This window comes from Sorex araneus, chromosome 10 (genome assembly GCF_027595985.1).
Source record: "Sorex araneus isolate mSorAra2 chromosome 10, mSorAra2.pri, whole genome shotgun sequence".
In the NCBI taxonomy this organism is placed as follows: Eukaryota; Metazoa; Chordata; class Mammalia; order Eulipotyphla; family Soricidae; genus Sorex; species Sorex araneus.
Genome location: NC_073311.1, coordinates 3,697,608 through 3,769,696, shown reverse-complemented (window position 1 = coordinate 3,769,696; position 72,089 = coordinate 3,697,608).

The window sequence follows — 72,089 nt, the reverse complement described above, 5'->3', positions numbered from 1 at the left end:
GGTGCCATGACAAGCTCCAGGCAAGAGATCAGGGTTGCGGAGGGCGGGGGCTCTTCTGGGCCTATCCACATTAATGAAAACATGCCTCATCAGTTCACCTCTCTAGTTCCCAGTTCCTCCAGCTAATGAAGGGTTTGGTGAGCACACAGTGGTTTCCAGAAGGTGGACTCGCCAGGTACTGGTGCTTGAGGTTCAGCCCACCCCCCATTAATGCTCTCCAGTAGAAGGCCCCCTGTTACCTTGTCACTATGTTAAAGTGCTATGAAAGATTCTGTTTGAATAAAGGAGTTTGATACTAAACCTTTTAAAACCTGGTAGACAAATGACTTCTTGATTAAAATGTGATTATTTCTGTTGTTTAAACACAATGAGAAACCCCGACTGGAGAAAATGTTTTTAGAATCCCTTACACCCAGTCTCTTCTAAAAGTTTGTTCAAAAGCAGACAACAAATCATTTTTTTGTGGTGAGGAGCACACCTGGCTGTGCTCAGAATTTACTCCTGAGATGCTCAGAATGCTGTTATGGGCTCCCAGGGATCAAGTCAGCATTGGCCACGTGCTACGCAAGTGCCTTAACCTCTGTACTATCTTTCTAGCCATGAACAGAGGTTTTATTCTTTGGTTTTGGTTTTGGGGCCACACCTAGAGGTGCCGAGGGCTCTTGCTCCTGACTTTGTACTCAGGAATCAATTCTGGTGATGCTTGGAAGGCCCTATGTGGTGCCAAGAATTAAACACAGGTCAGTCACATGCAAGGCAAGTGCCTTCTTCCTTGTGCTATCTCTCTGGCCCCTAAACAATTCTTTTTAAATTGCCCCATTGTTAGTAGTATAGTTTGGTCTTGAGAGACTTCATCTTTCCCATAGAAACAGGAAGTGGCTTCCTGTCTACGGTCAGTGTGGGTCAATGTGCAGTGCTCTGCAGTTGAGGCACACAGGTGGGTTCAGGTCAGGCTATAACACTTGCAGGTATAACTTGCCTCACTGCTTAATGACCCGTCCCTACTCCTGTGTGGGTTCCCCCTGCTGTCTCCCAGGATTGCAAAGATAAACCTGAAGTGAAAGTGATTCTGCAGCTGAGAAGAGGAGAATTCTCCTCTTACCACTGCTTTTCACACAATGATAAAGATACAATTAGTATTTGTAAGGTTTCAGACATCTCTCTCCAGCATGGCCTCATGAAAGGAGATCTCTGGAGTTTGTTTCTGCTGACAGGTCTTTAGTTAACAAAGCAGGGTGTGTGTGTGTATGTGTGTGTGTGTGTGTGTGTGTGTGTGTGTACATGTGTGCGTGCATATGTGTGTGTATATGTGTGCCCACGAAGACACAGTTACTGTCATTGTGGACTAGGATGACAAATGGGTTTAGGTCCAGACTTCCCCCTGCATTATTAATGGAAAATTTCATATCACCTGAGGCTAACTTAGTTCCTCTCACAAGTCTTTGGCGACTAACAATCTCACTGGATCTGAAGAGAAGTCTGCCAAGCAAAAATCTCCTCCCTGCACTTTCCCTTAAGAAACACTTTAGCTTGTCAAGCACATGACTGCTCCAAATTAGGTTTGAATAAAACACTGTGATAAATAAGTAAGTGTCTCTCCTACACAGATTGCCACTTGTTTAGGGATTAAAGTATCGATTTTTGAATGTTGCTGAGATTTAGACATGGGTTAATTAAACATTTACATATATGTACTGAACAATATATTGCATGGTATAATAATGTGCACTTTAATCAGAAACCATGGGTGTTTGTGTTTGCTTTTTCTATGTTAATTGGCACCATGCTGGCTCAAGCTTAGGTATTTGGCTAGATGGAAGAAAATAGACATGGTGTTTTAAATATTTTAATTAGGACCAGCAGTTCTCAGCTCCCTCATTTCTCATTGGATTGTTTTTCATGCATGAATAAATTAGTTAGCATGGAAGTACTCTGTAGAAAGTGGTTGCCCTCTGGCCATAAAAAGAGTCCTGTTCATTAATACTTTAATGAAATTAGCTGTGAGCAAAATATTATTCCTTTTAACTGTGTTCTAATTTCTTAATTTTAATTAGGCACATAATTGTAGGGTGCTGGAATCATCTTCATGTGCAGCAACTAAAGTTTCATCATCAGGAGTCTGTAGCTGAAACAGTGCACACGCTCCACATGTTCCAGCAAGAATCATTTTTGTTTTCCCCCACCTTTATCTGCGTCACCAGCAGGGCTTGTCCATCCCTTCCTTTGAGACCAGGATGTGCTATTTCAAAGTCCTGACTTGGCCCATGCTCTGACATAAGCCATTGGCAGTGAAGCTGTGGTCCTGCTCAGGAAAGGCCAGGGTGAGGGTCTAGACATAATCTAGTTTGCTTGTTTCCTTCTTTCTTTCTCGTTTTTGTCTTTTGTTTTTTAGGTCTGGACCCGAGTAGCTGCAGATGTAGTCTTATTTCAAAGATCTCTGTCACTCTCTTATAGCCTTCTCTGCTGTTGACTGGTTCAGAAGGGAAATGTGAGGACAGGTGAGGCTTTTTTTTCTTATTTAATCATATACCATTTCCGGTAAATGATTCTTTTTTACATAGATTTCTTACTATAGCTGTTAATACTGAAGACATAAGATTTTTGGTAAAAAGACAGTCCACTGATAAATATCAAAAGTGACTTTTGAGTGCAATAGAATGATATTCTGAGATTTCTGGTCTTTGATTTTAGAAGACATACTGTAGAATCTGGATTAAAATTTAATTGAGAATCCAAAATCCTCTATTATTTCACAATAATCCCTAAAATTCCATCTGAGGTTTATCCTCACATGTATGGACTCTATTCAAAAGCTGCTGCGAAAACAGGAACTCACCCAGTAACTATAGCATTCTTGCTACATAGGTTTTTTTGTAGGTTCATAGAAAGTTGCAAACGTGATCTGATTAGAAAGGGGGGATAATGATAGTATCCCTCTTATTATATTGGTGGAATGAATGCATCTGAGCTAGAAGATATAGGGAGTACTCAAAAAATGTCAGGTTGCATTACTGATGTTCTCCCTATTCATATTTGTATTAAATATGACATTTTCAAATTACATTATGTTTAAGGATACTTTGTAATGTGCAGAGTCCTTTTACCTATTAGTTGAACTGCATCTAGTTAAGAAAAACAGAGATAAAAAATGGCAAGTATATAATTCCTGGTCCTCTCCAAAGCAACAAAAACCATGGATGAAGGAGCTAGTAGAGAGGGAATTTTAAAAAAGAGAGAGATGAGATAGCTTAAGAGAATAAAATGAATTGTATCTTCACATTGTCTTAAAAAAATGAACCAAACCAACAACTCCACTAACAATCCACATATCCACACGCCAGATGAGTGGATGAAGATATGGTCACAGCAGAATACATTCGGTTATTATAAAGCTGAACTCTGGCCGTCTGTGACAACATGTGTGGAACTGCGGGGGTCATACTAAGTAGAATAAGTTAGAAGGAGAAAAGTACTGGAAAATCTCACTCATGTGTGAGATATGAAGAGACAGAACCAGATAATAAAAACCTATTCTCTGAATATAATAGAATAGAATAAAATAGAACAAAAAAAACTTCCAATAAAAGCTAATTCTTATACTGCCACGAGGTGAGGTTGCTGAGTAGGTGGGCTGAGCTGGCAGGGTCCGAATGAGCTGTTGTAAGGTAGTGGTATTTTGGGGGTGAATGTTTTGTGATAATATTGTACCCCTGAGGTGTACAAGCATTTACACTTTATGAACCAATGTTACCTCAATTAAAAAATAAAATTAAAAGTAGAAAATAGAAGTAATTTCACTAATGAGACCATGTTTCAGATTTAGCTTGATGCTTACCATACAAAGTTCTATGAATAAAGGGGTACATCATGCGCGCCCCAGAACTCTCTTCCTATTATTCAGGAAAATGAAACACCAAAGTTGTTTAATATTCTTCATGTGTGTTTTCAGCTTCTAATATCACTTAATCATCAATAATGTAACTGTGAAAGGTTGCAATTTGCAAAGTGAATGTGTATAATGAAGAAACAGTAAATTGCAATTCAAAAAATCATATCACAAAAAATTTTTAAAAGAATATATTTTTGTTAATTAACAATAATATACTCCTGACTTACATGTTAGCTTATTTTCAGCTGCACAATTTTTAGTTTCATATGAAATTCATTAGTAATATTTTCCTAAAATATTTTTTTTTCTGAGAGTCTCTTGCCCGTGCTGTCTTCCCTGGGGCGCCTCGGAGGGGTTGGGCTCCAGCTTCCCTCCCTGCCCCGAGCAGAGCTCCTGGCAGCTGAAGACCTCTGGAACCTAGCACAGCCATGCTCAAGCTCCCTCTCCACACGTTCGGACAAGCCTTGTGCATGAAGGTACCAGCAGAGGAACCCAGGTGTGTGTAATCCCATCAACAGCCAACATCCAGAGACTTAAAAGCAAGCTCCCAGAATTGATATCTTATAACCTCCTACTTCTCTCTCTGGGAGAAACTGGCAAACTACTGAGAGTTTCCTGCCCACATGGGACAGCCTCGCAAGCTTCCCATAGTGTATTCATATGCCAAAGCCAGTAACAAGCTGGATCTCATTCCCTTGACCCTGAAAGAGCCTCCAATGTGGCATCGTTGGGAAGGCCGAGTGGAGGGAGGCTTCTAAATCTCAGGGATAGGATGAATGGAGAGGCTGCTCAGACTGCTCGAGAAATTCATCGATCAACAGGGTGATGATGATGATGATCTTTTTTTAATTTATTATTTTTTATTAATGAATCACTGTGAGGGTACAGTTACAGATTTACATATTTTCGTGCTTGTGTTTCAGTCATACAATGCTCGAGTACCCATCCCTCCACCAGTGTCCATTCTCTTCCACCGATGACCCCAGTATCCCTTCCACCCTCCATCCCATCCACCCCCCCCACTCCACCCAGCCTCTCTGGCAGGGCATTCCCTTTTGTTCTCTCTCTCCTTTTGGGTGTTGTGGTTTTCAATGGAGGTATTGGGTAGCCATCATGTTCAATCTATAGCCTACTCTCAGCACACCTCTCCCATCCTGAGCGGGTCCTCCAACCACACTTTAGTCAGTGTTCCCTTCTCTATCTGAGCTGCATTTTCCCCCAGCATGTGAGGCTGTCTTCCAAGCCATGGAGCAAACCTCCTGGTACTTACTAAAATATCTTTTTAAATTGAGTAATTGCTTTTTTATTGAGGTGATAGTGACAACACTAGAGGTTTCAGTGAACAGTTTCTCACTTCAACAACTGCATATATCACATACGCTCACTCCTGAGTACCGAGGTATGGCCCCTTCTACATGTTCCAGTTCTCCTTCTACACTTGCACCCACCATCTATTATCATTTTAAAGGCTTGTTTTTGTTTCGTTCATTCATTTGCTTTGGTTTTTAGTATTCAACATATGAGCAATTTCTAGTATTTGTATTTCCTTTTAACTTATTTCTCTTAGCACAGTCCTCTTAAACTGTATCTATGTTGGTGTAAATGGAAATATTTCCTTTTTATGACTGTTATATTTCATTGTGCATAAATTCTAGGTCAGCATCAATCATCCATTATTAGACACTTGGGTTGCTTCCATATCTTGTATATTATAGATAGAGCCTCCGTGAATACAGGAATGCATGTGTCTTCTTTTGAATTAGTGTTTTGATACTAGCAAGTAAATAATAAGAAATAAGATTACCACATCATATGGTAGTAATGGGCTGGAGCGACAGTACAGTGGGTAGGACATTAGCCTTGCCTGTGGCTGACCTGGGTTCGATTCCTCTGTCCCTCTTAGAGGCCCTGGCAAACTACCGAGAGTATTCTGCGCACACGGCAGAGCCTGGCAAGCTACCCGTGGCATATTCAAGGTGCCAAAAACAGTAACAACAAGTCTCACAATGAAGACGTTATTGGTGTCTGCTCGAGCAAATCGATGAACAATGGGATGACAGTGCTACAGTGCTATGGTAATAATGCTTTCAGTTTTTTGAAGAACTTCTATACTGTTTTCCATAGTGGTTACAACAGTTTACATTCCCATCACCAGGGCATAAGAGATTTTTTTTCCCTTTTACATCCTTGTAAACACTGCTTCTTGACTTTGGGGGTGGGGTGGGGAGCACACCCATTATTGCTCAAATTCCTAGATCTGCACTCAGGAATTATTCCTGGTGAAGCTTGGGAAATCATATGTCAGAGATCAAAACCAGGTTGGCTGTGTGCAAGGCAAGTGACTACCTTCTGTACTATCACTCTGGCCCCCTGAACTTTTTGATAATAGCCATTATGACTGGAGCAGGTGAAATGTCACTCTGGTCTTTATTGCATTTAGGTAATGACAAACTATCTAGAACATCTTTTCATGTGCCTGTTAGTCATTTTTATGTCTTCTTTGGTAAATGTCTATTTAGATAATCTGATCATTTTTTAATACAGGTAAATATTTGTTGTTGTTTAGTTGTATGAGTTGCTTGCTTTAGGTTTAAGTCCTTTGTTTTCTACATAGTCTGAATATATCTTGTCCCATTCAGTAGGTTATCTTTCATTTTAATGATTATCTCTGTGTGAAAGCTCTTCACTTTGTTATGCTACCATTTGTTTTATAGTCTCTTTTCTCTCTTGCTATTAGAGATAAACACAGAGAGATGTTACTAATGCTGATGTCAAAGTGATCATCACTTGTTTTCTGTGCATTTTATGATTTGAGGTCTTATATTCAAGCTTTTAATTCATTTTGAATTAATTCCTATATGGTTCAAATAGTAGCCAAGGCATTGAAAATCAGATGGGCTGGAAACATAATGCAATTTAGAGATGACCACTGGACTAGAGCTATTACCAACTGGATTCCACAGGATGTCAGAAGACCGCTGAGGCATATGTATATATGATATACATATATGTATATCACACATTCTTGAACACAAACATCTTGTAAATTATGAGGTATGTAAACAATTCCATCCATTCAGTTGGGTGTATTTTTAGTTTAATGATAGTCTTGAGAAGTCATATAGTTCAAGGAATGTGTCCATTTCCCCCACAAAGGTTTCTAGGCATATAGATGTTCACAGTGACCTTATGATCCTATAAATTCCTATGGTGTCTGTCATAATGCCTTTTATTTTCTCTGATTTTATTTACCTGTGCCTTTTATTCATTTTTTTTTTTTTGCTTTTTGGGTCACACCCGGCAATGCACAGGGGTTACTCCTGGCTCTGCACTCAGGAATTACTCCTGGCAGTGCTCAGGGGACCATATGGGATGCTGGGACTCGAACCCGGGTCGGCTGTGTGCAAGGCAAACGCCCTACCCGCTGTGCTATCACTCCAGCCCCACCTTTTATTCATTTTTTGTCTTTTATTCTAATGAGTTAAGCCTAAGATCTGTTAATATTGTTAATTAAAAAGTTATTTCACTAATTTTATATTTTTGGTTATTTTCCATTTTATTACTGCACTCTAATTTTTACATTTTTCTTCCCCCTACTGACATTAGTTTTTTTTCTTGTTTCTTGAGATAAGCCTATATTGATATCAATTCCCTTCTTAGTTCTGCTTTTGTTGGACCCCTAAAGTTCAATATGGTGGGCCGGGGACAGTATAAGGGTAAAGTGGTTTCTTGCACTCAAACAACCCTGGTTTAATCCCTGCCACCCCATGTTTCCCTCAGCACCACTGGAGTGACCCATGAACTTAGAGTCAGGTCCCAAATAAAATGAAACAAGAAAAAACAAATATTTTAGAATGGTTATAGGAAATGGCTCACTGGTTAAACCCTTCCTTGTTATTGTGAGACTGTGAATACGACCCCTGATACAGTGTGTGCCAATCCTGGTCCTGGCAGCCCCATTTGTTTTGCTTCATATCTTTGCTGTGTGGGCTTCATACACTGAAGGAGATTCTGACCACACACCATTCTGGTGCTTGTGGGCACTGCAAGGCCTGGATAGACTGCATGTGGGCGCCCCTGCTAGAGTATGACCATTGGTGCACTACAGCCAAAGTATGTGAGCACTGGGACTCCATTTACAACCGGACATGTACCACAACCAACAAAAGCATGTACCACAATCAGAGTGTGTGACTCTGGTTTTTGCAAAAATACAAGGAAAGGAAGGAAAGGGAACAGAAAGAAGAGGAGATGGGAACAGATTCTAGATATGGTAGTTTCATTCTCATTTGTTTCCAGTTTTTGTTAAGTCTCCTATTTATTCAATTAACCAATAGTTTCTCAGTAGCATGTTCTTCATATGATATAGGCTTTGTAAGGGGTCTTGCAGATGGCTGAAGCAGCAAGCAGACCCAACAAGGGTCAGGTCTGGTGTATTCTGGGCTATCTGGAGAGCATAGCTCGTAGTGGGGCCCACTTGTCAGCTAGGCATGCTTTGGAGGATGGGGGACTCAGTGTGTATTGGCTGTAGCAATCCATACATGGATTGCTTGTTTAGCAGGCAGGTGGGTTAACAGTGGCCTGGCCTGTTTGCCTGCTGGGGATGGACCCCTTGATAGCCAGCAACTTCCAGCTGTGCACAGAACTCTCAGCAGGATTTCTCAGGGTTTATGGGTGGTGGGTTTCAATAAGGTGCCTATCTGCCACTGGTATTAATTAGAAGGTAAAAGTTTGTTAAGATGGTGCCAGCCAGTGACTCTGGTGCTGGTTCATGTCTTCACATTCTTCCCAGGTCAATTTTATGATGGTATCTGGGATACCTTCAACCAGTCAGGGGCTCTTCAGAACCGTGTTACACTTTTGGGTTCCAAGACAAGTGAGTATGGTACTGAATCTCTCAAGAGCTGGTTTCAGTCTTTGACTTTTCCCTGTGTTTTCCGTGCTCCACTTCCCTCTGTCCCTCAGTGCAGGGACTTCATGAAATCATCAAAGGTTTGGGTGCCAAATGTTAGGCACAACCCTTCGCCAATTTTAGAGATTTTTTCCACGCTATGCCTCACTCTCATTTGATGAGTTTTGTTCTAGATGAAAGACTATTTCTGTTTGTTCATTTTTTATGTTTGGTTGGTTTTGGGCCACACCTGGCCATGTTCAAGACTCATTCCTGACTTTGTGCTCAAGGATCACTCCTGACCATATGAGATACTAGAGACTAACCCTGAGTTGGCCACATACAAAACATTCTACTTCCGTAGTATCTCTCTGGTTCCTATACAATTTGCTCTATTTTAAACTCTGCACATATTTTATCTAGTTCATTTAAAAATAAAATATTAGTGCCAGAGTATAGTTTAGTAGGTGGGTAGTGCACTTGTCTTGCATACGACTGACCCCGGTTCGATTGCCAGTATCCTATGTGGTCCCCTGAGCCTGCCAGACGTGAATCATAAGCCCAAAGCCAGGAATAAGCCCTGAGCACTGTCAGGTATGATCCCCCATCCCACCCACCAGAAAGCCCTCAATAATAACAATAAAATAAAAGTAAGATATCTATATGATCGCTTTGTTAACTTCCTGTTGCTGCAGTCACAGGTAATCACAAATTGAATAAAAACAACACAGATATCTTCTGTAAGTGTTCTGGGACAAAAGGCCTCTGACCACTTGGCAAGACTGCCTTCCTTCTGCAGGATCTTGAGGAGAACATGTGCTCTTCCTTTTTCCAGCTTCTAGGGCTGGCTGCATTCTGAGCTTTGATGTCCATGTTTTATGCTTGTGTCTCCAGCTCATTTCCCTCATAAAGATGCCCATGTGCCCATTAGGTTCATTTAGTAATCAAGGATAAATTCTGAATTTAATATTTTTAACTTAATTATTTCTATAAAGTGTCCTTTTCCATATAAATTAACATACACATAAATTATAGGGATTGGGATGAATATAAATCTTTGCAAGGAGTTAGGATGACGTGGGGCGGTGGAGTGGAATCTGAGGTCAGTGGTGGAAGGATGGTGTCACAAGGTAGTGGAACATTATATCCCTGAAACTCTATTATTAACAACTATGTAAATGATGACATCTAAATTTGTTTTATTTTTGCTTGTTTGGGGAGCACACCTGGCAGTACTCAGAGCTTACTCCTGGCTCTAAGTTCAGGAATCATTCCTGCTCAGGAGGCCAAAGGTGATTCTGGGGATCCAAATCAGACCTGCCAGTACAAGGCAAGTACCCTGTCCTCTATACTATCACTATGGACCCTAAATTAATAAATTAAACATTATAAAGATGTGTATATCTTTGGGGATATACACCCAGGGCTCAGGGCACTGGGAGACCAATCCTAGTGATAATTGCCAACTGTGTTGGCAGTTCAATGCTAGGATTGGAGTATGCAGTTTAGTGCTAGCATCAGAGTGGGTTGAAATGGTCCAGTGGTGGAGGAATACTGGTACTTCAGTGGTGATTGGAACCTAAATTTACCCAATAAAAAATTCAAACCATAAAAATTTAAAAGAAAACATCTTATTTGTATATTGAAATTTATAAAGACAAACTGATTTCTTTGATTATTAAAATATATTTTAAAATGCTATTACACTTAAAAAAGACATTCAGGGCATCCAGATGTCACTTTTTTAAGTGTAATAGCATTTTAAAATATATTTTAATAATTTAATATTTTAATAAGAAAGGAAGAAATCAAGCTCTCACTATTCGCAGATGATGTGATTCTATACCTGGATAATCTAAAACCTCTACTAGGAAACCTAGGAAACTCCTAGAAACAATAGACATGTATAGTAAAGTTGCAGGCTACAAAATCAATATCCAAAAATCCATGGCCTTCCTATACACAAATAGTGAGACAGAAGAAAGAGACATAAAAAAATGCTATTTACCATTGTGCCCCAGAAAATCAAGTACCTCAGAATCAGCCTAACTAAAGAGGTTAAGGTTCTCTACAAAGAAAACTACAAAAGCCTACTCTATGAAATAAAAGAAGACACAAGGAAATGGAAGCATATTCCCTGCTCATGGATAGGAAGACTTAACATTGTCAAAATGGCAATACTCCCTAAAGCACTATACAGATTCAATGCGATCCCTATAAGGATATCCATGAAATTCTTCAAAGAAATTGATCAAGCAATCCTGAAATTTATATGGAACAACAAATGCCCACGAATAGCTAAAGAAATTCTTGGGGAAAGACAATGGGAGGCATCACCTTCCCCAATCTCAAACTCTACTACAAAGCATTAACAATTAAAACAGCATAGTACTGGAACAAAGGCAGAGCCGCAGACCAATGGAACAGGGTGGAATATCCCTGCACACCACAGCAATTCTTTGAACATCTAATCTTTGATCAGGGGGGCAAGAAATGTGAAGTGGAGCAAGGAAAGCCTCTTTAACAAATGGTGCTGGCAAAACTGGACAGCCACATGCAAAAAAATGGGCTCAGATCTCCACCTATCACCATGTACAAAAGTCAGATCAAAATGGATTAAAGACCTCAACATCAGACCACAATCCATAAGGTACATTGAAGACAAGGTCGACAAATCCCTCCACAACATTGAAGCCAACGGTATCTTCAAAGATGACACGCCACTGGCCAAACAAGTGAAAACAGAGATAAATAAATGGGACTATCTTAAACTAAGAAGCTTCTGCACCTCAAAAGAAATAGTGACCAAAGTACAAAGACAGCCTACAGAATGGGAAAGGAAATTTACTCAATACCCATCTGATAAGGGGTTGATATCAAGGATATACAAGACACTGGTTGAACTCCAGAAGAAAACTGCCAACCCAATCAAAAAATGGGGTGATGAAATGAACAGAAACTTTCCCAAAGAAGAAATTTGAATGGCTGAGAGGTACATGAGAAAATGCTCTACATCACTAATCAGTACGGAGATGCAGATCAAAACAACAATAAGATATCATCTCACACCACAGAGACTGGCCAACATCCAAAAAACAAAACAGTCGGTGTTGGCGTGGATGTGGAGAGAAAGGGACTCTCCTTCACTGCTGGTGGGAATGCCGACTTGTTCAGCCCTTTTGGAAAACAATTTGGATGATTCTCACAAAACTAGAAATTGAGCTTCCATTTGACCCTGGAGAGGAAAAAAGATATAGTAGAAATGGCATCTGCATTTCTATGTTCATTTCAGCACTATTTACAATAGCCAAAATCTGGAAAAAAAACGGAGTGCTAAAAACAGATGACTGGTTAAAGAAACTTTGGTACATCTACACAATGGAATACTATGCAGCTGTTAGAAAAGACGAAGTCATGAAATTTGCCTATAAGTGGATCAACATGGAGAGTGTCATGTTGAGTGAAATAAGTCAGAAAGAAAAAGACAGATATAAAAAGATCGCACTCATATGTGGAATATAAAGTAGCAGAATGAGACACTAACACCCAAGAGTAGTAGAGATTAGAACCAGGAGGTCTGCCCCACAGATTGGGAACTGGCCTCACATGCTGGGGGAAAAGGCAGCAGAGACAGAGAAGGGAACACCTAGTAGAGAATATTGGGAGGACCCACTCAAGTTGAAAGCCGAGTACCAAAAGTGGATTATAGACTGAACATGATGGCCACTCAATACCGCTATTTCAAACTACAACATCCAACAGGAGAGAGAACAAAAGGGAATGCCCTGCCACAGAGGCAGGGTGGGGTGGTGGGGGCTGGGGTGGGGGTGGTGGGAGGGATAATGGGAAAATTGGTGGAGGAGAATGGGCACTCGTGGAGGGATGTAAACCAAATACAAACATGAAAGTTCATAAGTTTGTAACTGTACCCCACAGTGATTTACTAATAAAATTTTTTAAAATGCTGTTACACTTTACTAGAGTATCAACTAAGTTGAGGCATTAATGGAGGTGAATTAAATCTCCTTATTTTTGGAGTCCCTGGTGCTTACAATGGTGTCAGACTACATTAAATACTCAAAAATGTCTTCAAACTGAGTAAAATTAGTACTACAATAAAATAGACTGTCCTAAACATTTCAAATAACTTGGCATATAAATAGAAGATCATTCTCATGGTAAATCTAGAATTTAAAAATTATCCATACAATGAGCATTTTACAAAATTGTTTGACTAGAAAATATATGTTTCAAAAGTAAACACTCCAAATGTTGAGTTTACAAAGGAAGAAAGGAAGAAGAGGAGAACTCAGGTGAGGTGGGAGAGCCCTGTATACAAACACTTTGTTCTTTCTAGTTAATACAGCTAAACATGTTGAAAATTCTTCTATGAGCTTCTAATTTGGATCATTCTAATAAATGATCACAAAATGTCTGTGGGCTTCAGTAAAAAATAGCACATAAATGTGACCAAAATGAAAGTGCATGGACTAAATATGCTATTAGATATTTTCAATTTTAAATAGTTTCACTTGGTTATCAAAAGCCTGAGTTGGATAAGGTTGAACATCTGTAAAGAGGAGTTTGGGTATAAGTGCTTATTACTTGAGTTCCAAGTATAGCTGCTGTAAACCTGCCTAGTCAGAGAGTGTGAATTATTGTAGTTCTCAGTTATGACTCTGTTTTGTTATCTAAAAACAAGTTGGTCTGCAATTAAAAATAAAACAAAACTATCTTTGCTGTAACTTGAGTATAAATTTTGATTTTTCACAGATGCCTCTAAAAACAAGAAAGGTCAGAGATTTGTCATTTCCACTGGCAATCTAGTTTTGCTATGTAACAATTGTAAACAATTTAATATATAATGTGCTATGCAATCTGGTAGCACATGACATGACCATGGGGACTATTTATGTTTTACCTGTGGTCAGTCTTCCATCAATCCAAATACTCTTAGGACTCAAGATGGAAAGACTGGAATCACATCACCTCTAAGTCATCATTTATCACTTGGCCAAACAATTTCTTCTTATTGAACAAGCAAGAGTAAAATTTATTGATGGAAATAGTTGGAAAGAAACCATTTGATCTTTCAAAGAAGCAGCTTAGGATTTAAATCATCCAGTATTCAAAAGTTCTTGTACAAATTCTGTTTATATCTTTCTATTTACCAACATACATGACTATTATTTATCTGTAATCTATCCATTCCTTTATTTTTCACCATATACCTTCTCCTTGTTGTTCCAAAATGGTCTTAGAGATACCGATAAAAACAAACTCACAAAAAACACTGTCACTGTCATCCCGTTGCTCATTGATTTGTTCGAGCGGGCACCAGTAACGTGTCTCATTGAGAGACTTACTGTTACTGTTTTTGGCATATCCAATACACCACGGGTAGCTTGCCAGGCTCTGCTGCGTGGGCTTGATAATCTCGGTAGCTTGCAGGGCTCTCCGAGAGGGGCAGAGGGTTGGCCGCGTGAAAGGTGAAAGCCCAACCGCTGTGCTATCGCTCCAGCCCCACAAAAAACACATATACATTTATTTCCATTAAAATTGTATAAGATAGTAAGATGGAACACCCAAGAATAGTAGAAATAAGTACCAGGAGGTTGACTCTGTGGCTTGGAAGCTGGCCTCACATTCTGGGGAGAGGGCAACTCAGATAGAGAAGGAAACACCAAGTAAAATGTGGTTGGAGGCCACACAGGGGAAGGGTGATGCGTGCTGAATGTAGACTAGAGATTGAACACAATGGCCACTCAACACCTTTATTGCAAACCAAAACACCTAATTAGAGAGAGAGAACAAAAGGGAATACCCTGCCACAGTGGCAGGGTGGGGTGGGGGGAGATGGGACTGGGGGGGTGGGAGGGATGCTGGGTTTATTTGTGGTAGAAAATGGGCACTGGTGAAGGGATGGGTTCTTGAACTTTGTATGAGGGAAACATGAGCACGAAAATGTATAAATCTGTAACTGTACCCTCACTGTGACTCACTAATAAATAAATTTTAAAAAAGATAGTGGTAGATGGCTTCGACTATCTTGAGGAAAGTTCCTCCAAACCCCATTTTGGTGAGGGTTTTTATCATGAAAGTATGTTGGATCTTGTCAGATGCTTTCTCTGCATCTATTGATATGATCATATGGTTTTTATCTTTACTTTTGTTGATATGATGGATTATGTTGATTAATTTCCAAATGTTAAACCAACCTTAACATCCCGGCATCCCCGGGATGAATCCCACTTGGTCATGGTGTATGATCTTCTTGATGAGTTGTTGGATCCTATTTGCTAGTATTTTGTTGAGGATCTTCGCATCGGTGTTCATCAGGGATATTGGTCTATAATTTTCTTTCTTAGTGGTGTCTTTGTTTGCTTTTAGTATTAGGGAGATATGTGCTTCATAGAAACTGTTTGGGAGAGTTCCTTTTTTTTTCAATTTCCTGGAAAAGTTTGAGGAGAACTGGCAACAGGTCTTCTTGAAATGTTTGGAAGAATTCACCGGTGAAACCATCTGGGCCTGGGCTTTTGTTTTTGGGGAGATTTTTGATTACAGTTTCAATTTCCTTAACATTGATGGGTCTATTCAGGTATTCCAAGTCTCCTTTGTTCAGTCTTGGGAGATTTTAGGAGTCAAGTACGGCAAGCATTAACCTCAAAGGGGAAAAACTAAGGGCCTTCCCTCTAAGATCAGGCACAAGACAAGGATGCCCACTCTCACCACTTCTCTTCAATATAGTACTGGAAGTGCTTGCGATAGCTATTAGACAAGAAAAAGAGATTAAGGGCATCCAGATAGGAAAGGAAGAAATCAAACTCTCACTATTTGCAGAGGATATGATACTATATCTATAGAAGACTAAAGCCTCTAAGAAACTCTTAGAAACAATAGACTTATACAGTAAAGTTGCAGGCTATAAAATCAATACCCAAAAATCCATGGCCTTCCTACACACAAACAATGAGGCAGAGGAAAGGGACATGAAAAAAGCAATCCCATTCACAATCGTGCCCCAGAAAATCAAGTACCTCGGAATCAGCTTAACCAAGGAAGTAAAAGACCTCTACAAAGAAAACTATAAAACGCTACTCCATGAAATAAAAGAGGACATGAAGAAATGGAAACATATACCCTGCTCGTGGATAGGGAGAATCAACATTGTCAAAATGGCAATACTCCCCAAAGCATTATACAGATTCAACGCAATCCCTATAAGGATACCCATGACATTCTTCAAAGAAATGGATCAAGCAATCCTAAAATTCATATGGAACAACAAACGCCCACAGATAGCTAAAACAATTCTTGGGAAAAAGACGATGGGAGGCATCACCCTCCCCAACCTTAAACTCTACTACAAAGCAGTAACAATTAAAACAGCATGGTACTGGAACAAAGGCAGAGCAGTAGACCAATGGAACAGGGTGGAATATCCCTACACACAACCCCAAATGTATGATCATCTAATCTTTGATAAGAGAGCAAGAGATGTGAAGTGGAGCAAGGAAAGCCTCTTTAACAAATGGTGCTGGCACAACTGGACAACCACATGCAAAAGAATGGGCTTAGACCTCAACCTGTCACCATGCACAAAAGTCAGATCAAAATGGATTAAAGACCTCAACATCAGACCACAAACCATAAGGTTCATTGAAGACAAGGTCGGCAAAACCCTCCACGATATTGAAGATAAAGGTATCTTCAAAGATGACACGGAACTAAGCAATCTAGTAGAAACAGAGATCAACAGATGGGACTACATTAAACTAAAAAGCTTCTGCATCGCAAAAGATACAGTGACCAGAATACAAAGACTATCTACAGAATGGGAAAGGATATTCACACAATACCCATCAGATAAGGGATTGATATTAATGGTATATAAAAGCACTGGTTGAACTCTACAAGAGTAAAACATCCAACTCCATCAGAAAATGGGGTGAAGAAATGAACAGAAACTTTACCAAGGAGGAGATACGAATGGCCAAAAGGCACATGGAAAAGTGCTCTACATCACTAATCATCAGGGAGATGCAGATCAAAACCACCATGAGATACCACCTCACACCACAGAGACTAGCACACATCCAAAAGAACAAAAGCAACCGCTGTTGGAGAGGATGTGGGGAGAAATGGACCCTTCTACACTGCTGGTGGGAATGCCGACTGGTTCAGCCCTTTTGGAAAACAATATGGACGATTCTCAAAAAATTAGATATTGAGCTCCCATTTGACCCAGCAATACCACTGCTCGGAATATATCCCAGAGAAGCTAAAAAGTATAGTCAAAATGACATCCGCACTTATATGATCATTGCAGCACTGTTTACAATGGCCAGAATCTGGAAAAAACTCATGTGCTCTAGAACAGATGACTGATTGAAGAAACTTTGGTACATCTATACAATGGAATGCTATGCAGCTGATAGAAAAAAGGAGGTCATAAATTTTGCGTGTAAGTGGATCGGCATGGAAAGTATCATGCTAAGTGAAATGAGTCAGAAAGATAAAGACAGACTTAGAAAGATTGCACTCATCTGTGGAATATAGAATAACAGAGTAGGAGACTAACACCCAAGAATAGAAGAATAGTAGAAATAAGTACCAGGAAGTTGACTCCATGGCTTGGAAGCTGGCCTCACATTCTGGGGAGAGGGCAACTCAGAGAAGGGATCACCAAGTATAATGCAGTCGGAGGCCATGCGGGGAAAGGGTGATGCGGGCTGAATGTGGACTAGAGACTGAACACAGTGGCCACTCAACACCTTTATTGCGAACCACAACACCTAATTAGAGAGAGAATAAAAGGAAATGCCCTGCCACAGTGGCAGGGTGGGGTGGGGGAAGATGGGATTGGGGAGGGTAGGAGGAATGTTGGGTGTACCGGTGGTGGAGAATGGGCACTGGTGAAGGGATGGGTTCTCAAACTTTGTATGGGGGAAATATGAGCACAAAAATGTATAAATCTGTAACTGTACCCCCATGGTGATTCACTAATTAAAAATAAATAAATTTTTTTAAAACGATAGTAAGATGGATGGATATGTCGTTCCCAACTTTCTCTCTTCTGAAATCTGACACGCCATTTCACTGGTAAAGGTGTGAACAGCACTGGTCCAGACAAGGTCAGACCCGAACACCTGAAGAATCTGCCGCCAGTACTCATCAATACACTGGCCCGACTCTTCACACGCTACCTGTCTGCATGCCAGGTTCTGTCCCAGTGGAAAACCAGTAGGACCGTTCTGTTGTATAAGAAGGGAGACATCCATGACATTGACAACTATCGCCCAATCTGCCTGCTGTCTGTCGTCTACAAGTTGTTCACTCGTATCATCCTGAACAGAATAGGCAGAACACTAGATGAAGGACAACCATGCGAGCAAGCTGGGTTCTGAAGAGGATTCAGCAAGATAGACTGTATCCACATAGTAACCAAACTCATTGAAGTTTCGCGAGAGTTCAAGATGCCGCTCTGTCTAACATTCATCGACGTAAAGAAATAAAGAAGGCCTTTGATTCTGTTGAGACTGAGGCGGTCCTCGAAGCTTTGGTCAAACAGGGCATTCAAACTCAGTATATCAAAATCCTCTGAGAGCTGTATTGTGGTTTCACCACCAGGATCTCACCATTCTACAAGGAAGTGATCATTGATGTAAAGAGAGGGTGATACCATTCACCAAAACTCTTCAGTGCCGCCCTTGAGAACATCATGTGATGACTGGAATGGGAAGGAATGGGAGTGAAGATAGATGGTCGGCAATTACACCACCTCCGCTTCGCTGATGACATCGTTCTCATAACGCCAAACATTGGCCAAGCGGCACAAATGCTGGCTGACTTCGACCACGAGTGTAGAAAGGTCGGATTGCAGCTAAATCTCAACAAGATGATGTTCATGAAAAACGAACTGGTCCCTGAAGCTCCATTTGCTCTCAATGGAATGAACATCTCCGAATGCAGCAGCTATGTGTACCTGGGTCGAGAAATCAACATGAGGAATGACTTAGTGCCAGAACTGCACAGGAGGAAGAGAGCAGCTTGGAATGCATTCAAGAGCGTCGAAGAGGTGGTTAAGAGAACAAAGAACCTCCGACTCCGGGCACATCTTTTCGATTCCGCCATTCTTCCTGCACTACCATATGCCTCAGAGTCCTGGGCCCTACGCAAGCAGGATGAGAATGCAATTATGCTATCCCAAAGAGGAATCGAAAGAGCTATGCTGGGAATATCATGAATGTCACTCAAGTGAGAGAAGGAATCCGGAGTTCTGACCTCCATCGACGGTCAAAAATCAGGGATGCTGTCTCATTTGCCAAGGCATCAAAAATCAGATGGGCCGGTCATGTAATGCGATTCAGAGACGACCGTTGGACTAGAGCTGTTACTGACTGGATTCCACGGGATGTCAGAAGACCTCGTGGCCGCCCACCAACTAGATGGTCAGAATTCTTCGTCAAATATCTGAGTGAACAATTTGAGGCTCTTTCTGTTCCTGGAGCGAGCAGGTATCATTGGGCTGCACTAGCTCGTGACAAGGACAAATGGAGATGTTACTGGCGCCCGGTCGAGCAAATCGAAGATCAATGGGACTACAAGTGATACAAGTGAAGATAGTAAGTATATAAATATAGTCATAAAATAGATGAGAAGACACTGCAGATTGTTAACTATATAATCTCTGCATATTAGGATTATATGTTTTCATTTATTTCTTGAACTATGTTTTATAATATTCTTGGAAATATGTAACATGTTTTAATACTCTGATATACTAATGACTATATCCCTAGGCAAAGCATCATCACCCCTAGATCAGAGCACATGGCTGCTAAACACTTGTAATTTATTGAGTGATGAGGGGGACTGGAATATCTCTTATTGGAGTCTTTGCTCTGGGTGCCTGGTTCTGACACAAGAGCTCCTTAGGCTTCTGGGCTCCCTGAGAGATAAGACTGTCTTTCTGCATTCACATGAGATGATTATTGGGTGGGGGCTAAGCCGTTTAAAAATGGAGATTGTCCACTAGAAAAACTGAGCATGATAGGACGTTTCAGACTTGCCCTCATCTTCCAGATCCAGACAGATCTTATCCTCTAGGATGGAAGAGGAACTGGAGATTGAGTTAATAATTAGTCATTCCAAGATGATGAAGTCTATAAGAGTTCCTAAACTTTGGAGTTGAGAGATTTTACTGGACTGGCAAGTGCATCCAAGCACTGGAAATGTGGCACACAGCACTTTTACTGAGATTCTTTGAACCTTATATTATATACCTCTTTAACAATTCATTTTTATATTCCACAACATTTCATTACAATAAAACAATGTATGTATATATGTGTGTGTGTATAGCAAACACTTAAACCACAGGGGCAACTGTAGGAGCTTTCCCTTCGTCTGTAGACACATCTGGATGCCCAATACATTGGACCCTGAATGGGCCCTGAACCCAATTCAGGGAGGTAGAGCCAGAATTGAATTAAGTCATAGAACACATACTCAGTGTCCTCAGAGAATCAGGGAATTGCTTGGTGTGAAAACCAGTAAGTAATTTCCCATGGAATCTTGCTTAATGATTAATGTGTAAGTAATGTCATATATATGTTGCAATTACCCATTCAATGAAACAAAAAATCAAGGAACATAAATTTTTTTTAAAAGCTGAAAGAAAGATTGCCATGGGTCAGGTCTCAGAAGTGGGGTGCACTTGTGAAAGCTCACCTAATATTTTTTGTGGAGATTATTTTCTCACCAGTACAACCAGGATGCCATATGAGTGAACATCTCAAAAATATCTGGGTCTCAAAGAAGTCAGGTGCTCAGAAGAAGCACCAGGATTTGGAGTCCTGAAGCCAAGACCAGTTAGTATCTCTTAGGAGTCTTCCTCTTGAAAAGCGTTTCTTTGTGCTTGCAAATATTACTGCCAGTGGTTCCTGGGTGAGGGAGAGTGAGAGTGAGCACTTGAGACAAGGGCATTTCTTGGGTAGACAGCCCCTGCGTTACCCAGAGTTTCAGCATCTCTCACCTGATGCTGGGGCCTCACGTACAGTATTCATCTCCAGCATTCATCTCCTCTTGTGTATATTGGCTTCCTTCCATTGCATTCTTTGCATGGTAGCCAGTGATCTTAAAAAGTAGTACATTTTGGTGGTTGGAGGTCATGTGGGGGAAAGATGATGCAGGCCGAATATAGACTAGAGACTGAACACAATGGCAACTCAACACCTTTATTGCAAACCACAACACCTAATCAGAGAGAGAGAACAAAAGTGAATACCCTGCCATAGTGGCAGTGTGGGGTGGGGGGAGACGAGACTGGAGAGGGTGGGAGGGATGTTGGGTTTACTGGTGGTGGAGAATGGGCACTGGTGAAGGGATGGGTTATCGAACTTTGTATGGGAGAAACATGAGCACAAAAATGTATAAATCTGTAACTGTACCCTCACGTTGACTCACTAATTAAAAATAAACTATTAATTTAAAAAAGAAAGAAAGAGTAAATTATAATTATTATTGGCACCATCAAGTATAATTGACAAAACAAAAACAAAAATGTTATTCCCATGACATGTCTTATACCTTTATAAGATTTACTTATGTGTCAGAACATGACATTGGTAATTTACTGAATAAAGAAGATTCTTATGTTATAAATAAAAAAAAAGTAGTACATTTTGGGCTGGAATGATAGTACAGAAAGAAGGGCATTTGCCTTGCACACGGCCAGCCATGTTCAATCCCTGGCATCCCATATGGTCCCCCAGAAACCACCAGGAGTATCTTCTGAGTGCAGAACCAGGAGTAATCTCTGAGCATCTCTGCATGTGATCCCAAGAGCAAAAATAAAAATAGATTAGAATAAATTGTACATTAAAGGAACAAAGAGATAGTAAGCGTAGAAGGCGCCTACCTGACATTCTAGCCAACCTGTGCTGGTTCCCCCTAGTCAACCAGGAATGATCCCTGAACACAGAGCTAGTGTGGCCTAAGGTTCTTCCCTACCTCCCAAAACACATCTAATTTGTTTGTATGTTTCTGGGGAATCATGTTGCTTCATCCCATCAATAGATATTTCCAGGTACCCTGTTTTAAAAAATGGGGGAAGAATTCATTTGGGAGGCTGAAGCGATAGTACAGTAGGTAGAGCAACTTGCCTTGCATGCAACTAACCTACAATTCAATCTCTGGCACCCTGGAGGGTCCCCTGAGCACCACCAGGTATGTTCCCAACCGCTCCCCTCCCCAAAAAAGAACTTATTTGGAAATACTTTTCTATAAATACTGGTCTCACTGAATATAACTTGAACTGGATTCATAATAATGGAGCCGGATAAATGGTACAGCAGGTAAGGCACTTGTCCTTCAGGTACAGCCAAGCCAGGTTTGATCCCTGGCACCCCATGTGGTCCCCCAGACACTGCCAGCAATGATCCCTGAGCAGAGAGCCTGGAGGAGTAAGCCCTATGCACCACTGGGTGTGGTCCCCAACAAAACAAAAGTAGATTCAGAATAATGAAAAGGGAATATCTAGAAATTTTCTATGGGGGTGAAGGGGTAGTCACTCCTGACAGTGAGTGTGCAGGTGATATTCCTGGCTCTGTGCTCAGGAGTGACTCTGCTGGTGCTCAAGGGACCATGTGTGGTTGTCAGGGATAAGAGTGAGGTTGACCCCAATGTAAGGCAAGTATCTTTCCCTATCTCTGTGGTCCCCTAGAGAATGTTTTTTGCATTTTTTGAATCACTGTGACTTTTAAAATCACAGTTATTCATGATTTTGAGTCTCAGATGTCCCAACACCAATCTCTTTACCAGTGTCCCCAGACTCCCTCTTCCCTGGCCTGCCTTTCTATGGCAGAAACTTTATACCTATGTTCAGTAGCTTTCTGTCTTCTCCAGAGGACCACTTCCCTCCACCAATGTCTAATTGTACCCTCTCTGACCCCCCCAAAAAAATATTTTCTGTTTTTAGTACCTTGGTAGAGAAATCAGCAAATAGGAATTATAAGGATTTAGGATTCATCAATGAACAAAACAAAACAAAAAGGTGATCATTCATTTGGATCCTATGACTAGTTTAGGAGTCAGCAAATTTTTTCTGCCTTTTTACTTTTAAGACTTTGCATGTGATGGTGGTCTAATACAACTTTTTTTTTCAAAAACAGAAAACCAGAGTATTCCACTCCCCAATCACTTACATCCCATCTTGGGGTGTATCATTTTTTAAATTTACTCCATGGGTTTCCCTCTTTTCTCATATTTCCTAAATCTATTTCATATGTTATGGGAGAGCCTGGAAAGCTCCTCGTGGCATATCCACATGCCAAAATCAGTAACAATGATGGGTCTCATTCTCCTGACCTTGAAAGAGCCTCCAATGCAGCATCGTTGGGAAGGACAAGTAAAGAGAGGCTTCTAAAATCTCAGGGATAGGACAAATGGAAATGTTACTGAGACCGCTAGAGAAAATCAACGATCAACAGGATGATGATGATGATGATGATGATGTATGTTTCTGTGTTATATCCAGATGTGCTCTGGGCTTATTCCCAGCCTGAGCTTTGGGATCACTCTAGGCAGGGATCTGAGGGTCATATGGGGTGTTGAGGATTGAATCTGGGTCAGCCAAGTACAAGGCAAGTGCCCTATACACAATAATATTGCTTTGGAAACTAGACTTCAAATTTTAAAATGCTATAAGTAACATGTCATTTCTTAATTACCAAGGGATCAATGTATCAAAAAAACTTGCACACCAAAAAGTATACTAACCAAGAGTATATGGTTGATAAATATTTTTGGAAGAATGGGGAAAAGTCTACTTCCTCTGGGCAGGAAATAAGATCAGACTAGAAAAGACATAGGAACACTAGCAGAAGGTCATGGACATATTTTGGTGTGGTGAGGTGCAGAAAAAAAATAATTTATTTTTTATTGAATCACTGTGAATTACAAATTTACAAAGATAATTGTGATTGAATTTTGGGCATGCAATGTTCCAACATCAACCCCTTCACCAGTATCCATTATCCTTCACCAATGTCCCCAGTTTCACTCCCAGTCCCCAGTCTGTCTCTGTGCCAGGCATATTTCCCCTTCTTAATTGTCCTAATATTCCCTTCCCTAACTTATTCCAAACAACACAGCTCCCTCCCAACCCCAGCCCAATGAAGACCATTCTCCTGCTCTTTATTTCTATTGCCTTCGATTTGATATTCCCCTAGTAAGTTTCTTTATATCCCACATATGAGAGAGATCATTTGAGAGATCACGAGTCTGTTCCTCTCCCTCTGACTGATTTCGCTCAACATGATACTCTCCAGATCTATTCAAAAAGCAGCAAATTGCAGAACTTCATCTTTTTAATGTATATGTCAATGCATGAACTTTAAGACTACTTAAGTGATAATAAGTAAAAAAATATTTAAAGAGTGAATGGATGAGTTTCTTAAAGATTTCATTGGGGTGTTTTCTTCTTCCCGTTTTTTTTATATCACTAAATAGAAGCAACAGAAGAAGAAAATTGGAAGTTTGGTCATTTTTGGATTTGAGGCAACTCCATGAAAAAAAGTGAACATTGTAGGTAAACTAAAGCAGAGTCCCAGAAAATACGAGTAACAACATCTTTCAATCAAAATTTGGTTGGAAATTAGTTTCCTGCTTGTAACTTTAGCAGATTTTGCATGGGAGTAATTTTCTTTCTTTTCTTTTTCAAAATTGTATTTTATTAAAGCACTGTAAATTAAAAACTTACTCATAGTTGGATTTTTGACATAAAACGTTCCGTCACCAATCCCGACACCAGTGCCAACTTCCCTCCACCAGTGTTCCCAGATTCCCTCTCCAGATTTCACCCCAACCCCAGCCTGCCATCTTGACAGGAACCTTTTAAATTGGATTATTAAGGTTTGGGTCTCATACTTTCAGTGTTGTTGACTCTGTGGTTTGGACATTTAGCTCTATCATTCCTTTATACCACTGATGAACCTGGGTTCCAGCATGGGAAGAATTTTCCTTTGGTCCATCTCCCTCTCAGTACAATTTTTCCAACCTTGAGACTGTCTCAGTTTTGAGGGACACGAAGCATGAATTCTAAAAGTGCATCGAAGTCATATCTGGTATTCTTAAAAGGAAAGAGACACACGGAGCATGCGGATGAAGAAGATGTTTTCAATTACAGATTAAAAATGTCTGTAAAACCACGGATCTGTCTTTGTAAAGAATTCTGCATATTATCTTAATTTTTAAAAAAATTATTTATTTTTAATTAGTGAATCACTGTGAGGGTACAGTTACAGATTTATACATTTTTGTGCTCGTGTTTCCCTCATACAATGTTCGAGAACCAATCCCTTCACCAGTGCCCATTCTTCACCACCAATAAACCCAGCATCCCTCCCAACCCCCAATCCCATCTTCCCCCCCAACCCACCCTGCCTCTGTGACAGGGTATTCCATTTTTTTCTCTCTTTCCAATTGGGTGTTGTGGTTTGCAATAGGGGTATTGAGTGGCCATCGTGTTAAGTCTCTAGTCTACTTTCAGCACGCATCACCCTTCCCCCGCGTGGCCTCCAACCACATTTTACTTGGTGTTCCCTTCTCTATCTGAGCTACCTTTTCCCCAGAATGTGAGGCCAGCTTCCAAGCCATGGAGTCAACAGTCTGGTACTTATTTCTACTATTCTTGGGTGTTAGTCTCCTGCTCTGTTATTTTATATTCCACAGATGAGTGCAATCGTTCTATGTCTGTCTCTCTCTTTCTGACTCATTTCACTTAGCATGATACTTTCCATGTTGATCCACTTATATGCAAAATTCATGACTTCATCTTTTCTAACAGCTGCATAATATTCCATTGTATAGATGTACCAAAGTGTCTTTAACCAGTCATCTGTTCTAGGGCACTCGGGTTTTTTCCAGATTCTGGCTATTGTAAACAGTGCTGGGATGAACATATAAGTGCAGATATTATTTCGACTGTACTTTTTTTGCCTCTCCAGGATATATTCCCAGCAATGGTATTGCTGGGTCAAATGGGAGCTCAATTTCTAATTTTTTGAGAAGCCTCCATATTGTTTTCCAAAAGGGCTGAACCAGTCGGCATTCCCACCAGCAGTGTAGAAGGGTCTCTTTCTCCCCACATCCTCTCCAACAGCGGTTGCTTTTGTTCTTTTGGATATATGCCAGTCTCTGTGGTGTGAGGTGGTATCTCATGGTTGTTTTGATCTGCATCTCCCTGATGATTAGTGATGTGGAGCACTTTTTCATGTGCCTTTTGGCCATTCATATCTCTTCCTTGGGAAAGTTTCTGTTCATTTCTTTGCCCCATTTTCTAATGGGGTTGGATGTTTTCTTCTTGTAGAGTTCAACCAGTGCTTTATATACCCTTGATATCAACCCCTTATCAGATGGGTATTGTGTAAATATCCTTTCCCATTCTGTAGATAGTCTTTGTATTCTGGTCACTGTATCTTTTGCGGTGCAGAAGCTTTTTAGTTTAATGTAGTCCCATCTGTTGATCTCTGTTTCTACTAGATTGCTTAGTTCCGTGTCATCTTTGAAGATACATTTATCTTCAATATCGTGGAGGGTTTTGCAGACCTTGTCCTCAATGTACCTTATGGTTTGTGGTCTGATGTTGAGGTCTTTAATCCATTTTGATCTGACTTTTGTGCATGGTGACAGGTTGAGGTCTAAGCCCATTCTTTTGCATGTGGTTGTCCAGTTGTGCCAGCACCATTTGTTAAAGAGACTTTTCTTGCTCCACTTCACATTTCTTGCTCCCTTATCAAATATTAGATAATCATACATTTGGGGTTGTGTGTAGGGAAATTCCCCCCTGTTTCATTGGTCTGCGGCTCTGTCTTTGTTCCAGTACCAAGCTGTTTTAATTGTTACCTCTTTGTAGTAAAGTTTAAGGTTGGGGAGGGTGATGCCTTCCATAGTCTTTTTCCCAAGAATTGTTTTAGCTATCTGTGGGCGTTTGTTGTTCCATATGAATTTTAGGATTGCTTGATCCATTTCTTTGAAGAATCTCATGGGTATCCTTGTAGGAATTGCGTCGAATCTGTATAATGCTTTGGGGAGTATTGCCATTTTGACAATGTTGATTCTTTTTATCTATGAGCAGGGGATATGTTTTTATTTCCTCATGTCCTCTTTTATTTCATGGAGTAGCATTTTATAGTTTTCTTTGTAGAGGTCTTTTACTTCCTTGGCTAAGCTGATTCCGAGGTACTTGATTTTCTGGGGCATGATTGTGGATGGGATTGCTTTTTTCATGTCCCTTTCCTTTGTCTCATTGTTTGCGTATAGGAAGGCCATGGATTTTTGGGTATTGATTTTATAGCCTGCAACTTTACTGTATAAGTCTATTGTTTCCAAGAGTTTCTTAGTAGAGGCTTTAGGCTTCTCTAGATATAGTATCATATCGTCTGCGAATAGTGAGAGTTTGATTTCTTCCTTTCCTATCTGGATGCCCTTAATCTCTTTTTCTTGTCTAACAGCTATTGCAAGCACTTCCAGTACTATATTGAAGAGAAGTGGTGAGAGTGGGCATCCTTGTCTCGTTACTGATCTTAGAGGTAAGTTTCTTAGTTTTTCCCCATTGAGGATAATGTTTGCTGTAGGTTTGTGGTAGAAGGCTGCATATTATCTTATTTAACTATGGGAATTTTAATTTGAGGATGTGCTACCTTTTGCTGCTTCGTTTTTATTTTAATCTGAGACCAGAACATTTTTATATTCAGGATGAAAATCCAATTTTAAGCTACCAAATGTATTTATGAATGTTAGATGACAAGATGGTACATAGGATTTGTAAGAACTTCCTGTGGGACCAAGAGTCTTCAGCTGGAGTTAATGATCCCTGCAATCCTGTTCAAAACTACTTTTTATTTTATTTCTTATTATTGCCTGATGGCTGCTTTGTGGACTAGCATTGTATGGACTTATAGTTGAGAATCTCCATTCATTCCATGTTTGAAAAATACCTATTTGGTTTATAAGTTTGATAGTTTTAGCTTATTAAAATCATCTCGAATCCATAAAGGGATTCCTGTCTTTCTAATAAATCAATATAAATTTTGAAATAAATATTTCATTGTATATGTGCAATGTTATAGCTTATTTTGAAGTACTTAGTATAAATTAACTAGAATGTGTATCATCGACACAACATATGTTTTTACAGCCAATAACTGGGGAAAAATATCCAAATGTGGGGAGAAGGAAGAAGAGAGGATCTAAGTATAAGTAGAATAAAAGAGATGAGGATTAGGTCAATTACACAAATTGGGGAAATAAAGTCTTAAATCTCAATGTCTGGATAAGAAATCACCTATTTATTCAATAGATGATTTGTGAATATAATAGATACTGGCACTATACTGGTAAATTTAGAAATAAAAACAAAGAAAATATTATTGTCCCTGTCATGAAATTTGAAGTTGAATCAGACAAATATACATGTAACAAATACTTGTGCAAATAGATATATACTTTAAAATTATAAATTAAGAAAGGTAATTGAATGTTGGTTATATTAGGGAGGCCTAGTTTAGAGATAGAGAGAAATCAGGGAATTTTTTTAACTGAAGGAACTTTAATAATACCTCTAAATACATCTCAAAGATTTCTCAGAACTGGACAACTACAGGGGAGGAGAAAGAACCTTTCAGGTGAAGGGAACCTGTAAAGAGGATGACACAGTTAAGCAATTGAAGAGTTGGTGAACACTTTTCCAAAGGGCAAAGCAGGAAGATGCCAAACACTATAAGTTGGAGATAACTTGTCAGACTAATGGTGGGTCACCTGCACAACCACCTTTAAAAAAACAGGATTTGTAAGAATTTAATTCTATTCTCAGTGGGAATTGAGTTTTTTTAAGATAATAAAATTTGTCTTGCTTTACATTGAGAGTTTAGGGAATATGGCTTCACATTTCAATATGTTTGTGTTATGACAATGATTTCTTTAATAAGATATGAGGCAAATATACCAAGATAATTAAATTTGTTTAATACACATTGTGGAAATATTTTATGTAAGTTGGAAGTATGGGAGAGAGCACAGAAATATTTTGTAATTTAAAACTAAAACCCATTAAAGACTTGTGATATTTCTCAATGGTAATGCATGCTTTGTATAGATGAGGCACTGGGATCAATCCTAGACAATATATACATACTTGAAAATTTTTAGAAGTTAGGAAGAAAATTTTAAAAAAAGAAAAAAAGAGACATTTTACCTAGAGTAACTCAACCATCAGAATATGTTTTGATTTTATCAAGCATTGGTTTTCTGAAGTGGGAATGTAACTTCATTTAATTTAATTTATTTATTTGCTTTCTGGGTCACACCTAGCAATGCTCAGGGGTTACTCCTAGCTCTGCACTCAGGAATTACTCCTGGTGGTGCTTGGGGGACCATATGGGATGCCGGGGATTGAACTCCAGTCGGCCTTGTGCAAGGCAAACGCCCTACCCACTATACTATTGCTCCGGCCCCTGTAACTTTATTTTAGGAAAGTTTAAACATTTCACATATTCAATTATTATGCATATCCTCAGGAATTGGAAATAAAGTGGTGATAGAAAATGAAAAAAATCTAATACTTTACCAGTTTTGAGAATGCTACCAGAGACCAATGCTAAGAGCCAGTATGACTTATGCAACATAGCTGTCTTATTCAATAGCTTTTGCAGGTTTGGGAGGCAATGAATTAGAGTGGGAAACTTGAAGAGGCCTCAGCTGTGTTTTATCTCCTTCAAAATCAATATTTTCTTTAAACACATACAGCAAATTATTAAACTGAAGCAAATGGATAGTAGTTATATTCATTGTTGTTAAATGATTTTTTATCTTTGTTTCCATAATTAAAAAGTCACTGAGATTTCTCACAAGGAACTTAATAAGGACTGTTCATTTTATGACTATAGCTATAAAAAATGAAATATGAAAATTTGCCACATAAAGCCATCAACTTAAAAACCTGATTCTTAGTATTGTTTCTGAGTTTGTTATTTTTTTTTTAACATGTGCTATAGTCAACTTGGGTTAAATGAAATGTAATGTGGGCAGAAATGTGAGCAAGTGAGACAGTACTCACTTACCGAGCTGCCTCTAAGAACTCAGCAAGTTGCTTACAGGTTACTCTTTCCCTAGACCTGAGAAAGGGTATGAAAGTACCTTTGTGTCTTGTTGTTAATATCTCTTATTTGGCAGAGAGTCTCTTGCCCATGCGCCTGGCTGTCTTCCCTGGGGCCTCCTCAGAGGGGATGGGCTCCAGCTTCCCTCCCCACCCCAAGCAGAGCTCCCAGCAGCCGAAGACCTTCGGAGCCTAGCCACAGCCATGCTCAAGACCCCTCTCCACATGTTCGGACGAGCCTCACGCATGAAGGAACCGGCAGAGGAACCCAGATGTGTGGGACCTGGGGCTGAGACCTCCAAGGCTGCTTGGATCGGGACTGGGCCTCCTCTGCCCAGATTTCCCATCTCCCAGTAGCTAGGCAGTCACACCCAGGGACTGCTCCCGGCACCGTGTAATCCTGTCAACAGCCAGCATCCAGCTCCCGGAAGACATCTTATAGCCTACTTCTCCCTCTGGGAGAACCTGGCAAACTACTGGGAGTTTCCTGCCCACATGGGAGAGCCTGACAAGGTCCCCAGGGTGATTATTATGCCAAAACCAGTAACAAGCTGGGTCTCATTACTCTGACCCTGAAAAAGCCTCCAATACGACATCATTGGAAGGATGAGTAAAGAGAGGCTTCTAAAATGTCAGGGCTTGGATGAATGGAGATGCTACTGAGACCGCTTGAGAAATTTGACGATCAACAGGATGATGATAATGATGACAATGATGATCTCTTATTTGCTTTAAGCTTGAGACGTCATTCTCATTTATTTCTGGTGACTACGACAAACACGATTAAAATAGAATGCACTGCAAAAAATAGTATTGTTTCAAGTCACCTTTGTTCGAGCAGGCACCAGTAACTTATTTGTGTATTATTGGATCTGAGACTAAATCCTAGATAGGAAAATTTTACAATTAGACTTTAGTTTTGAAGATAACCAGATGATTGATAGTTGGTTCAAACTGTCTAAACTTGGTGTTTATCTTGTTTTCCTAAAGGTCCTTGTAATTTATAAGGTCCTTATGAATTGCAATGTAAGGTGACCTTGAGTATACCTGCTATAGAATTTTGACTTTTTAATTGAAGTAACATTGGTTTACAACAATACATAGGTCTCAGGTATGCAAAATTATAATTCTACACCTGTATATGCTACATTATTATGATTCCTGTTGTCTTGCTTACCTTCATCATTACACAATTGAGCCCTCTACTGTTTTAGCCATACCTCATTTCCCTTTTCCTCTTGGTAAATGCCATTTTGTTGTCAGTAACTAAGAATCTGGTTCTCTTTTTTGGGGGGGAAGGGGTTGTTCATTTAATTTCCTTTTTTTCCACACATGAATTAAATCATATGTTATCTGTATTTTTCACATACAATTATTCCATAAACTTCTCAAGTTTAATCCATATTTTTACAAATGAGTTTTTATCTATTTGTCTAGCTGAGTAGTATTCCATTGTATATATATGTATATATATATATATACATATATACCACATCTTTGGCATCCATTTATTTGTTAATGGATGTTTAGCTTGTTTCCATGTTTTAATTGCTGTGAATAATTCTGCAGTTTAACAGAAGGTTGCATATTTTTTAAATTAATGCTTTCATAATTTTTGGATAAAGACCCAGAATTAAAGGAAGAAATTGACCGCAACTCAATAATAGGGGACTTTGATATTCCATTTACATCAGTGAATAGATCTTCCAGGCAGAAAATTAACCAAGAAACACTGACCTTAAAAGATACATTAGACCAGATGAACTTAATAAGTATTTGCAGAACATTTTATCCTGAAACAGTAGAATATACATTCTCAAGAGCTCACTGATCATCTTTAAGGAAAGGTCATATGTTGAAACACACACACAAAAATCTCAATATATTTTTGAATATTAATTATATCAAGAATCTTTTCTAGTCAAAATGGTCTACAGTTAGAAATAAACCATAGGGGGAGTTGGAAAGTAGTGGGAGGGAACCTGGGGACATTGGTACTGGGAAATTATACTGGTGGAGGGATGGGTGTTGGAACACTGTATGACTGAAACCAAATTATGAACAGCTTCGTAATGGGCTGTCTCATAGTGATTCAATAAAAAAATTTTAGGAAATGAACAATAAGAAGACAGTGGGGAAAAAATTTAAAATAATTGAGGTTCCAATAATACATTGTTGAATAACTATTGAGTTCAGCAAATAAATCAAAGTATAATATTTTTTAAAACTAAGGAGATAATGATGTTTACCTCAATATTAGTGGCACCTAAAATAGCAAAATTCCAAACACAGCATCTACCAGAAACAGCTCCCACAGATCTCCTGAGTGTGAAAGCAGCTATTACCTGATTCCTTTCACTTTCTGCAAATCTGTTCTAAAGGCCCACAGCATAGCAGAACCCATGTCTTTGCAATCAGGGGCGATTTTGATATCAAAGTAAATACCATTCATTTTCTTTCTTTCTTTTTCTTTCCTTTTTTGGAAACATGGGCACAACTGGTAGTGCCCAGAGCTTGCTGCTGGCTCTACACTCAGGGGTCACTCCTGGAGGTCACAGGGGACGTACGGAATGCCAGAGATGGAACCTGGGTCAGCCATGTGCAAGGCCAATGCTCTACCCACTGTACTACCTATCTGACCCCAAACACCATTTTCTAAGAAGCAAAATAAGTTATGCTTGTAAGGATTGTTAAGGGCTCATGTATGCTGAGATTCAGTCTGTCTGAAGTTGGGGTTATTTAAACAAAAATCAAATGTAGAAATTTTCCAGAGATGTCAACACAACAGAACATGAAAGACATAATGGGTGATGATGTAAGAAAATCCAAGTCTTGGTGGAAAAATACATGTGTCTGTTTAAACTGAAACCCTGAAACTACTGCTGCATAGTTGGGAAAAACACTCCACAAATGGCATCTTCCCACAGCGAATGTTCTAAGCAAAAGCCTAAGAAAACAACACAAACGGGGAGGTGGCATTCTTCTTTGCAACAGACCTGGAAGTCCTTGAAGAGTCATGTCCCTCCACCCAGCCAAAAGGAGCTTCCTCCAGGGAATTCAAGGGATAAGATGAGGGGATGCCTAGACTTCCCTGGACCCTAGATTATAGAAAGTGTACAGGAAAGAAATCAAGAGTGAGGGACTCAGAAGAGGCAGATGGGAGGTGACCAAATGGGGCAGGGGTCTAGGACACATCTGTGGGATCGAGATGAAGTATGTGCATGTATCTAAGCCACAAAAATCAACAATACTATAAATATGAGACCCAAATGACAATAGCACTGTATCACTGTATCACTGTATCACTGTCGTCCCATTGTTCATCGATTTACTAGAGCGGGCATCAATATTGTCTCTATTCCTCCCAGCCCTGAGATTTTAGCAGTCTCTCCTTATTCTTCTTTCCCAATGATTGGAGGATCTTTCAGGGTCAGGGGAATGAGACTTATCATTACCCCACAGGTAGCTTGCCAGGCTTTGCTCATGTGGGTGGGATACTCTCGGTAGTTCGCTGGACTCACCGAGAGGTATATATATATATATATATATATGCACATATATATGCATATATATATTACTTTTGTTGCATACTGTCAGTATGCATACTGCCAGTGCTTCCATGTGTATTGGGAAGTGGGGGTAGGTAATCTACCACAGCTTTATGAAAGCCTGGAGATTTCAGTCACAAAACCCTCATACCCGAATTGGGAAGTGGGGGCAGGTAGCCCACCTCAACTCTGTGAAAGCCTGGAGATTTCAGTCACAAAACCCGCATGCCTGAATTTTCAGCAGATTATATCTTGGTGAAGTTCATCCTGCCGGGGGTATGGTGGTGATTTTGGATTATGGAAGCAAGTGGCTGCTGGGGGCTCTGCTTGGGCAAGCACAGGCCAACCTGGCCCCCTCTGATTTACCTGGGTCTGATCAGCCATGTGCTGGTCCAAGAGATTTATTTATGGGTCTCTGAAATAAGGCCAATAAATGAACTTATATAGCTGAGCCGAGGGTAGTTTGTGGGCATGGCTTTCACATACCTAACTTTTGGCCATTTAATTTCTTGGTAAATTTGGTCCCAAGTTGTTGGGATCTGGTCAAAGGCATAGTGGCAATTTTGGGATGTCAGGAAGCCTGAATGCACCATCAGAGTTTTTTAAAACTTAATGGCTTTGTTCCCTAAGAACAAGAGATGCTGAGAACAAGTGAAAAAGCAGATTGTGTGAAGTTTCTTCTGCTTGACAATTTCCACGAGTCCTCTGACCTGGCATATTCCTACATGATTTCCCATTCTTCAGTACACCCAGCATAAAAATACTCTGATCTAATAGTTACCTCTGATCTTCACCTCCATATGAAATTGATTACACTTAATAAATTAATATGCTTTTATTCTGCCATCAGTCTTTGTTAGTTAAATTTTCAGACTTATCCAGGAACCCAGAAAGATGGAAAAAACTTTTATATACATTTCCCTTTTATTCTTTCATTCTAATATCCCTTTTATTCTGAGAAACTTGAAATTAAAAAAATTATTTTGAGTTATGATAAAGCAAATGCTTATAAAAAGTAGCTTACTCCCCTTTACCTTTTCTCATCAACATTTAAATGAGAAAGAAAAATAAATAAACATAATTTTTCTTAATGTTTTACTTGACAGGTGATGAAGTCCTTATTTATTTTATAATTAAAAATTTTGTTTTAAAGAAGGATCATAATGTACTATTGTTGTACAAAAAATCTTTTGGTGTTCTGTTAGAATTTTTATTAATGAATTAAGGGTTTATTGCTAATTGCATACTTTTCTGATGTTATTTCAAACAAGACAATATGTCAAGCTATGTTTTTACCTGAATAGAATTTTGTTAGATAATTTTTTTACAGGAATGTTGTAACTCATTTTAGAAGAAAGATGTAGACCTGTGTAACAAGTTTTTAGAAGCAGGCAAGACCGTGTTTTGATGCCATTAATTACTTTTGATTATCAAACTACTATATTCAAGCTAATTGCTAAGTCTCAGGGGATCTCACTAAGATGAGCTACAGCCAAGAAGAGACAATAAAACCCCACATCAGCAACCGCATGACTTTAGCATCTTGAAGACCGTATTTGAGGTGTGTTATAGTCATGATGCTAAGTGAGTTGAGGTAGAAACTATTCATTAGTGAATAACTGATGGGAATGAGAAACAGTCCTGTCGGGATGAAGAAAATGAACTTGTTTGTTTCCCCTAGAGATCCCTTCTTATCTCAGAACATAACTGATTCTACTTCCAGATCGCCGTGGGAAATAACTAAGCTGAACACGCAGTAATTAAGATATTAAAATATACTTCCTCTCAATTCACCTACACAATGGAGACAAAAACATTTACGTACGCGTGCGTTCCTGTGCGTGCATGCGTGTGTGTGTGTGTGTTTGCGCACTTCCACCTTTCTCAAATTGGATATATGAGGAAAGACTTCATGAGACAACGTGACAAGAGAGAAATGGTGAGAAAGAAAGTGCATAGAACCTTAGGGGTAGCTTAGAAGGAAAAATGAGCGAGAGATTAAATAGTGGCAGTGATGAGCATTTAAGTAAAAACACACTGTGTTTGAAAATTATCCATATTGAACCTATCACATAAATGCCAAATAGACAAAATTTTTTTTTCTTTTGCTGTGAAAGCTGACATCAGAAAGTGCTGGGCATTTGCACATCAAGCCCATTTTCATCACTGGACTTGAAACTCAGCTCAAGTTTGTGATCAGTAGATGATTTGAATAAATTCTTTAAAATCACCTGCAAAGGCATCACAACAAAATCATGCTGTTGCTTCCTCTAGGATATATCCATCACAAGAACTTTTTCAACACTACATCATTGTAGAAGACACATTAACAAAATCAGCTTTGATTAAATGACTGTGTTTCTTGTTTGGTTTCATGAAAATGAGTCTATTTCTTGAAATGGATCCATTTTCCATTTCTCATCCTCTTATCAGAGGATGCCATCGCAGTGGGAACCAAGTGCTCCCTTTCCAATTTAATGGGAAATCAAAAGTGTAGAGCCACCTGCACAGGCAAAAACCAACAACTGTGAAGGATGACCCTTCAGTGGTAATGCATTATGGGGCCAGCATATTCCTGTGTTTCCTTGCAATTCACACTTTAACCCCATTGTGGTTTCCTTTGCTTTATCTTGGTAAGATCCCAGCTTATGTTGTAGCCTACATGGTGTCAGTGGTGGGAAAACAGTAATTGTCAGAGCTCAGGTTTCTCTAAGACCTTATATTCTCAAAGTGAATATTATAGGTTTAAAGACCAGTGAAGTTGATAATGAAATAGCAAGTATTCCTTTAGGATTTTGATGACAGAGAAAGGAACGCATTGTCTTTGTTGCCAAGAAACTGTCAAATATGCCTTAATTATGATTAATATCATACACATACCTGAGAAGATTTTTTCCTCTCTCTCATGCTGACTTTTCTTAAAATGCCTTTTTGCTAAATATTTTCTCAGGGGCCAATGCAGCTATAGCTTTAGAGAAAGATTAGGATGGTGTGTCTCTGTGTGCTGTGGTGTTTATGAAACATTTGTGCCTGGCTGAGCAAGTCTGATTCCAGCATCGCTCTCTATGCCTTTCATTGCAGTGGCTAGCTTTACTGTGGGGAAAAAAGTATTTTGGTGTACAATTTGAGTCTTTTCATACGTGAACTGTCTGATTTCAAAAAATAAGTTTTCTATCATTTGCTCTCAAGGAGAATGGTATTGTGCATTGGATGTTAGCAGTTTTATTGTTCTTAGAGGAGGAAAAAATGGGGAGTATGATGCTGGTGTAGGAGTTGAGAAGGAAGCTCATACCAATTGTGAGTTCTGGTTAAACAAGGATAATAGAGCTCTCTTGATCATTGTAATGTAGTAAACAACATTGTTCAATGACAATTACAAAATGCAGAAATTAAAATGGAAATCATTTATGGTGAAATACATAAATGTATTTATGAAAAATACATGACATCATGTATTTTTCAGCTTTGCATTACTTTAACATAAAGCAAATCCAAAGGATATATATTTGAAAAAAAGAATATTAGGAAGAGCATGTATCCATTTTGTAGGGGTTCTGACTTTTTTTTCTCTTGCTCATCCTTGTTAACATGCCCAGAGTGTTTTATATTTGCAAAATGCTCTCCTTTGGTTTTAGCAGATATTCCCATTGTGAATACACACCTGACATCATTCTATTGTTTGAGTAAAGTTAACTGGCTTCAGAAACAGCCAGTTGATGGCTCCATCTCCAACTTAATTAGACAGTTTAAGCTCTAATTGGCTGGTGTTAAGTCAATCAATCAGTGAGAGAGTTGCATGTTCACTCACTGGGAATTGTGGGAGCAATTGATCTCGCTGGGAGCCGACACTTGAGGAGAAATTGCTTATTCAGAGCAGAACTGCACTTTGCAAAGGGCTGTGACTGAGGATGTTGGTAAGCACCTGTCATGTGCTACTGGCATCTTAACCTCTTCCACGCAGTTTGGGAAAGCTATTTTCCTATTCCTTATGTTTGAGAAAGAAAACATGGTAGAATTAGATGAGTCTGCACACAAACATAGAGACAGAAGAAACTGTCTCCTATAATACAGCTGCTTTGGAAAGAAATGCCTGGGCACTTTGGATTTCCAGACATGAAGATAGAAATCAGTGTGATCACAGTCTGTAATAAACACAAAAATACTAATCCCCATGATGGACAAACCACAGATTAAAGCACATGTGTATTTGCAAAGACTGTCTTATCCAGTCATAAAAAATAGAAAAGATTTTCTTGAACCAGAAATAGGGGTTAAGTTACTTTCCAGTTGGACCCCAAGCACCACATATGTCCCCCAGGTACCACCAGGGGTCACTCAAAGAGCCAGGAATAGTTCCTTATACACTGCTAGATGTGACCCCATAAACTAATTTATTTCTGAACTTTTTTTTTAGTTTGAAAACTAGTATATATCATTTCAACTTTAATATTTATCACCTGAATGGTCACTTACTGTGTCCTCCTTTATTCTCTAGGATTCTGAGCCACATTCCCAGTTGAGATTGCTCCCATTTGGGAATATCCACAAGAAAGTGGTGCTTCACTGTGTTTGTGGGGCTGGGTGAGTAAGAAGATTCAGATGTCCACCTTGAAGTGCTTGTGATAATATGTGGGGTGGGGGGGAAGAGTCTTTGCCATTCCACTTGTAATTTTTTTTTTGGCTTTTTGGGTCTCACCGGCTATGGTTATGGGTTACTTCTGGCTCTGCACTCAGGAATTACTCCTGGTGGTGCTCAGGGAACTATATGGGATGCCGGGGACTGAACCTAGTTCAGCTATGTACAAAGCAAGTGTTCAAGCTGCCGTACGCTCAGGTCCCTCCAGTCGTAAATTTTGAGGACTGTCAATGGTTTTATGTATTCATTGTGCATTCTTGCCACTTTGGGGAGTACTTGAAATGCTTCCTTTAAGAGGGCCCAGGAGATGACCCAAAGGGCTAGGTTGCAAGCTTTGCATGTGGGAGTCCAGAGTTCAATTCCCATGACTATGTGGTTCCCCAAGCACCTCTGAGAGTGAACTCCACCCAAGCTGCAAACTAGAAGTAGCCCCTGAGCACTGCTGGGTGTGGCACCAAAACAAAGCATTTCCATTAGAAAATGAAATAGAGGACTCAGGGCAGGACCAGTGGCTAAAAGTACCTGTCACACATACACATGCATAAGGCCCTGAGTTCCAGCCCCAATGCTCTCTCAGTTCCTGATCCATCCCTGCCTGGGAACCCTGGCACTGCAATCTCTGCCACTCAGCCTGGTGTGTGTCAGCACTAGAACTCACGTGTGTAACTCCTGATTGCATCAGGTCTGTGTAAGCTCCACAAAAATTGCCACACCCACCCACTGCACACCACAACCAGTGTCCAAACCCCACATTTAGTGTACACGGATGCAAGTGTCCAAACCCCACATTTAGTGTACACGGATGCAAGTCATCACATCAGCAACAAACAGAAGTGAGGAACAGTTACTACATAACCTGGATGGGTCATTTGCAAGGTAGGCACCTACCCAGTCTGATATCTCACTGGTCCCAGACCCTTGTCATTTTTTATCTTTTATCCTCTTTTTTTTGGGGGGGGGGTCACACTCGGCAATGCAAAGGGTTTATTCCTGGCTCATACACTCAGGAAATACTCCTGGCAGTACTCAGGGGACCATATGGGATGCTGGGAATCGAACCCGGGTCGGCTGCATGCAAGGCAAATATCCTACCTGCTGTGCTATCACTCCAGCCCCTATCCTCTTATTTTTAACAATTCCTTCCTTCCTTCCTTCCTTCCTTCCTTCCTTCCTTCCTTCCTTCCTTCCTTCCTTCCTTCCTTCCTTCCTTCCTTCCTTCCTTCCTTCCTTCCTTCCTCCCTCCTTCCCTCCCTCCCTCCTTCCCTCCCTCCCTCCCTCCCTCCCTTCTTTCTTTCTTTCTTTCTTTCTTTCTTTCTTTCTTTCTTTCTTTCTTTCTTTCTTTCTTTCTTTCTTTCTTTCTTTCTTTCTTTCTTTCTTTCTTTCTTTCTTTCTTTCTTTCTTTCTCTCTCTCTTTCTCTCTCTTTCTCTTTCTTTCTTTCTTTCTTTCTTTCTTTCTTTCTTTCTTTCTTTCTTTCTTTCTTTCTTTCTTTCTTTCTTTCTTTCTTTCTTTCTTTCTTTCTCTCTCTCTTTCTTTCTTTCTTTCTTTCTCTCTCTCTTTCTCTCTCTCTTTTTCTTTCTCTCTCTCTCTTTCTTTCTTTCTTTCTTTCTTTCTTTCTTTCTTTCTTTCTTTCTTTCTTTCTTTCTTTCTTTCTTTCTTTCTTTCTTTCTTTCTTTCTTTCTTTCTTTCTTTCCTTCCTTCTTTTTCTTTTTATCTTTCTTTGTGTGTGTGATGCAGGAAATAAACCAGGAACTCACACTTGCATGGTAAGTGCACTACAGCTGAGCTACATCCCTGGCCCTCCTACTTTCTTTCCAACATTTACCTGAAATTATCATGTCCAATGGCTCTGCATTTACCTATGTGCTTTTTACAGTGCTTTCTTCAAATAATATAACCTAATAGAATTTGAAGCACATATGAACCTACATGCCAGTATGTGTGTGATCACACCAGTCTCATCTTGTTATCTTAGTCTATTCTGAGACCTCACCAAGGGGAATACATTGTCATTGCTCTGTCTCCTTTCTCTTATAGTACGTGGCCTAAGGTGACCCTTAGACAGTGACCCCCAACTGTCTGTGAAATGTGTAGATATGCTGAACTTCTTGTGTCAGGAAGTGCACTGATGATGCAAACATTAGTCACGCAGCCTGTTGCTAAAGGAGTTTATAGTTTAGATGGAGGACAGCTACATTTATAATTGATAAGTGCCATGATCAACCATGCCCTGAGAATCAAATGAAGTCCATCTGACTCAGATTGAGGGAATAAAAGAAGCATTCCTAGGGAAAATAACATGCAGATCAAGACTTGAAGACTATGGGGGAAGTACCCCAGGGATAGAAGCTGTTATTGCCCTCCCAGGTTAAGTCGGCACTCATCATTAATTAGAATGTTCCCTGATCACATCAATCTAACTTGGTTAAGAGCAAACTCAACCAGCTTGGCATGTAGCTGGAGGTAGCAAGGAGTTAAGTGCCTCTCCCAGAGCAACAATCATCAATGATTAATGAGAGAAAATGATAAAACACCCCCAAGTTCCTTGACTTTGGGGGAGTTGGACTGCTCAAGGTCTTACATTTGCAAAGATGCCCGGGCATTGAGTTTCAGCCCTCCATTTGTACAGCTGGCTAGGGCTCCCCTCTCCCCTGTCTGACCACCCCATGTCCTGCCTGTGCTTCCTGTCACCCTCAACAAATTTCTTTCCCTTAATTCTTATTTCAGGTTCTGCTTATAGGAACATCAAAGTAGGATATCTGGGGAAGATAAGAGAAAACAAGGGTATTCTGAATAAAGATAATGAATAATGTTTTTTTTTGACTTTTGAACCATACCTGGTGGTATTTAGGGGTTATTCCTGTGGTTGGGGGTATTTGGGACTGGAGCAATAGCACAGTGGGTAAGGCGTTTGCCTTGCACTCAGCCGACCTGGGTTCGATTCCTCCGCCCCTCTCGGAGAGCCTAGCAAGCTACCAAGAGTATTTCGCCCGCACCACAGAGCCTGGCAAGCTACCCGTGGCATATCTGATATGCCAAAAACAGTAACAAGTCTCACAATGGAGACGTTACTGGTGCCCGCTCTAGCAAATCTAGCAAATGATGAGCAAGGGTATGACAGTGACAGTGACTGGGGCACGTGCAGTGCTGAGGCTTGAACCAGGACCTCCTACATACAGAGCATGTTCTCCAGCACACTGAGCCATCTCTCCAACCCAATGGCTTTTTATAAAAGTATTGACTTGGAAAAGGTCTGACTTAGTTAGGAACTAGTGAAAAACTAACTATTGAATAATTTGAGGTGAGTAGCAGAATGGAGACTGGAAAAATTATTGCACTAGGACACTTGCCTCTTGTGTGGATTTTTCCAAGAATAGTAGTGGAAGATTTATACTGACCTAACCATAATTCTCCTTGTGAACAATGAAAACATGTAACTATGTATCCACAAACAAACATTCAATATGTTTCTAATATCACATGCTAAAATCTACCATTTTGAAATAATGCAACAGTACCTGGTTGATGTTGTACCCTTAATCTTTTTCTCCTTCAGATTCACTAATCCAGTGCACTAATTAGACATAGTTGTTATAGAGGTGAATTATACAGTTTTGTATGTATAGTCAAAATAAGAATAAAAATCAGTCAATATAAAATATTTTGAATTTTATCCGAAGATTTCAAATAAAGATCTGAAACCTGCCAGGAACGAAATGGCTTGTGTATAGGCTATCCCTGCTGCCCCACAGATCTGATGGGAAGGAACTATCAGTGGTTTCCAAAGTGTTTTTGGTCCCCACGTCCCTGACCTCATGCATTTTCTGAAGGGGAATCTTCAGAGAAACCCAGGCTACATTTAACTTTGGGATCTCTCTTGTGGGCTTGTGTCTAACCAGACACAGCCGATCTGAATATTTCCTGCATGCTAAGCAGACCATTGTCAGCCGCTTCCTCTAGGCTAGATTGTTATAAATGCTGTTTATGATCCTGCTATGACAACTGTGAAGGACATGGCAAAGAATTTATCACAGGATTATTCATCCACCAGCAGAATACCTAATAAGATTCTAAATGACCCAAGATGATAATAAGATCTAGCTTGTAGCAATAAGGTATTAATAAACTGCTTTTTTCAATAAGGGAGAGTCCTGGCATCATTACCCTGACATATTTGTTTTGCTTATATCTGGTGAACAAAGTAGGGCTGCTGGATTGAATAGTAAATTTATAAAAAACCTCTGATGTATGAAAAATACAACCCTCATGAAGTGGAACCCATAGGTTAAAGTCAAGAGCATGTTTGCCTATGACATCCGAGAGCCTGACTCCAAGCCATCGATTCTAATTGTTCCATGCCATTTGCCTTTGTATTTAAAAATTATATAAGAATAATAGATCGCCCACTGTTGAACACAAGGCCATAATTCAAATGAAGAAATTTAGTAAAATCATAAACCAAGGAAGTGCAGTGGTGATGAATAATGGATGAAACGGGTACACTGGATTCAAGATGAAGCCTAGATTTCTGCCGCATATTTCTGATTTGAAAACAAAACTACTTTGGATTAAGCTAATTAAAAATGAAACCCTTTCCCAATGATTGTCACTCAGGTATTCCTAGGGAAGAAGGGGGTAGTAATTCAAAAATCTATCCTTGGTGAATTTTTGAGTAGCAGGAGCTGGAAAAGTGAGATAGAATGTGGCATTCTTCTGTTATTTTCTGCCTTCCAGCTTCTTTTTCTGAAAACATTTTGCAAGGACAAAACCCCCGATACTGAAGTGACTTTTACTTCACTTCCAGGAAAGTAATCTGGTACCTTGAAAGGAAGTCCAGTAAATTTATCAGGGCAAATGTCAGTGTTGAAATCAGCAAAGTTCTTTTTCTATGGAGATTATTATACATACAACAAATGTACACTTCCCAGGTCTAGTCATTTGAAGAGTTTTGGCAAGCGAGTTCCTGAAGAACAGTCCCTCAATACTAGTCCTCAGATGTTTTTACCTCTTCCCCTCTTGCTCCATTCCAGCCAACACTCCCCCGTTCTTCAGTTCTGTGCTTGGTATGACCATGCATTAGAGAAGGTAGTTGCTGAAGTTCAAATAATGGAAGCATAAAGTAAATTCTGTGAGTCTCCTTTCTTCATTGGACATATTTCTGAGACTCATGCGTGTTGTTGTGTATCAATTGTCCCTTCCCTTTTTGTTTATAGGGTTAGAGTATACTATGTTTATCCATTCTCTTGTTACTGGATTCTTGTACTCCCATCTTGAATACAATTCAGTATTCCCAGCGTGAATACAACTGCTGCAAATATGTATCCATCTTTTAATAATGCAACATAGACTGCAACTTATATAAAACCCAGTATTCTAAAATTTGGGGGAGAAAAAGAGGTAAAAGTTTCACTACTTTAGAGATAAGCAAGAAATTTCTAAATAGGTCACCAAAAGCATGAATTGTGAAATAACCAATAACTTGAACTTCACCAAAATGAAGAATTTTTGCTCTTCTTGTACAGTCTTTTTGGTGAAGTTATGATTTTGTTTCTTTTAAGTGCCTGGCAGTGGACTTAACGCGGTCAAAGAGCAGATGTAGATGTATTGTATCCGGAACTGTTAAATGGTTCCAGTTATTACATTTTCTATCCCCACCATTCCATGTCCTTGCCAATATTCAGTATCATACATTCATTTCATTTTAGGCTTTCTGGTAGGACTAAGATGGTGGTTATAATGATGAATACTATCTTTAAACCTAAAGTGAACAAATATATTAGTAGCTGCATATTAGTAACTCATTAGGTCTGGTTTAGCTTGAAACCACAGTTTGTCATATTCCCTTTTGTGTGAGGTCCCCACATGAGCATTGAAAGCAGCAGTTTCTGGCTTTTGCTTTTAAACTCCTAGATCATTTTCAGATTGCCTTCAAACACATTCCTTCCATGTTTGTCTGTACCTCCAGCTTCTTTGCTTTCTGATCAGTTACAACTCAGGAAAAAGAAGATTTGGTGTTGTTCCTTAAGCATCTGCCTGACTGACCCAAAGAGAAAACAGAAGTTACTTAGAGTCTAGAGGCAATTGATCAAATTACTAAAAGTTATTTCATGTATTGGACAAGATTTGCAGAGGTGCTAAAGTTGTTTGTAATTAAAAAAATAGGTTGCCTGAAGCCTGCACTGTGTTGACCTGAAAGCCAAATAGCCAATTTTGGACACCAATAAAATAAGAAATGGCAAACATTGTATCTTCCTACCTAGAGATGAGAATGTTTGCTGTAAGGGAGTATCTTGGCAAAAAAATAGAAACTCTAAATCCTTTTTAACATGAGTGGGTGTACTTCCAATCCATCAGGTGAGTATTCCTTACACATGGGATGCAATCCATCGGCTCCTAACGGGACCGCTTATCTTCCTTCGTTAGGGGCTATTTGCCCTCAGTTTTCCTTTTAGTTCAGAACTTCACATTACTGATCTTTAAGGAGCTGCTTTTTATAATGTACTGCACAGCTAGTCATTGAGCCTTCCAGTGCCTGCCGGTTACACTGCCCCCACCTAAGAGCAGGGGCCAAGGGCTATTCCCTGGATATAAATTGCCCTCCCTATGTGGTGTGACCTTGCAGCCTTGGTCTCAGCTGATGGCCTGAAAATTGCTACATGCCACAAAGGCACTTAGTTACAGACCAAGCATGATGAAAATGATGATGATAATGATGACAATAACAACACATTAATCAAGCCTTTATCACCATCAACTCTATGGTCTGTAGCATAATCTTTTTCTAAGAATGACCCATAAGACAGAAAACTTTTTGGATTGCTGTGTTTGGCCACTAGGGGGTAGCATCATTGCTATTGTCTGGATTCATTAAATGTGAATTTTGTTTATCATTCTTTTAGAAACGTATTTTCCCCTTCATTTAGGGTGACTATAAGATATCTGCCAGTTATCATGTAATTTTATAATTTAAGATACAGACCTATGTCTCATAAAATATGTACTGTGAGATAATTATAATTGCTTTTCAACCCCTCATTTAGTCTTCATTAATTATTCTACCTATAGTAGTTTTGCCTACTAGAAAAACTAAATATAATCATCATGATATACTCTTTCTGAGCTTTGTACTTGTCCATAACTCTTAGAATTCCACCCATTGTATGAGAAGGGATTATGTTAGGTTACTCTAGGCAAATGTGTTTCCTAACCTGGAGAGCATGGCCAGAGACAGCCACCCTCAGCTCAAGGACCTTAGAGTTTAGTTACAGGGATGAAATGTCTGTATACCAACTAGGCGAATCAGATCTATTTTAGATCTAAAACAGAACTGTTAAAAATAACTCTCCCAGCAGTGAAGAATTTATCATGGTGCAGAGTTGCTTTTTGTCATGTGTTTCCATTTTTCTTCATCTAGTCTGGAGCAATGGTATTTGATTTATTCAGCCTAGTGATTCTTGCATTTTTGGGCAGAATTGGTTCTTTTATTTCTTAGAAACTAATGGCCTTTCTTAAAACCCTTTTCGTTCAATTCCATTTTTCTTTGCTTAATATTTTAAAATTTTATCTTTAGGTTAGTATTTGGTTGGCATATCTTAGCCCATACATTATCTTTCATCTCTTGTGTGTCATTGGATTTCATGCATTTCTCTTGAAATAGCATGTTTCTAAATCATTAAAGATGTGAGGGTGCCAGAGTTCTAGTACAAATTTTAAAGTGCATACCTGGTAAGTGACAGGTATGTGGCTTTGGTTTGATCCCCAACACCACGGAGTCCCCCGTAAGCATTGAAGTACAGCCCTGAGGGTTGTACTTCGAAAAGTACAAGAAAACTACCTGGGTGGCCCAGGTAACGCCTGGTACCACCGGGTCACAGTAGCCCAGCTTCCTTAGATCTTTGCAGTTAGGTTGGCAGGGAGGACCCCCTGGATCTTCTGAGAATGGGTTTGGGAGACCCCCTCCAAAAGATAACAGAAAGAAAGATGTAAGTGGAGAGAAAGAGAAGGAAATAACATGAGCCTGAAAAACAAATAAGGCACATTTTTATGATTAGAATTATGACTTCTTTTTGCTTTCTTCGGCATTCTTTTACTGTTTAATATACTCTGATATTTTATTTTCTTGGTGTGTATATTTTATTCTCTTTACGGGCTTGATTTTGATAGACTGAATTAAATTTATTCCTTTTCTTCTTCTCTCTACTTATTTTACAATACACATTTCATTTCTTATCTTCTCATGGTTATCATTAAATTCTTAACACAGATACTCAAAGTCAAAATGCAGTATTTCTCCTCCTCTCTCATATGATACAAGAATATCTGTATCCAAAGATTCTTTTCATCCACCATATTTTCCTTCAGAATTTTAATACCTCCTTGTTTAAAAACCAATCATCAACTCTGGGCACATTTAAGCACATTAACAGCCATGACTCAGAGACTCAAAAGTGAATCTCAGAAGAGAGCAGTACGCCACAGAGATACCTCCCCACCCCATGCCAGGCTGCTCTCATTGGCACCTGGAAGGGGGGGCAGATGTATCCTTCCACCTGCCCCAAATGAACCACAGCTGCTGCAAACCTCCAGAATCCAGCTGAAAAACTGAGTGCTGAAAGTAGGTAAAGTGTTAAACATGATAACCTTTCAGTACCTATACTGCAAACCATAATGCCCCCAAAGGAAAGAGGGGGAGAGAGAGAGAGAGAGAGAGAGAGAGAGAGAGAGAGAGAGAGAGAGAGAGAGAGAGAGAGAGAGAGAGAGAGAAGTGCTGCCACAGAGGCAGGCTGAGAGGGTGGGGGGTGAGGTGGGGGGAATATGGGGAATATTGGGGACATTGGTGGTGGGAAATGTACACTGGTGAAGGGGAGGATGCTGGAACATTGTTTGATTGAAACCCAATCATGAACAACTTTGTAACTGTGTATGTCAAGGTAATTCAATAAAAAATAAAATGAAATTTAAAAACAATCATTTCTTCCACTGGTTTTTCAGCTAGTGTTTATTTAGACATTCCAATTGCTCATCAATTTTTTTGGCTCAATATTGCTTCTTTCAGTGCTGTTCATTCATTCTGGGTTCATTCTATTTCAGCTACAATATTTCTCTAATTATTTTCTTTTGGGAGCCAGAGTGATAGTACAGTGGCTAGGGCATCTACCTTGCATGTGATCGACCCAGGTTCAATCCTCGACACTAGAGGGTCCCTGGAACCTTCCAGGAGGGAATCCCTGAGTGTAGAGCCAGAAATATGCCCTGAGCATTGCTGGGTGTGGCCCTAAAACAAACAAATAAGTATTTTCTTTTTCACAGCAAAATCGGTGAATAATATCACCTCACAAGCTTCATTTTATTGAAAATTGGTCTTATCCTCTGAGTTGGGAGATCATTTTGCTGACTTTTCTTGGAAGAAATTATTTCATTATCTTCTAGTCACTCTTGAAAAATTTGTATTGACTGTACTGTATATGTAGAAAAATACTTGCATCATATATGTACAAATCACTGAACCTATGTAGTCAAAAGCTAGATTGAAAACAGAACATGGCCCACATACTAAAGTCCCCTTGCCCAGAAACACTGCCAGTCATTCACCCCAGGAGTTAGAATCCACTTTGGATTATGCAGCAGAGATTAGTTTTATTTCAGGTTTGTTTTTTCGCTGATATGAAATCTGACATAAACCTAATCTTTATTATTTATAGTCAAACTTTTCCCCTCATTTAATTTAATATTTTATTTTTGATGATAATGCAGATATATGTCAGTGGATTTATTTCTATTTGCCCTGTTTGCTTTTGATATATTTCCTAAACCTCAGCATATGGTTTTCAAAAATTCTAGGAAAATCCCATTCATTATCTCATAGACCACCTCTTCTTCATCCATTTTGCTCTATCTTTCTGACTTGCCTAAGAGATACGTACTGAATCTTTCTATTTTGTTTGATAACATTGAACTACCTCCCCCCACCCTTGTATTTTTCTATCTTTTAACTTCTATGTGAAATTCTGCATGGTTTTCTCCTTTATCTTCTTAAAGATTGACTCTTTTCCGCTATGTCAGATTTAACGTCAGCCCATTTGTTTTGCGTACCATTTGTTAGAAGTTACCCATTGTGGACTCAAAAAAAGATACAGAGACGTCCAGGTCCGTGACCTTATGTGGAAATAGGATTTTGACAGAGGTAACTGAGTAAAGATAAGTTCTGTAGGGTGGGCTCTGACTAGGGTTATGTCTGACTAATGTCTGATAAAAGGAGAAATGGGAATTTGGTCACTGAGAGGTACACATGGAGCTCTGTGTGAAAAGACGTGAGGGTACGCATCCCACATCAAGACTGAAGTTATTCAGATTCAACACTTTGGGGCTACCAAAAAAATGCACAAGGGAATAAGGAATCTTTGTTTATAGGTTAAGATGGACCAGCTAAAATTTTATTTTTTAATTAATGTTTTTAATTTGGAGAGGAGTTGGGCAAAATCTTATACTTCTTTTTTTATTATACTTCTTTTTTAAAAAATGTTTTAAATTTTATTGAATCACCATGAGATAGTTACAAGCTCTCATGTTTGAGTAACAATCTCACAATGATGGGGAATATTGTCGCCATAGAGGCAGGAGGAGGGTGGGAAAGGGCGGGGGGGAAATCTTATACTTCTTGAGTCTATTCCTGGCTCTGTGCTTAGGTGTAGCCTCTGACAGTGTTCAGGGAAGCATGTGGTACCAAGAATCAAACTGCATGCAAAAATCTGTGCTCAGTCTGTGGAGCTATGTCTGACCCCCTCAAGATTGTTTATGTTTTAATTTTTTGTGTGTGTGTCAAAAACTTACTTGCTGGCTGTGCCCAGGACTTCGTCCTGACTCTGAGCTCAGGGATCACTCCTGATGGTGCTGAGATTGTGCCAGGGCTGATCATGTGCAAGACAAGTGCCTTAAGTCTATACAATCTCTCTGGCCCAGCCATACCTTTAATTTACATCTATATTCTAGGACTATGAAAATACATTTCTATTGTTCTAAACCATTCACAGAGTTGTAATAATTTGCTATGGCAGTCTTAGGAAATGAAATGCATTTTGTTTAGTATTAAATTTCAGTGATTCTGTTTTCCTCTCTTCTTTCATTTTTGTTTCTTTTGTTTTGTTTTGTATTAAGATCACACCCAGTGGTGGTCAGGGTTATTACCAACATAGTGGTCAGAGTTGTTTAGAATTGCTCCTGGCACTGTTCTGGAAACTGTGTGGTCACAGGGAGCAGTTCTTGGACCACCTGAATTCCAAAGCATGAACTCCAGCCCTTTGAGCCATCTCTTTAACTTAAAGCTTGCTTTTGGATTTACAGAAATATAACATGATTCTTTTTTCATATTTCATCCTTTTCCTTACATCTGGTCTTAGTTTTTCTTACACCGTGTCTTAGTTTTGTGGCAGGTTTCTAACGTTACATTTCTTTAGTCATTCTAAATACACCTATTTTTGTTGCTTGTTTCAGATTGTCCAATAAAGTTCTCGAAGCAGTCATCTTCCTGCTTATTCTATTTGCCTACTTTCACTTTTGGAGAAATATTCTCTCTTGTGGGTTGTAATTTTTCCCTTTTAATTGGGAGTTGACTTTCAACAAGGGGTTTTCCCCATCTTCAGGATTTTACATGTCACTAGAGTTGTAAAAATATTTATACATCATAGTCTGGTGTTTTCTTACGATGGGCATCTTGGGGGTTTTATTAGCTTAAAGTCAGTATTTATTTTCATTTATTCACCGAGGGTTCCTTAGAACCTGAATTCACACCCTACAGTCTGCATGCCCCAACAGATTGGGCTTTTTACTTTTAACAGTTGACTTTCTTTATTACCAGAAGCTGGGAAAAGACAATGTCCTTGACTCCTCTCTGCAATGAGCTTTCTAGGATCTTGGCTTTCTTGAGCCTTTTCAATTCTAGTTCCCTCCTTGGAAGGGCCCTGTTCTACTTATCACAGGACTAAGTGATCATCTAAACCCAGCCCATCACTGCTAGGAGCTCCTCCCAAATCAAGACCTGCTGATCTCCCAAATCCATTCACTAACAACACAACAGTTTCAGTCCCTATTAACCCCTAGAACCTGAGAATTTCTTTCTGCTCAAGCCTATTTCTTATTCTTCCCAGTTTGATTTTTTCCTAGGAGTTTTCTCTGCGTTTCTCCCAGCATTCCCATGCAGGTGAGAGGAAGGAGATTTGGGTTATGTTAATGCAGGGAGTCATTTCATTGAACAAAAATCTTGGACCAATGTCTAACTGCATGACTGTGAAGAATGGACAGTTCAAGTTGAAGGGAGGAAACACCTGAGGGCTGAAGAATTCTGTGTGGAGTTCAGATCAGATAAAATAACGTCTCACTCCATGTCCATCTGTTAAATCAAGAGGTACAGGGAAGGGGACAGACGCATCTAGTCTCCAGTATGATCAAAGCATACAGGGGTTTTATTCCCTACAGACTGACCACCTTCCTCTTGTTCCTGCTTTTCCAGTGCTTTCTCTTTGTTGAGAAAAAAGTCCTCTGGGAACCACAGAAAATCAGCTTGGCTTCCAAATCACTCCTTGCTGACTTTGTCCTCAAGGTGGTGACTGGTTTTTAAAGTTCCTAAGGCATTTTAAACTGAGTGGAGAAAGGCAGTTCAAGCAAGAATCTTTGTTTTTAACTTCTGATTTTGTCAACTGTGACTTCTATATGTAAAGATAGGCAAAGCAAGGCTAGGAGCCACTCTTGTCAGAATTCAAAGACTACAACACTAAACACTTTCACACATTCCACACCGGCTCTAGGGCCCTTAGCTCAACTGGCATTGCTGGGGAGTCAGGCACTACATCTGTGGGAGCCACTCACCCCTGAAGAAGAACATCCTTGCCCAAATGACTCTTCCTTGGAAGGACTGACTCCCACGGAGCTCTCATGATTTCTGCAGAAGACCATCTACCTCAGGACCTCTTTTGTGGGCCATTTGGGTGCCAGACAAGTCAAACTTATTACTTAGAGATATATGAAAAGATTGGAGATTCACTTAGAGCTTTTATTTGAGAACAATGTAGAATTTCAAGCCTTTCCACAAAATGTCGGGAGAGCCTCCCGATCCTTTCCAGTGGAAACTGGAGTTCACAATGTTGAGAGACATTGGGTGAATATTCCGAAGCTTCATTAATTCAGATTCCCCAAACTGGATGAATGCTCAGAACCATTAAACTGTTTTCTTCCATTCTGTGAATTCTCTCTTGCTTTGAATTAGCTGGGGCATTTAAACAGATTTGGCAAGACTTGCCAAGGTGTAAATGTCAAACTTTATTCCTTTTTAATGATGTGTATCATCTAAATCACAAGGCCCTGTTGTTTCTGTTATTTTTTTCTCTCCTGCTCTCAGGTGCCTTTTAAGAGATGTAAAAATATTTATATAGTGTTTCAAGTCTAGCATCAGCACACACATGCTTTTTAGAGTTTTTCCTTTTGGAAATATATTTAACTCAAAGGAAGTCATAGGCATATCGGGGGCAGATAGGAGGTACAAATCTGACAAAAAGCTAATGAGCTCTCCTGTGATTATCAGGGAGGATGGTGACTCATTAAATCTCATTTCCTAGGCAAGTCCACATAGGGAGAAGAAACAATTTGAAATAAAGGCCCTAGAACTGAAAGCAGCCAGGTTTACAGGCTTCCCTATAAGCAGCCACTTGATAATCAGAGCAAAGAGTGAAAGATTTTAATGAGGTTCTTAGAAATATTTAGTTTGTTACTTTATTATCTTTAAAAAAAATGCTTCCTTGTTTTCTCTTAGGGAATTTGCCCCCAGAAGGGAGGACCCTAAACCAAGTGGTGTTGTCTTGGTTGGATTCCATCCAAGTTCTTGTTTCCCTCTTTAAGTATATTAACATTGTCATTGCTACTCTGGGCTGTGCTGAAGAGGGCCAGGGAGCTGGGATTGGTAGAGACTGCTCCTTGGGTTCCAGAGTAGATGGTTATCTGCTTAGGATTAAGTCTCTTCATGGTTTCTTTTTCATTCTAAAAGTTCTTCATTTATAGAAACAAAATTTTCCCCAAATGGGCAGATCATAATCAAAATGAAGAGTCTGTTATTTGTTTTGAGACTATAAATTCCCTCTAAATGTGTTTTTTCAACTTTGTTGGTGTTTCTTTAATGTCTTGTTTGTTACCCTGAGACCTAGCAGCATTCTGACTGTAAACTGGTTAATGTCAACCATGTAAGATGATGCACTTCTCTGGAGCTCATAGTAACACAGAAATACAAATAAATAAATTTGGACTGGTACAGTTTTAGGGGTCATGGTAGGTTGAGGGAGTTGTGATATTCCGGATGTCTGAAATCACATCCATACGTCATGATAAACAGTGATGATGGACACTGTCATATGCCTGTTGACTGTCTTTCTGTCTTCAAGGAAGTGTCTGTTCAGCTCCTTTACCCATTTGTGGTGAAGGTGGAGGAGATTGTACTTTTTTTGGTTTATTATTATTATTATCATCATCATCATCATCATCATTATTATCATTATTGAGCTTTGTGAAAGCTTTAAATGTCTTGGAAGTTATTCCTTTTCTGATGGATGATATGTAACTATTTTCTCCTATTCAGTAGGATATCTTTAAAATTTGGGCATCGGGGCTGGAGCAATAGCACAGTGGATAGGGCATTTGCCTTGCATGCGGCTGACCCAGGTTCGATTCTCAGCATCCCATATGTTCCCCTGAGCACTGCCATGAGTAATTCCTGAGTATAAAGCCAGGAGTAACCCCTGTGCATCGCCGGGTGTGACCCAAAAACCAAAAAACAAAAGAAAGAAAGAAAATTTGGGTATCATTTCTTTCTCTATGAAAAAGCTTTTAAATAGATGAATGTGTTTATTTTTCTTTTGCCTCCTTTGCCAGTTAAATGATACTGTTGAATATTCCTCTGAGGTCAATGCCATGAAGTATTCTATGTTTTCCTCAATGTATTTCTTGCTCCCCACTCCTGCTGCCCATGGAGTTAGCCAGTTTTCCCAGGACAATTTGTTGAAGAGATTTTTCTTGCTCCACTTCATGCACTTTGCCCTTTTTTCACATATCAGCTTTACATATATCTTAGGGTTTACCTATGAGGTCTCAATTCTATTTACAATAGTCTGTGAGTTTCTTTATTTCAGAATCATGTAGTTGGATTTCCAAACCTTTACCGTATAGTTTAAAGCTGGTGAAGCAATGTCTCCCATCATTTTATTCTCAGCATTGCTTTTGGTTTCATAGAAATTTTAGAGGTGTTTGTTCTAAGTCATTGAAGAATTTCATGGTAATTATGATGGAGATTGCATCTAATCCATACAATATTTTGGAGAGGGTGGTCACATTTTGGAATTTGTTTTGGAGCCACACTCAGCAAGGATCAGGGTTACTCCTGGCTCTGCACTCATGAATCACTCCTGGCCATGCTCAGGGAACCATATGGGATGCCTGGGATTGAACTCAGGTACTATTGCTCCAGCCCCAAGGATGATCATTTAATTATATTGATTCTTTCAATATGTAAACAAGGAGTACATTTCCATTTTCCTGTGTTTTATTTCTTTCATTAGTGAGTCAAAATTTTTACAAAATAAGCATTTCACTTTTGTTAAGATGATTCTTAAATATTTGAATTTGGGGGGCATGATCATGAGAGAATTTTTTAAAATACTTTTTCATTTATGTGGTTGTTTATATAATAAAATGCAACAGATTTTTCTGCATTTGTTTTGTAACCTGCTACTTTATTGTAAAAAATTATGGTTTCTAGGAGGTTTTTGTGGAGTCATTTTAGGATTTTCTCTGTACAATACCATGTCACTTACAAAGAGTGATAGTTTTATTTTATTATTAATTTGAATCCTTTTAATTTATGTTTATTGATTAATCTGTTGTGGTTAAGACTTGAAATAATATATTAAATGACAGTGGTGACAGTAGACATCTTTGACTTGTGCCTGATTTTACAGAAGAGACTTTATTATTTTTTTCTTAATTTTTTTTATTGAATCACCATGAGAGAGTTACAGTCATACAATGATAGAACACCCATCCCTCCATCAGTTTACATTCTCCACCACCCTTGTCCCAGTATACCTCCCCCTTTCCAAACCTCCCCCTGCCTCTGTGGCAGACAATTTTCCCCATACTCTCTACTTTTGGGCATTATGGTTTGCAATACAGATACTGAAAGGATATCATGTTTGGTCCTTTATCTACTTTCAGCACACATCTCCCATCCCAAAGGATTCCTCCAGCCATCATTAACTTAGTGATTCTTTCTCTATTCCAGCCGCCTTCTCTCCCAGCTCATAAGACAGGCTTCCAACTATGGAGCAATATTTCTGGCCCTTGTGTCTACTGTCCTTGGGTGTCAGTCTCATGTTATTTTATATTCCACAAATAAGTGCAGTCATTCTATGTCTGTCCCTTTCTTTCTGACTCATTTCACTTAGCAGTACAGTCTCCATGACCATCCACTTGTAAATTTCATATTCATAAATTTCATCTTTCACAAATTTCCTAACTTCATCTTTCCTACAGCTGCATAGTATTCCATCGCATAGATGTATCAAAGTTTCTTTAACCAGTCATCTGTTCTCGACACTCAAATTCTGTTTCCAGATTCTGGCTTTTGTGAAGAGTGCTGCAATGAACATGCAGATGCAGATGTCATTTTTACTGTGCTTTTTTTGCATCCTCTGGATATATACCCAGAATAAGTATTGCTAGATTTCTAGCAATCTAGCAAAAACCTCAATTTCTAGTTTTTGAAGAAACACCAACATTGTATTCCAAAAAGCCTGACCAGTATAGGCATTCCCACCAACAGTGGAGGAGCATCCCATTCTCCCCACATCCATGCCAACACTGGTTGCTTTTATTCTTTTGAATGTGCCAGTCTCTGTGGTGTAAGATGATATCTCATTGTTGTTTTGATTAGCATCTCCCTGATGATTAGCGATGTAGAGCATTTAAAAAAATATTGGAGTACTGCTATTTATTCAGCCATTGATTAAGCTGATTGAATTGGGCATGAATTCCACACTTTTAAAAAATTGAGTCACTGTGAGATACAGTTACAAAGCTTTCATGTTTGAGATTTAGCCATACAATGATTGAAAATCCTTCCTTCCACCTATGCACACTTTCCACCACCAGTGTCCCTAATACATCAACCCGCCCCCCCCATCCCAGTCCTCACCATGCCTCCATGGAAGGCAGGTTCCCCAATATTCTTTCTCACTTTTGTGCATTTTTAAAAATTTTCCCACTACAATTCAAGCCTGCCTGCAAGGGGCAGATGCTAGATCATTTATTATCCATTGCTCATTTTGAATATTATGGGTGCCATGGCTGCATGCTTCTGGAATTCTAGATTGTTAATGGTTGAGTTCCAGAGACATTTCTGTAGGACAGTAATCCATTTGGGGATTCAATTGGGCATCTCTGGACCAGGGTTGTTGGTGCACTAAGATGGCGCCCAGAGGCACATTGTGAGGGTGACAGCCAGGTCAACGAGCAGGCGAGGAGCTGAGGAGGAACAGCCCTGGGTCCTCTGCCACCATGCAGCATGGAGATTTAGTCCTGGAACCCGCATACCTGGACCTTGCTTGTGGAAGCTCTTGGTTGCCAGGATTCCATCTAGAGTAGGTTGGGAGACTACACCTGCTCCATCTGGGATGCCCCAGTGAAGTTGGCTAGGTATGGGGCCCAGAGAGGTCTCTGGTCCTGTGGTGTCTTCCAGGATTCACTACTTTTTTATATTTTTTAAAAATAAATACACTTTACATTAAAGAAAAAGGCCTTTGATTTGTAATTTCCACATTGGGAGAAAGGGAAGAAAAAAGGATTTTTGAAAATAAGACTTACAAAGAAAAAGAGGGAGTGAATTTATATCCTAAGTCCCCTCAACTCCACAAAACCAGTTGCTGCCCCCAAACCACGAAGGTGGGTGAAGCTGGGCATTGACTCCATGAACAAGCAGTGCTTTCCCCCCACCTCTAGCATGAAGGAAAACATATTAACCTGTGACAGCATATGAGGCAACAAAACAGGTTAAAAATCATATGTTATATTTATAATAAAATATTCTCAATCCTCATCAATTTAAGAAACCACGATTTTCCTTTTCATTTAAATATGTATGTAAAAATGACTCTATATTGTTCTTTAGACATCATTTTCTTCCATAGAAAGTGAGGTGCAGGGACAAGAGATTTGGTGGATATAAGTTCATACCCTCAGTTATAAATGCCTGGGTTTTTTTAATATCTTTTGAGATTTATTTGTGGGTCTCTGAAGCAAGGCCAGTAATAGAGTTTACAGGGTGGCACTGGAGTTGGTTCGTGAGGGTATCTGCCAGTGCTTCCATGTGTATTGGGAAGTGGGGGGAGATAGCCCACCCCAGCTCTGTGAAAGCTTGGAGGTTTCAGTCACAAAACCCCATACCCGAATTTTCAGCAGATTATATCTTGGTGAGGTTCATTCTGAGACGGTGGAGTCAGGCTGGGGTATTGCAGCAACTTTGGATTGTGGAAGCAAGTGGCTGCTGGGGGCTCTGCTTCGGGCCAACCGGACCCCTCTGATTTATCCCAGTCTCTTCAGCCATGTGTGGGTCTTAGATTAACTGTGGCTTTTGGTCTCTTTCAAGATTTATCTATGGTCTATAAGATAAGGCAATAAATGAGCTTGTATAGTGGTTTGTGGCTGTGGCTCCCAAATACCTAACTTTTGGTGGTTTAATTTCTTGGCAAACTTGGTCCCAAGTTGTTGGGGTCTCTCCAAAGGCACAGCAGCAATTTTGGGGTATCAGGAATCCTGAAGCCACCATCAGGCTGCTGATGCACTCGCCCCGCAGGTACAGGTTGACCTGTTGGCGGCACTGCACCACCAAGGGAAGAGGCTTTAAATTTTTCTCCATTCTTTCCAGCAACTCAGCAGTCACATCCATAAGCCACCTCTGACTGGTGCCAGATAATCAACTCATCAGCCATCATCCAGATCACATGTTCTTCTCTCCCGGAAGGGAGCATAATATGACACTCGCCATAACCATGCAGCCACACCCCATTACAGGCTGTTTCATAAGGGTGCCTCAGAGGGGGGTGGGTGAGACCTCCTCTCGGCTCCAAGGGACCAAGCCCCAGCAGCCTAAAACCTCCAGAACCCAACCGCCGCCATGCTTAAGGCTGCTCTCCACATGCTTGGTCCAAGTCTCATCCATGAGTGAACCTTTTACTGGACACTTCATACCATATACCACCCATGCTCCAAGAGTACCACAACACATTTTATGCATCCAAAGTGGGAGGCAATCAATCTTAGAGGGAAATATTTTTATTATAGAGATATATATATGCATATATACATATATATATACATACATGATGCTGGGGGCAGTCTCTGGGTGTGACTGCCAAGCTACTGGAAAATGGGGGATCTGGGTGGAGAAGGCCCAGTCTCAATCTGAGCTGGCTTGGAGATTTCATCCCTGGGTCCCACACACCTGGGTTCCTCTGCTGGTCCTTTCATGTGTGAGGCTCGTTCAAACATGTGGAGAGTGGCCTTGAGCATGGCTGTGGCTGGGTTCCAGAGGTCTTCAACTGTCAAGGCTCTACTTGGGGCGGGGTGGGAAAGGCAACCCAGCCCCTCTGAGGGCCCCGGTGAAGACAGCCAGGCCTGGGGTGCAAGAGACTCTGAGTAGCTCTCTTCCGGGAGTTTGGTCTTATAGTCTCTGGATGTTGGCCTTTGGTGGAATTATACTGTGCCAGGAGAAGTCTCTGGGTGTGGCTGCCAAGCTACTGGAAAATGGGGGGTCTGGGTGAAGAAGGCCCAGTTCCAATCCAAGCAAGCTTGGAGATCTCAGCCCGCACACCTGGGTTCCTCTGCCGGTTCCTTTATGTGTGAGGCTCATCTGAACGAACCATGTAACGAGTAAGGAGAGGCTGCTAAAATCTCAGGGCTGAATGTAATAGAGACATTACTGGTGCCCGCTCGAGTAAATCGACAAACAACGAGATAGCAGTGATACAGTGATATATACATACATGTATATACATATATGTATATATATAAGCACACATGTTAGCCTGTGCTTTTATATATATACATATATATAAAACAATCTTTAACAACATGTTAGTGATCTCATAGGAGGGCTTAATGGCCCCTGGGTGAAATAGAACAATCGTTCCTCTTTCCAATCACACTCTTTCCTCTAAGAAAACTTTTTTTGTAACATTTTCATCAGTTTTTCATAACAAACAATACAAAATATATTATTTTGGTCTTCTTAGGGACAGGGATTAGGGTTTGGGATGGATATGGTGGTGGGAAGGTATAATGGTGGTGAGATTGTGTTTGAATATTAAATGTAATCAAATATTGTGAACCACTTTATAAAATTAAAAATTGAAAAGAGATGGAGGCATTTGCATATATAAAGTGGAGAAATGAAACAAAGTATTAAATATGGAGTATAGAGTCAGGGAAAGTACTTGGTAATGTGAAAACTCATTTAAAAAAATTTTTTTTGAGTCACTGTGAGATAGTCACAAGCTTTCATGTTTGGGTTACAATCACACAATAATCAAACACCCATCCCTCCACCAGTGCACATTCCCCACCACCAATATCCCCGTATACCCCCCTTTCCCACCCTCCCCCTGCCTCAATGTCAGACAATATTCCCCATACTCTCTCTCTACTTTTGGGCATTATGGCTTGCAACACAGACACTGAGAGGTCATCACATCTGGTCCATTATCTACTTTCGGCACGCATCTCCCATCCCGACTGATTCCTCCAGCCATCATTTTCTTAGTGATCCCTTCTCTATTCCATCTGCCTTCTCCCATCCGCTCATGAAGCAGGCTTCCAGCTATGGGGCAATCCTCCTGGCCGTTGTATCTACTGTTCTTGGGTGTCAGCCTCGTGTGATGTTATTCTATACTCCACAAATGAGTGCAGTCTTTCTATGTCTGTCTGTCCCCCTTTTTCTGACTCATTTCACTTAGCATGATACTCTCCATGTCTATCCATTTATAGGCAAATTTCATGACTTCATCTCTCTTAACAGTTGCATAGCATTCCATTGTGTAGATGTACCAAAGTTGCTATAACTAAGCATCTGTTCTAGGGCACTTGGGTTGTTTTCAGATTCTGGCTACTGTGAACAGTGCTGCAATGAACATAAAGTTACAGATGTCCTATCTACTGTGCTTTTTTTGCATCCTCAGATATATTCCCAGAAGTGGTATTGTGGGGTCATATGGAAGCTTCATTTCTAGTTTTTGAAGGACTGTTCATATTGTTTTCCAGAAAGGCTGGACCAGTCGGCATTCCCACCAACACTGGAAGAGTGTTCCTTTTCCCCCACATCCACGCCAGCACTGGTTGCTATTGTTCTTTTGAATGTGTGCCAGTCTCTGTGGTGTGAGATGATACCTCATTGTTGTTTTGATTTGCATCTCACTGATGACTAGCAATGTGGAGCACTTTTTCATGTGCCTTTTGGCCATTTGTATTTCTTTTTTGAGGAAACTTCTGTTCATTTCTTCTTCCTATTTTTTGATGGGATTAGAGGCTTTTTTCTTGTACAATTCAACTAGTGTCTTGTGTATCCTGGACATTAATCCCTTATCAGATGGGTATTCGGTAGATATTCTTTCCCATTCTGTGAGCTCTTTCTGTATTTTGGTCACTGTTTCTTTTGAAGTGCAGAAGCTTCTTAGTTTGATGTAGTCCCATTTGTTTATGTTTGCTTCCACTTGCATGCTCAATGCTGTTTCATCCTTAAAGATGCTTTTAGCTTCAATGTCATGGAGAGTTCTGCCTACATTTTCCTCTATGTACCTTATATATTCATGTCTGATATGAGGTCTTTAATCCACTTTGATCTGAGTTTTGTGCCTGGAATTAGACAGAGGTCAGTCCATTTTTTTGCAGGTAGCTACCCAGTTTTCCCAGCACCACTTGTTGAAGAGGCTTTCCTTGTTTCACTTCACATTTCTTGTTCCTTTGTCAAAGATTAAGTGGCCATATATTTGGAGGTCTGTGACAGGATATTCAACTCTGTTCCATTGGTCTGCAGGTCTGTTTCTAGCCCTGTTTTAATTGTGAATACTCATTTTTGAGCAATCAATGTTGTACTGAACTTTAATAAATGAGAAAGATGGAAGGGGAATGAAATTCATAAAGACCAGCCCATCTTTACATAATGTGTATTTACATTTACAAATGGTGTTTTTATACTTATATTCATTTTCACTAATTGGAATATATCAAGTTCAAAGAAGATGTATAAAAATAAGCTATTTTCCTCATCCAGAAGTTTTAAGTTATCTTAGTGTATTTATTATGATTTAACATAATCTTTAAGAATACTTAGGTTGAATTTTTATTTGTCAAAAATTAATAAATAGGGGCTGGAGGATAGCACAGCGGGTAGGGCATTTGTCTTGCACGCGGCCGACCCGGGTTCTAATCCCAGCATCCCAGATGGTCCCCTGAGCACCGCCAGGGGTGATTCCTGAGTGAAGATCCAGGAGTAACCCCTGTGCATTGCCGGGTGTGACCCAAAAACAAAAAAACAAAAAACAAAAACAAAAACAAACAAAAAATTAATAAATAAAACAATGAAAATATAAAGAAATTAATTTTTCTCCATTAAGCTGTGAGTTTGTTTTTTATGTATATACTATATTAAGTCAAGTTCCTTCAATCCCCAATTTGTTGAAATAAGTTTTCTTAACTTTTTATAATTGGAAATTTTCTCTTCATCAACTAACAAAATTCTAAATGTTTTCTACTAAAGCTAGAAAAAAATTACCTATAGTTATGATTTACTTTTAAAGGGCCTTGGGTTGAATTCCTAATGCAGGAATCATTCCAGGCAGTCTTTTCATAGTAAAAATAGACTAGCCATTGCAAAACGTCAAGATGATTTACATTAATTCAGGTCCTAACTCATACTCACATTAACATCTAGGATTTGAGACTATCTTTTAATGTCATAGATACCTAAGATAACATACTGGGGTAGACCATGACAAAAGAAGGGAAAGAGGTTTGTGAAATCTTAGTTGCATCATTAAAGGTGAGTGAAGACATTGTATTTTCTTGATCCCCTCAGAAATATACCTTGAGAGGGCTAGAGCAATAGCACAGCAGGTAGGGTATTTGTCTTGGACGCGGCAGACCCGGGTTCTATTTCCAGTATTCCATATGGTCCCCTGAGCACTGCCAGCAGTAACTTCTGAGTGCAAAACCAGGAGGTAACCCCTGTGCATTGCCGGGTGTGACCCCCCCAAAAAAAAAGAAATACACCTTGAGAAATACATATTAATTGTTTATAATTCAAAACATTATTTTATAGTTCATTAATACATTTAATGGGGCTGGAGCGATAGCCCAGTGGGTAGGGCATTTGCCTTGCACGCGGCCAACCCGGATTTGATTCCTCTGTCCCTCTTGGAGAGGAACACTAAGAGTATCCCACCCAAACGGCAGAGTCTGGCAAGCTACCCGTGGCATATTCGATGTGCCAAAAACAGTAACTAGTCTCACAATGGAGCTGTTACTGGTGCCGGCTCGAGCAAATTGATGAACAATGGGATGACAGTGCTACTTATACATTTAATAGAAAATTTTGGTTTTTTGCCCCAAAATATGACACTAAGTTTGTAAGCAACATTCTATTTATTTATTTATTTATTTATTTATTTATTTATTTTTGCTTTTGGGGTCACACCTGGCAGTTCACAGGAGTTACTCCTGGCTCTGCACTCAGGAATTACTCCTGGTGGTGCTCGGGGAACCATACGGGATGCTGGGAATCGAACCCAGGTTGGCCTCATGCAAGGCAAATGCCCTACCCACCCATTGCTCCAGTCGAAGCAACATTATTTTTAGAGTTAATGAATTACTATTTAGTCCTCTAAGCTAGAAAATAGTATTTATACTTTATAGAGTGCATTCTGACTGCCGCACTGTCGTCCCATTGTTCATTGTTTTGCTCGAGCGAGCACCAGTAATGTCTCCATTGTGAGACTTGTTACTGTTTTTGGCATATTGAATACACCATGGGTAGCTTGCCAGACTCTGCTATGCAGGCGGGATACTCTTGGTAGCTTGCTGGGCTCTCTGAGAGGGACGGAGGAATCGAACCCAGGTCAGCTACGTGCAAGGCAAACGCCCTACCCACTGTGCTATCGCTTCAGTCGCACCTAAAATATAACTAAGAAAAAATTCTAGTAACAAGGCAAATCTCTTCTATTACTGATTAGAGGAAAGCAAGCACCTCTTCAAAAACAAAATGTTTTGGCAGTAGAAAACACTACTTGTGCACAATTAATGACTGAACTGACTCAAGCTGCCCAGACTGAGCTTTGCAGATGAAAATTTGCAAACTTGAGATCTTGTTGTAGAAATATGTGAGGGTGTGTGCAATGTTGAAGAACAGGGCATGTAAGGAGAATAGGCAAGTTCAGGAGGATAGTTTCCAAGGCAGAATTTGCAGCATAAATTGATACATGTACTTAGGAGAATATGCTCCAAAGCATCCAAAAGTGTTTTGGACTGCGACAGTGGGAGAGAGAGAAGCATCTTACTTTTAATCTGTATACACTTCTATATTTAAAATATTTTATAATCAACATGTAATTTTGTATCTTAAATAATTATAAAGTAATTAGGGAAAAAGATATGTCCTACCTAGAAGTGAAAAATTGGCAGCTGCTAATGTACAGATCTGAAAAATTCAGAATGTTTTATGTCAACAACTATTGACACACCTGTTCCACTTCCCTTTGTCTTTCAGCCCTGTTCCCTGCCAACCTGGGGTCTAGTCTCCCACCCTGACAGCTGATTCCTCTAGCAGGGATTGATTTCCCAGCAGCATCCAAAGCTGTAGTCCCGTGATGGACTCAAGAGCCATGCAATAGAATCTAGTGTTGAACTTCTTCATCTTTAAGCAGGAAGGAAATAACATGCTCCAAGCAGATGGAGAGGAGAGGAGAGGATGCCCTGTTTTATAAAAGCAATAAATAGAGTGACACATGCAAGAAAAAGGCTTTCAAAGGTGTGCATTACTTAGAGGTGAGTTCTTATAATAAACACAATGCCAATGCATTTTCACTTCTTTATGATTGTTTTTATTGCATTTTCTTTTCTATAGCTTACTTTATTGTAAAAATTAATGTGATATATGTATATACATGCAGATAACATCAAAATATATGTTAACCATTTGTTGGTAAAGCTTCTGGTCAACTGTGGGCTACTTGTAGTTGTCTTTGAAGTATGAGGAGTTATTGGCAGATTTTTCTAGTGCAAAGGAATTGGTGCCCCTAACCCTGACATTTTTCAAGGAACATCTATTTTTAAACTGCTGAAGCAGTAATACAGTGGGTAGGGTATTTGCCTTGCAAATGGCTCACCCAGGTTTGATCCCCGGCATCCCATATGGTCCCCCAGTAACCACCAGGAGTAATTCCTCAGTGTAGAGCCAAAAGTAAGCCTTAAGCATCAGTGGGTAAGACCCAAAAAGAAAAAAAAAAGGTTTCCCTGGGTCTGGAGAGATAGTACAGTACATAGGGTGCTTGCTTGCCTTGTGAGCATCTACCATGAGGTTAGTGGTTAAGGTACTTGCTTACACTCAACCAACCCTGGTTTGATCTCTGCACTACAGAAATCAGAGGGCCATCTGCACTGCATATGGTCTTCTGAGCATCAGTAAGCCCTGAACACATTAGTGTGTGCTCCCCAAACAAACAAATTTCCCAGGCATTGGGACTTTTGGTCAGTATTTACCTGGAACAGTTCTTTGTTTTTTCTCAAAGGCCAGATTTGGGAAAGCTGCTTAATCCCAATATTCCTGCTTTCTGGTATAATTTCAAGGTAGTGAAGGTAGGGGGCAGGGGGGAGTAGAGGGAATTTACTATCTTGTTCTTGAGCATGGAACAACAAAATGCAAGTAAGTGGTGCTCCCTTACATGGGAGTGGAAAATAAATCAATCTTTCTAAAAGTCTTCATTCATTTAAGTAAATGTAGGAGAGGAGGTCATTAAAACTACCACCACCACATTTTTCTCAGAAGAACATTCACTAGAATTTTTTTTTTTTTGTGTTGCTCCAACCTTGTTGATTCTACCCTCTGTTGTCTGCTATTGCCTGTTCCTAAGCATCTTATATACAGGGAATACTTCTACGACTTAGGAAACAAAATGCGGGAAGCTAGTTATAACTACTAGATTTGTGCCCTTTTGTAAATTCAGTGCTATTTCCACCCCTCTGAACCACCATAGTAAAAATTTTTTAAAAAATTCTTGTAGGAGGGCATGATAGAAGTATTTTTTCCTTTCACCTCCCTGCCTTATTAGGCAGCTGGACCTAACAAAACATTACAAGTTGCAACAAACAAAATCACAAACTTGCTTTGCCATCAGATTTTGCTCCCCTAATGTGCCTACTTTTAAACTTTTCTTTCAAGCTTCAATGGTTTTTTCCAATGTCCCCTTTGAAAAAAATATTGATGTATCTGGCAATATTGAGGCGATTGACATGAGTAACGGATTGTTCTTTCATGTTTGAAGCTTTTGGTCTGATATAGTCATCCTTTAGAGCGTCAGCAACTTTACTGAGCTGTTGTTATTCTCAAGAAGTTTTGGTAAATAATGCTAGGATTGGGCTACTTGGTTTCAGCTCAGACTGTCCCTCCCCTGACTTCCTGGCTGACAATGATGGAAGCTACTACAATTTTGAAGTTGTTTACTTACCAGTGTTCCCCAAGGCCAGCTTATGGTTGTTCAGGCTCAAGAACATCTCTACTTCCCCGGTTCAGAATTAACTAATGACTTAAGCCAGTTCAGCAAAATGTGTCATGATGAGGGAGAAGTTTGGACTTGGAATGTCTGGGATTTGAGAAGATGAATTTATTTTTTATTTTTTTATTTTGATAATTTTTATTTTATTATTTTATTTTGATAGTTTTTATATTATTTATTTTTTTGAATTTTTTTATTGAGTCACCATGTGGAAAGTTAAAAAGTTTTCAGGTTTAAGTCTCAGTTATACAATGCTCGAACACCCATTCCTTCACCAGTGCACATATTCCACCACCAAGAATCACAGTATAGCTCCACCCCGCACCCCCACATCCCTAGCCCCCCCCCCACGCCCCTAGCCCCCCCAGCCTTCCCCCGCCTGTGTAACTAATAAATTTCACTTTACTTTCACTTTGATTGCATTCAATATTTCAACAAAACTCACTATTATTGTTTGGAGAGTCTCTCCCCTAAAGTCAGACCTGCTGAAAAGGAAGCATTAGATAATTTGTTTTCCATTGCTGAGAATGAAGAGGTATGAGGTCAAGTGACCGCACTTAGCAGCCTCACGGTTTTGGGTTTCTGTATTTTAGTATTTTAGTAACTAAGTCCAGAGAAATATCTGCCAGAAGTTGCATCATTGCCAACTTGTACTTCTCAGTTACATTATATTCCACATATGAGTGCAATCTTTCTATGTCTGTCTCTTTCTTTCTGACTCATTTCAATCAACATGATACTCTCCATGTTGATCCATTTATATGCAAATTTCATGACTTCATGTTTTCTGACAGCTACATAGTATTCCATTGTGTAGATGTACCAGAGTTTCTTTGACCAGTCATCTGTTTTGAGGCACTCTAGTTTTTTCCAGATTCTGGCTATTGTAAAACAGTGCTGCAATGAACATAGAAATGCAGATGCCATCTCTACTATACCTTTTTGCCTCTCCGGGATATATTCCCAGGAGTGGTATTGCTGGGTCAAATGGAAGCTCAATGTCTAATTTTTTGAGAATCGTCCATATTGTTTTCCAAAAGGGCTGAACCAGTCGGCATTCCCACCAGCAGTGAAGAGGAGTCCCTTTTTCCCCACATCCACGCCAACACCGGTTGTTTTTGTTTTTTGGGATGTGGGCCAGTCTCTGTGGTGTGAGATAATATCTCATAGTTGTTTTGATCTGCATCTCCCTGATGATTAGTGATATTGAACATTTTCTCATGTGCCTCTGAACCATTCGGATTTCTTCTTTGGGAAAGTTTCTGTTCATTTCATCACCCCAGTTTTTGATCGGGTTGGCAGTTTTCTTCTTGTGGAGTTCAACCAGGGCATTGTATATCCTTGTTATCAACTCTTTATCAGATGGGTACTGCGTAAATATCCTTTCCCATTCTGTAGATTGTCTTTGTACTTTGATCACTGTTTCTCTTGAGGTGCAGAAGCTTCTTAGTTTGAGATAGTCCCATTTATTTATCTCTGTTTTCACTTGCTTGGCCAGTGGCGTGTCATCTTTGAAGATACCATTGGCTTCAATGTTGTGGAGGGTTTTGTCGACCTTATCTTCAATGTACCTTATGGATTGTGGTCTGATGTTGAGGTCTTTAATCCATTTTGATCTGACTTTTGTACATGGTTATAGGTGGAGGTCTAAGCCCATTTTTTTGCATGTAGCTGTCCAGTTTTGCCAGCACAATTTGTTAAACATGCTTTCCTTGCTCCACTTCACATTTCTTGCTCCCTTATCAAAGATTAGATGGTCATATACTGGAGGGATGTGGAGAAGACTAATTTAGAAGATGGGAGAAGTTTAAAGATAGTCTTTTTATCTGTATATACAGTAGCCATGCTCAGTGGGCCTTGGCCTGGTAGTGTGGTATTAACAGTTTAGGAATCAAGCCCCACATGTTGGGGGTCTCCATGATCACACACTAGAATTATTCGGATTGGATTATGAGCGCACACATGTTAGGCATGCCCTCTATCACTTGAGCTATAGCTTCAACCCAGAGACACACTTTTATTCAGTCTTCCTGCTATCTTCTAAGTACTGAATGAACTTCTAAACCCAAAATGGAGGTGATCTAAGCATCAACAAACAAGAGATTTACAAGGCAGCTTACTAAGCAATGGAAACTCTCACTGATTAACATTAAGGGATGCTCCATTCATAATCACACAGAGAACAGACCCCTAAAAGCTGATCTGCTGCCTCATTAGAAGCCAATCAAATGCTTTCCTTGGTGAGTAATAGGTTTCACTGAGCCGTCTCCAGTTATGAAACAGCAATAAGGTTTTCTGTTAATTGCAGATGTTGCAGGAAGGAGAATGCTGAGGAGCCCTGGTTCTTTGTGTGAACCAGGGGCTAAAAATCTCTCCAACAGTATGGCCCAATCTGATGACATTTTCTGATACTTTGCCTTCCCCCACAGTGCAGAGGCTCGGCATTATCTCATAGCATTGCCTAATCTCACCGGCTGCTATTATAAAAATGCGTCAACATCAGGGACATGATGATTTCTCATGTCCCTTAAATCATGATGATTTAATATGATGAGGGAGCACCCAGGAATCTTGTTTAACTCAGATGCTGGATCAATTCTCAGAGGTTCTGAATTATTGGGTCTAGAACTGGGAACTTCCATGTGTAATGAGATGGTCCAGTAAATATGCTACATATGGGCTAAAGGACAGTTTCAGAATATAGATGTTATGGTATAGATAAGCTTTGAACAAGTGAGAGTCTTCTATATTCTGGCCCTCGGGGTCTTTGCCATAGTGTTTGGTTCTTTATTTCGTGAGTTCCTGGAACAGAGCTTAATCCACATTCATGGGAAGAAGTCAAACATATCCCCTCTGAGTCCTAAAGCATCTCCTTTCCAGCTACCAAGACTCCTGATAGATTCTTTGCTCTTCAGGTTCTATGGGCTGGCACATGAACATCTGCAAGATGGAGTTGTGCCTCTTTTCTCCAATTCAGAACTAAACCTTCTGCTATGAGACCAGCGTGCAGGAATGCTGCTCTAGGCTTCCATTTACTATGAAGGGCTCTAATGAGGAGGGACAGGCAATTATTATTATTTATTTCACTAATTAGCCAGATAATCATTCATTTTGAAACTATTCGGGGTTGGAAATTGGTTCCTTTCATGCCCTTTGTATAATGTGGATTCATTTTCTTTTCCCTCTTTTCCTTTACAAAACCGGGCAGTTTTATAAAATATGGGGCAAAGGAAAGGAGTGAGAGGAATGAATTCAGAGAAAGTGAGAGAGGATTTTTGAGAGGTAAAGATAATGCAACAAGGAGCCAGAGTTCATAAACACATCACCTTTCCATCTCTGAAGACATAATGCTTGATGATAACCATAAAACACGTTAGTGCAAAATAAATTGCTGTCGTAGTCAAATCCTTAAACGTTCTACTGAGGATATCACTGGAGATATGCAACTCTTTTCTCTAATCCTGAGGTATATTTTATCATAATTTGTGGGCTGGTTGACAGCCTGGTACACATGATCGCCTTTTCCTGCTCGGTTAGCTTGCCAAGGTCAGAGTCCTTTGGCCTCTTATGAATGTAGGACTATTAGGAAATGAGCAGGGTATCTGAACAAACAGGAGAGAAAGTGCTCATTCTCTTTACTAATCAATATGGACTGATCTCGTGGTGGGTGCACATAAGAAATTACCGTCCAGTCTCCAGGCTATTGAGAAGGACAGTTTGGGAGGGGATATTTTTCTATTGTTGTTTTGATACTCGGCATTTCTTTGTCAGGAGGTGGAAAGACATTTCTGGGAGATCAGGTTTAAACTGCAATGTCACAAAATAAAGTGGTCAGGTGAACTACAACAGGGTAGGATTTTTTTTTATGGCATTTAATTTATTATTTACTTTTCTGTGAGCAATGCCTTCAAGATGGGTAGTTCCGGGATAATGAGAGGCCGTGCATTAGGGCCTTATTTTTGTAAGCCATGCTGGTAGGCACAGTAAAGACAGGTAGAGTCTTTGAAACAAGACTTTCGTTTTGAGAGTTAAAAGCAGATATGAAAATAATAGATGCTGCTGCCCAGACTATTAGAGATGTGAGAGGGTCATCATTTTTTGTAGATGAGACCATCTAGTAATTACTGCAGTGGGGAAGGGATCCTAGCAAAAGAGAAGTAAGTTTCACCTCCTGAAGACAAGACATAGCCAGATCTCACAGCTTAACCACCTAGTTTTCATCTCTACAGACTCTTCGATAGGATAAAGAGGAAATAGAGAATATCTAGCCTGAGTCACTTTTCCCCTTAGTGGGATCCTGGGTTATTAATAAGGACCAAAAATTACTCAGAAGTCTTGACAAATGCAAACATAAAGGTCTAAACAAATCCTTGCACACAAAGTTGAAGGAACTGTTGTTCTTAGGTCTTCATTTGCTCTAAATAGTGAAGTTTTCAGAAGCTCTGAGAGAATGTTTTATGCTTTGGTATCCCGGAGGCATTAGGGTTAATGCTGGTAAAAAATCCTTGTGGGGCTAGAGAGAAAATAGGCAGATAAGACACTTGTCTCTCATATGGTTGACCTGGGTTTGATCCCTGGCACTCCACATGGTTCCCTGAACTATCTAGGTGTGATCCCTGAGTGCAGATTCAGGAGCAAGCCCTGAGCACTGCCAGGTATGGCCCCCAAACAAACAAACAAACAAACAAACAAACAATCTCATGTCTGTGTCTGTTTTACCTGCTGCAACAGTGGAAGTATGTTTATTGAAAAAAAATTTAAAGCTGAAGCCAAACTGATAGTACAGTGGGGAGGGTTCTTGCCGTGCATGCAGCTGGCCTGGATTTGCTCTCAGACACTCCGTACCTGAGTACCCCCAGCAGTGGTCTCTGCGTGCCGAGAGCAAGTCCTGAGTGCTGCTGGTTGAGACCCCCAACCTCCCCAATGAATAAATATAATTTTAAGAACAACTAGTTCTTTATGATATTGGATTCATAGATCCTAATAGTAATTTTTTTTTTTTTTTTGCTTTTTGGGTCACACCTGGCGATGCACAGGGGTTACTCCTGGCTATGCACTCAGGAATCACCCCTGGCCGTGCTCAGGGGACCATATGGGATGCTGGGATTTGAACCCGGGTCGGCCGCGTGCAAGGCAAACGCCCTACCCGCTGTGCTATCTCTCCAGCCCCATCCTAATAGTAATTTATTGGAGTCAATTGTCATATTTTATATAGAATAAAAGCAGAAGAAAGCAATGTAAATGAAAGAAATGTTTATACTTTCTTAAGATGAGACACAATTATTGAAAGCAAGAACCAATTTAATACAGTGCTGGCATATTAAAAATGAATTTGATTATTTTGAATAATTCTCCCATATTCCTAAAAGCACTTTCATGAGCTCTAGAGGAAGAAAAATGGGAAGGGACTGAAAAACTAGTCAAGTTGCATTTTTAAAGGGTTTTTAAATAACCTAGACTTTTTCTGAAGGTCGTTTCACCTGGTTATGTGTGCTGCATGATGACAAGGAAATAAAACTTATGGAAAAATACCAGAGGTCAAGCTGTATACTAGTGACTTGAACAAAAATTTAAAATAGTTATTTAACATAGTAATGAATGAAAACAATAAGATAAGAATGAAAATGACTGAAACCAAGCTATATTACGGTGGGTAGAGCTCTTGCCTTGCACACAGCTAATCAGTTGGGTCCCTAGCACCACATATGGTCTCCTTTGCCTCTCCAGGAGTGATCCCAGTGTCGGGAGTAAACCCCTATCACTACTGGATGTGCTGCCCCAAAAACAAACAAAAAGAAACCAAGAATGGAATTGGAAAAGGCATGTTGAATGCTGTTTTCCTGTTATAGGGTTTGTCACAGGACATACCCACTTAGCTGGCTATGGAAGTATCACCAATTTATGACAACAAGGCTGGATAAAGGAGTGGCAGCTTTGTTTGCTACCCTTTAAAAGGCTTTCTGGGCAGGAGAGATACTACAGTCAGTAGACTGCTTGCCTTGCATGCAGTTGACCCACGTTCAATCCTTGAATTCACATATAATCCCAAGAGCCTCACCAGGAGTCATCGCTGAGCATAGAGCTAGTGTGAGCAGCTGAGCCAGCAGTGAGCACCACCAGGTATAGCCCTAAATAAAAAAAATTCAGAAAAGACTTCCAAAGTGGGTCTTTCTTAAACATTCTAGAGATACAGCTGAAGGATCATCAATGGAAACTTGTTGTCAGGGGTTGTAATGAAACTGCAGATGGGAGCTGAGGTCTATTCATCTTCCCAGGTAGAATCGTAGACTAGTTTGTAGCAATTGAAATGCATTTTTCTCATCAGTCTTATCAAGACTAGTTTTTTTCTCTTGAGTCAAGACCTCCACCTATGTCAGGGCACTGACACTCTTTCTCCATTCCAAAATGTTCTTACCCAAAATATTTGTGTGGTTTGCCCACTAACGTTGATAAGGAGTTATGTCTCTGCTCATGTCTCTCATCAGCACTGCCTTCCTTCTCCAGGCATTCTGTGAAGAGTAGCAGCTTCCTGTCACTCTCTATTCCACCTCTATCTTTACAGTCCTTTGTGTTGATCATCTGATTTACAATAACTTTATCTGTCTCCACCCATTGGAAGTCAGGGTCTTTGAGAGTAAAGTCTGTGCCACAATGCAGCAACCCAACAAGCTAACAGTCCCTGGTCACTGTGTTCCCAGTGTTGAGTACGGCACCTGCCCCTCTGCAAGAACCCAGTGATTGCTTACTGGATGGAGGAATGAGTAATGACCATGCTAGCTTCCCCTTTTGTGCATTTTCCCTGTAAATTACAAAATACTGTCTGCAATTCTCCACAAGCCAGGACTTTGTTACTTCACACCTCTCTTGTGGATGAAGGTACCTACCTAGGACCCCCGAAAGCATGGATTCTATACAGAGAGCAGCGCTTTAGTTCTTTTGCCTAAAAAAGTAGTTTACACAGAGTAAAGAAGAATTTGACATTAAGGGAACCTCAGGAGAAATATGTTGGAGAGTTGAACTTGAATAGAAGGATCCAATGAGAGATTCCTGAAAGGGACCATTCAACTTTCATTTCGCGTTTCTGTGTTGGGCAAAAAGAGGCAAGGTGCCACTTAGATTTA